This window comes from Prionailurus bengalensis, chromosome A2 (genome assembly GCF_016509475.1).
Source record: "Prionailurus bengalensis isolate Pbe53 chromosome A2, Fcat_Pben_1.1_paternal_pri, whole genome shotgun sequence".
Taxonomy (NCBI): Eukaryota; Metazoa; Chordata; class Mammalia; order Carnivora; family Felidae; genus Prionailurus; species Prionailurus bengalensis.
Window position 1 is genome coordinate 116,967,116 of NC_057348.1, and position 72,089 is coordinate 117,039,204.

A 72,089-nucleotide genomic window follows, 5' to 3' on the forward strand; every position below is an offset into this window, starting at 1 on the left:
CAAAAGGATTTTGTTTGGAGAGGATTGAATTGGGTGACAGGGCTATGACAGATTAGGTATGAATTTGCAGATTTCTTGGTTTATCTCCGAAGGAAAAGAATCTAAAGCATTTGCAAGCAAAGAATGTGCTGGGCTGAGAACAGTAAATGCTTCAGCATCACGCGCCAGTAGGTGTAATGAGGTTCAGACACCACGGGCGTGATGGAAAGCACTTGGAAGGAAATGAAAGAATGGATTGAGAGTGTGGTTATGTAACAAAGGAAACAGGCTGAAAGCAAAACAGGGCTTGGCTGATGTCAAGAAAGGTAGGGGGATAAAACATAGCCGGTTCCTTTTCTATTATGCATGTGGGGGATGGGAGGTAGCACAAAATTGAATAATATGTAATTTATAATCTTTTCTCACATTAAATATGTATTTGTTGTGCTGCATGAGAAGCCTTTGTGTTATTTCTGACTGTAGTTAGTATACGCTGTTTTATAATCTAGTAAAGAGTGAAAGTCAATGAGTTAGGAAGGTGTCTCAGACCCTCAAATAAACTCTGTTAACAGTACTCTATACTTACACAATTTGAGGATTTATTGCTAGTCCCTTATCTCCGTGAGCCCTTCCCTCCTTTATCTTTCTGATCCTTTACAGGCTTGTGGAAATAAGCTGCAGACATCTGCTGAAATTTTCAAGTGACAGGTGAAATTTCTTTTTTCCAGAATTAAGCATTGAGAGTGGCAGAGTGAGACCCTTAGGATAAGACCTTGAATTGTTCCCTAGGGCGTACAACATGCCATGGATTTTTTCGAAGGAGTTTTCTGTTGATTGTGCTTCAGAGCATTTAGTCCCCCCACTCATGGGCCCAGCCCATTACAGTTTGTCAATTGCCATGGTGTTGCACACATAGTTGGAGAAGAGAGAGTAGTCGTCCATTTGGGATTGTCTACCAACAAGCCTTAATTTCAGGAAGATTTCCAGACCAATTGAAATATTTTTTTTTTTTTTTTTTGGTGGATGTGAACAGATGGAATTTAAAAATGTGCTCTCAAGAGTTTGATAGGCCAATGTCTGAGGACAGGAGACCTGGAGCCAATCTAACAGAGCTTCATGCAAAACAACAGAGCAGAGGCTACGTGGAGGTAGACAGAGTCAAGGTTTGGGAGCTAGAAGAATCTTTAGCTGTGATCTGCCCTCAGCTCTTCATTTTGAAAGTGTAGATGTGAAGACTGATAAAGAATGCAGCCCAATGGATAAACAGTGTGTGGTACATCCATACAATGGAATATTATTCAGTCACAGAAAGGAATGAGGCCCTGACATGTGCCACAGCACAATGAACTCCCCCAACATCCTGCTAGGCGAAATAAAGCAGACATAAAAGGCCTCATATTTTATGGCTCAATCTCTAAGCAATGATCAGACTAGAAAAATCCATAGAGACAGAAAGCAGATTGGTGATTGCCAGTGGCTGGAGGGAGAGAACACAGAGGTTGACCACTAACAGAGATGGGGCTGCTGTTTGGGGTGATGTAAATGTTCTGGAATTATATAGTGGTAGTGGTCGCATAACCTTGTTAATATGTTAAAAATCCACTGAATTGTGGGGCACCTCGGTGGCTCACTCAGTTAAGCATCTGAATCTTGGTTTTGGCTCAGGTTTATTCAAGCCCCACATCGGGCTCCCCACTGACAGTGCAGAGCCTGCTTGGGATTCTAAATAAATAAATAAATAAATAAATAAATAAATAAATATATTTTTTAAGAATCCACTGAATTGTACACTTGAATAGAGTGACTTTTATGTTATGTGACTTTTATCTCAATTTTTTAAATTGAGAAAAAAAGGCAAAAAGAAAAGAGGAGGAGGGGACTTGACAAGGATGTTTAGCGAGGACAGGAACCCTGGCCTCCTCACCTGAAGGGAGGGTCCTTTATGTTCATAGACCTTCTTCTGGAATCGTGCTTTCAGGGTATAAAATATCATATATGAAACAACAAAGAAAACCATAAATTATATCAAAATGAAGCTATCAAAATATTCTTCAAAACAAAGATTTGTGAACTAGTAATGCATGTGCTTCTAGAACGGCACACTAAAGAATAGTTACTGGCAGCAGGTCTGACAACTATTGTCATTTCAAAGTTGTGGTGAACACACGTGATATCACACGATCCCTGCAACAACCTCAGTGGGCGGGGAAATCTGTGATTTCTGTCGATGAGAAGATCACAGATACTAATGCCGGTTTGTTGCTCACACTCATAATTGAATGAAATGCTGAATTTCAATTAGACAGTAGTGAAAAAAGAAATACCTGTATTTTTTTCACATCCGAGATCATCGACCCTCAAATTATATTATGGGCCACTTGGGGGTTCATAGACCCCAAGTTTAGAATCCCAACATTGCACCACTTTGGATGGTATCTAGGAAGAAGTGCAAAGGACTCAAAATGTTTAATAAGCCACTGTCATTTAATTACTTAGGGAGGATGGTTTCCCATCTCAATAGCTAGCAAATAGCAAAAGCAGCATCTGAGGACACTTCCTGCCATTCTTTGAAGAGTGCATAATAAACTACCTGATGTAGTAGGCAGATAAGCCCCCTAAATGCAAATAGGCTTCATTGTGTTTGTGTCAACTACCAGGTTGTAGGGAATGCTAGTGTGCCATCTGGAGAAGGATTCTGAAGTTCTGTTTCCTGCTGGGGCTATTGGTAACTTCTGCTATAGATCAGTGCGATTGCTTAATGTCTGTTCCCATGTCCAGAAGGAGAGGGGACCCCCTGATCCTATTAACTCCCAGCCCTCAATGCTGAGCACCTTCTTCCTAAACCTGCAGCCTCTCTCTTCATGCCTTTTGTGCCACCAGGAGCCTTGGCTTTAGCAATTCAGTCCTTAGCAATTCTACACCAAATGTGTGATGTTAACACATCAGGGAAATTAGCCATGCAGACATTCGGGGTGGCTTTTCTTTTTAAAAACAAATCCCATTGTTTATTAGCATGACAATATGCTACCAGTGAAATGAAGCTTATTAAGAAGCTATCATTTGGAGAACAATATTAACATGTCGAGTTACTTCGGAAACATGATACTTCCTGTTTAAAATACTGTTAAGCTCTGCTTTTTAATTTACTCAAGCCCTGCAGGTAGGTTCTCGCAGAATGAAGTGAAACTCACAGGGAAGCTTCCAGGCACCACCAACAGCCAAGGTTTGGATCTGCAAAGCCCCAAAGTCAAGTGTCTCCCCAGCCCTGTGACTTCCCCTCCCAGCTGAGTCACGACTTATGAAGTGGGTTTCTGGGTATCTGACCGACAGACGGCCACCCTCTCATCTCGGGTGTTGGTCCACTGCCTTTGGTTCTATTCCTTTAGTTAGTGAAGATACCAACTACTCAACTGAGGCCTGCAAGGAAACATGGCTTCTGGAACTTGATTCTCTAAGTTCTTCTCGGTATACCACACAGATGAGGTATACATGATGCATGTGTATGTATGCAAATGTGATGTGTTTGATTTGTGTGTGTATATATATATATTTGTGTGTGTGTGTACATACAGATCTCCATTGTCCTTCTCTCTTTGGAACTGCTTTCCCCTCATTGTTCAGGATGAGAAACAAAAGAACATCCAGCCAGCTGGTGAGTAGTCATCTCAATTCCCTGCCCCTTAACTTTAATCAGGTTGACTGGACGACTTAGTTTGGCCCTCCAGCGTCTACTCAACAATTCTTCAGAGATTCTATCCTTCCAAATAAACTTATTAGTGGTGAATTTGACTCCTGATGCTTCCAAAGCCTGAACTGTTAGTGTGTTTTGAGATTGGCAGGAAAGCTCTCCTCCATCCATTCATCTCCCTCACTTGTGAGTCTGAGGTTCCTTTGATTTTTGACCCTTCAACCAGCTTCACGTGAAGTGAGAACACCTTCTGGGATGTAGTAGGAGGGTGGAGATACAGGAGCTTCCCTCCTTTCTCTCTCATCCAGGGCAGACATCACTAATGGAACACAATACTATTTCCTGTGAACCTGAGTCCGGCCTCAGAGTATATCTGAGCACAGTGAGCCAACGACAGAAATCGACACACAAGGGTATGGCCTCAGAGTATATCTGAGCACAGTGAGCCAACGACAGAAGTCAACACCCTTGTAAGGGGAAATCTCGCCAACCTTACATTGACCCGCATCAATGACAGTGAAGGCATGAGGTTTGCATAACTGATAACTAGGTCTCTGTGCACTGAAAGACCGTGACCCCCAGCTAAGGATTTAAAGACAAGGTGTGTGTTTCTTAAGCAAGTTAGGTGCTCGTGTTTGAGAGCTTCTTTTAAACCACAACAAAATAGCCACCTTGTCCACTAATCTATGTAGGAGAGCCTAATGGGAGAGGCTTGCTGGGAGATGAGATGTGTCAATCCCCTTTGCATGGGATGTACACTGTTCCCCTGGCATGTCAAGCAGGTCCTGGCACAGAACAGCCCCTCTGTCCCTGTCATTCAGTGCACTGCCTCCTGGCCCGTGGTGTTGGCCCAGCCCATCCCCATCGGTCTAGGGGTGCCAGCTCTTCCATTTTCCCTAGACCTCCCCTGCCTTCTCCTCTGAACATCATTTTCCCACCTTCACATGAACCGTGATCCCTCCCATCTCCCCACTATTTTTGAGAGCAAGGGTTTTCTAGCAAGCCAGGCATTGTTTTAATCATCAGTGGTGTATGATGTTTCATCATTACAAAATCTCCCTTCCCTCCACTGTTTGCTTCTCTCCTTACAGCTTTCCTGACCATCATGTCGGCCACTGGACAGTGTTCCCTGGCTTCATGAAGATAATCCCCTCGCTTAACAGAGGTACTCATTTTATACTTTTATGCCGAATAACCCTCTGTGTCATAGATGTCTCTCCTGGAGCCAAGCTCTTCTCTGCAGCCTAAAACCATGCCACAGCACAGCCCCCACCCCTGCACCATAAGCTTCTTGATTGTCCGATATCTCAGGGAGCAAAGGATCAGCCCCAACTGCTGCAAGCAAGCTAGGCAGTGGGGTCAGTCCCATAAACTAATGGCTTAACTTAGCTGCAGCCTCATCGTCGACACAAAAATCTTCTCTCTCAATGTTGTAGGCTTCCCAGGGCAGGGAAGAGAGTCAGGAATCCATCCTCCTGTCACCTCTCACCCAGGCAAAGAGGGGATCTGAACAGTGGATTTCTACTCTTAGCTTTAATCTTCTGGAACACAGTTTAGCCTGGGGCCTCCTGAGCCTTGTAGCTAGTAAAGCTTACCTGGGAATCTGAGATCTGCTGGTAGGGTGGAGGAAATACAATTGTGTGCAAAGCGTGGGGTGCCACCCCCACCACCCACCCCCACCTCCCCACTTCCCTGCCCCTGCCGGCAGGAGAAGGAAAGTGAGCTCAAAACAATCAGCCAAAGCGATCAACTGTTTCCCAGACATGGCTTCTGGCAAAAGCTGCAGTAAAATACTAAGGTGCCAGGCAGCTAAGAAAACATGGATAATCCCAAATGTTCACATTTCCCGAATTTCAAAGTTTTCATGGTGTCTTTCCCACGGCTGCTATTCCAACAAGCAGAGGACTTGGAAAGGGTCCTGGCTTTGGAATGAGAAGACCGGGGTTGAGTGCTGGCTCCTGCATTTGCTGGTGGCATGACCTTGACCAAGTCCTGGGCAGAGTAATCTCATGGCAGCCAAGTGCCCCATTGGTAAACAGGGAACCATTAGAATATCTTGTTCCTGTGGCGGTTATAAGGTTCCAACAGCACAATGTAGGCTTGAAAGTCAATTATGTACTACAATTGGCATTACAGAAGCAAGGACTTTTCCTTTTTCTCCATATTTCAACAGCCTGTGATCCTTCCAGGAGCCCCTCTTCCCCCAGCTCTCCTGCCTTACTATTTCCAGGCATTCACTGGGGCCACCCAAGCCCGATTAGTGGGGTGCTCAGTGGGGTGGGTGGGGGCTGAATTCACGATGCCTCCATTGCGCCCATGCAGATGGATAAGGCAGCTGAAATTAATGACATTCTGAGCCACTGCAGTGCTCATCTGCTTAACAATCCAATTTCTAGGACATTTTAGAAGTTGTTAGCTGACTGCCAAAAATGAGGATCATTAAAAATAGATTCACAGCTGTTCAGGAAGCCAGAGATATAATTTTACCTTCATTATGCCTTATTGCAGATGTTATTGATTTAATCTCATTGCATTTTACTGTGTAATATCAATTCACACTGTCTTTGACTTGGAAATTAGGAACTGTATTTATTCTTCTTATTCTCATAGCATAGCCATGCTTAGACTGACAGCCACATTGACATCAGGTTCCAAGGTGGTGGCACCATTTAGGCAAGGCCTAATTGTTGGGGTGCAAAGCTAATTTAGTGTAGTTGCCTGAGAGAAAAATAATCTAAACATGGGATCACTGTGCCTTTCAAATGTGGATCTACCCACACAAACAATTTAAATAAGTGAATCAAAAGAACACTTGGGTTTCCTTGCATGTCACCAAAACGTTGGTTTGATGAATCTTTCACTTCTCTGGCAATTTTCTTTTATCTGGAAATTTCACACTGGAATTGCTAGAGGAGAATTTAATCTGAAATAAATTAGGATATTGCTTCCCAAGAGGTGTTTCTCAGAACATGTGTCTTGAGATAATCTATAATTAAAAAAAAAAAAAAACAGAAAAAAAAAAAAAACCCAGAAAAGGTCCAGTGCTCCTCCTTTGGCTGCACATATAATACAATTGAAACGATGCAGAGAAGATTAGCATGGACCTTGTGCTAGGACAACATGCAAATTCGTGAAGTGTTCCATATTTTTATATAAATAAAATAGATTCTAAACTCAAAAGGTCTGGGAAACCCTACATGGTAAGTCCTACTTTGAAGGCGTTACAATATATGGTAGTATATTAAAGGATCCAAGCATGAAATAAATTTGCTTGACTTTGTTTAATCCAGCATTTTCTAAACCAAAGTGGTGCAGAAGTGTTTGTTTTCCCCAGCCATTAATATCTCTGGGTGCTAATGTGCTAAGGAACACCGTTTGGGAATTTCTGCTTTAAGACAGTGCTGGAAGAGGGAAGGCCAGCTCATTCCTAGGAAGTCCTACACCTTTGTTGACTGCCAGTGTGGCCGCCATGTTGAACCTAAAGGAGCCATTCCTGATTTACAAAGGTTGGTTCATGAACTTTTTTCACCTAAATGTTTGTGGCTTCATTCCTCTTCCTTTCCCTATTTTACTGCCTCAGCCTCCAGACTCAGGTTCTATCCCATTCACTCCCAATTTCCAGTCTCCCTACCGCCCCCTCAACCCTGCCCCAGGAGAAATGCCAGGCTCATCACTCTTAGGTGTAGCAGGATTCAGGGAGGCCCATGCCTACTCTGTTTTTGCTGTGTTCAGGCATTTCCTTAATTGAGTAAGTTAGCTCTGCACAAGTGAGAAAATTTGTTCAGTGTGCTCCAAAGCCTATATGACATCAAGTATAAGATGTCCAAATTTTTTGTAACATTAATATGTTTCATGGTGTTTAGCAGCCCGTTTAGTCATTCTGTCTTGATGAGTGGTTGGCATAGCATGCCTAATGATGCACAAGTGTCTCTGTCTATGTTTATAAGGGCTTAGAAAAGGGCCCCATATCGCCAATAATGGCATTTGAAGGGGTTCCATATGCAGCATTTGATTTAATGAGCTCACACTGGAGGTTTTACCAACTACAGTGGACATCATCAAGGATGGTGTGACTCAAGGATTTTTACTTTATTTCTGCCCACTTCCTTGCAGGTCTCCAGATATCACTCATTTCCAGGCAAGTAAATGTCTATGGGGACCTAATATATTTATGTCTATGTCACTTTCCTTTATTTCATAGAAAATATACCTCTTTGTTCATGATGTCTAACATTTGCTACTAGGTGGCAGAGAATGTTAAGCAACTTCATTATTATCTCTCTCTAGCCCTTCCCTGCTCTTGCCTATCCCAACTTGGCTGAGTGCCCCACACCCACCACCCAGTGGTGACTCCATATCACTTCTCAGGGTGACAACCGTGGGCAAAAGTTTGGGCAGGGACCTGAGTTTGGGCAGGGATCAGAGCAGAGGCCTGATCTTATTTGGTACTTACTCCCCATAATTACCAACTTCCCAGTAACAGACAACTTATGCCCCGCTAGATTGTGAGCCACACAGTGCCTGGCTTTTCACTTCTCCACATATCCACCATGGTACCCAGCACCAAGCTCAATGCCTACTTACTGACTACTGGTTTAGCATCTCCCAGCCCATAAGGGATGGAGCCAGAGTTGGACTCAAAGTCTCTCTCTTTTTTTTTTTTTTTTTAATTTACATCCAAGTTAGTTAGCTTATAATGCAACAGTGATTTCAGGAGTAGATTCCTTAGTGCCCCTTACCCATTTAGCCCATCCCCCTCCCACAACCCCTCTAATAACTCTCTGTTTGTTCTCTATATTTATGAGTCTCTTATGTTTTGTCCCCCTCCCTATTTTTATATTTTTATTTCCCTTCCCTTATGTTCATCTGGTTTGTCTCTTAAAGTCCTCATATGAGTGAAGTCATATGATTTTTGTCTTTCTCTGACTGACTCATTTCACTTAGCATAATACCCTCCAGTTTCATTCACGTAGTTGCAAATGGCAAGATTTCATTCTTTTTGATTGCCGAGTAATACTCCATTGTGTGTGTGTGTGTATATATACACACACACACATATATATATATATATATATATATATACCACATCTTCTTTATCCATTCATCCATCGATGGACATTTGGACTCTTTCCATCCTTTGGCTATTGTCAATAGTGCTGCTATAAACATGGGGGTGCATGTGTCCCTTCAAAACAGCACACCTGCATCCCTTGGATAAATACCTAGTAGTGCAATTACTGGGTCCTAGGGTAGTTCTATTTTTAGTTTTTTGAGGAACCTCCATACTGTTTTCCAGAGTAGCTGCACCAGCTTGCGTTCCCATCAACAATGCAAAAGAGATCCTCTTTCTCCGCATCTTCACCAACATCTGTTGTTGCCTGAGTTGTTAATGTTAGCCATTCTGACAGGTGTAAGATGGTGTCTCATTGAGGTTTTTATTTGTATTTTCCTGATGATGAGTGGTGTGGAGCATTTTTTCATGTGATGGTTGGCCATCTGGATGTCTTCTTTGGAGAAGTGTCTATTCATGTCTTTTGCCCATTTCTTCACTGGATTATTTGTTTTTTGGGTGTTGAGTTTGATAAGTTCTTTATAGATTTTGGATACTAACCCTTTATCTGATATGTCATTTGCAAATATCTTCTCCCATTCTGTCGGTTGCCTTTAGTTTTGCTTGGACTCAGAGTCTCTTAATGGGCAGATCTGTCACTCTGAACCAATTCTGTCCCATGAGTGTGATTCTCCAGAGCACTCACCTTGCTCCTCCATGAGCCCACTTCATTCTCAATGTGATTCAACATTGATTGAAAGATAGCTGGGGCTCATAACTACATACATTGTGGTGCCACAGAGAATTACCCAGATTTTAAAAATCGTAGCTTATGCAGATAGCTTCAAGAATCATGTTTGGGGCAGGCAGGGGCCACAACTATGTGTACGAACTCATAAGGTCATATTTGTTCCAAGTTGAAAGAGATCTTTGAGGGCATTTAGAGGAACTTCCTTATTTTTATAGTTAGGAATTTGAACTCCAAAGACAGGTACAACTCAGAAACACAACTGATAAACTAAATGATGCTAGAGAATTCCTCTCTACATAAACCCAAATGAGAGAGTTCATTTTCAATTCTTGTACTGATACCTACTTTTCATTCCAGTATTTGAGTTATGTCACATTTTGGTAGCTCTAATGTGATTCACAATTTTGTCGCTTTTAAAATCAAACTGAAGTGAAATCTCTAACAAAATTCTAAAGAATCTGAGACAGTGACAGGCCAAAAGGAAAACTCAATTTGGAGCCATACTTGAATGTCCTCAAAATTAATTCAAGAGCGAAATAGAACTAAACTGTACGCTGTAAGGAATTGCTAGCTCTACTTCCCCTAGCATACTTATATCAGTATATTATATAAGCATATACTTATATATGACAGACACAGACATATTAAGAAGAGAATAGAAAAATAAAAAAGCTTCTTTACATGACTTAAGCTACTCCATTAACAACGCTGCTAAACAAAGGAATTTTAAGAAATAAGAAATTAAAAACAGACATAAAGAAAACTAGCAGAGCGGCGCCACCTAGTGTCGATAACCTGAAAAGCATCTGCTCTTTCCTGCGCCCTCCAGTGGTAGAATTCACCATTTGCCATTGGCAGGAAAGCTAATTCTAGAAACACATCGTTTGGTTTCTTTCCTCCGCTCTGGATGGGAGACAGAAAGAGATTGCATTTCAATACATATTCTTAGCAAGATGTACCTTCATTCACTATATTTAAGACAAAACAACTACAGAGATCCAATTTCTGGTTGATCACACAAGTCTTCCTATAGACATGATTTCAAGAGAACTGTACTCATTAACCTTTAAAATCTGAATAATCTTAAAAGATGTCAGCCCTTCTATTCCCATGACATATTGTTCAACGTGAAATTTTGCAAACACCATCCCTGTACCAACATTTTAGTAACATTTCAAAGCCAAAACAAACTTTGATTTAAAAAAAAAAACAAAATAATTTATAAGTAAATGTGAGAGAGTTTGATCCAGAAATAAGATTCATCTTCCTCTGTGCCTTGGTTTACCCGTCTGTAGTGGGGAAATTGTTCTGATTCCAGTCTCCCTACCTTCCTTTAGGAGTGAGGGAGAGTTGACAGTGATAGGATTACATGAGATTGTCCCTAGATGCTAGTTAAAAGTAGAAAGTATATGATTCAGACAAAACTGAGATACTTTGTTATTTGTATTAAGAGTTTAAAAATGTTGGCGTTGATGTCTAATACCAGCACTGCCTGAGTGAAGGTAAGAACAGTGCACCAAAGAACGAGATGAACTTTACTAGTCACATGATCTATCCTTTGATAAGTCATTTACGTCTGGACTCTCTACTCCATAGGGCCTGTTCTGGCTCTGATATCCTACAGTTAGATAATATGATTGCAATTTCCCTGTCTCTGTCCCAGCATAGATCGTCATTACCTCTTATCTGGACTAATGCAATATCTTCCTAACACATCTCTCCTAGCTCCAATCCATCCGGCCGAGTAATCAAGGAAAATGGGTATTTCCAGCATAAATCTCCCTAAAGTGTAAGTCCAGTCATCCCATTCCCCTGCCTAAAGGCCTGAAATGGCTCCCCATGGCATTTTGCGGGGCAACCAGCCTTAATCGGCATCTATTCTGTGCCAGACAGTATAATTGGTGCTTTCCCGCCAGTGTCATCACATCCATGCAATGATACTTCAGATTGGTGGGACATGCCCATTTTCATGAGGGTGGCAGCTGGGGGGGGGGGGGAGTCTGAAGCTCTTGGGGGTTCAGGGAACTGATTCAAGTCCCAGTGAGACAGCGAAGAGCCTGGGATGCAAATCCAGGTCTCTGGTTCCAAAATTCGTGGTATTTGTGAGCAGTTAAGGTGTATACTTTGGAGCCAGAAATGCTTGGGTTGGAGTCCAGGCTCTGCCAAACATGGTTACACACTGTGTGACCTTTGGAAATTTTCTAACCTCTCTATGCCTGTTTCCTTATCAGTAAAATGGGTGCTTAGTGAGTGTTTTGTGTTATTGTCACCACATTTTCTCACTGAGTAGGCATGAAGATCCCCCCTTAGCATTCAAAGTGCTTCTAAACTTGGTTCCAACTGGATTTCCTGTTTTTTCTCCTACTACTTTCCAAAGAGCCCAATGCCGAATCGTTCCAATCCCTCTCCAGCCCCACCCCACCCCCCATACTTGCAGGTGTATTGACCTTCCCCCCTAGATCTCTGCTTTTGCTGCTTCTGGTGTTCTCCCTCTTCAGCAAGTCTGTTCCTCCTCTCTACCAACCCCTAGTGGTTAGCACAGTGATGGGCATATGGCAAGCATGTAATAAATGTTAGGCGTTACCAGTATTATGGTAATTGATGGTACTATTAATAATATCCCTCAAGGCCCAATTCCAAACTCACCTCTTTCATGAGACATTTTCCAGCCCTCACATGGGGTGTTGTCCTCTTCAGAACTACCTGTCCGTTGCCCTACCTGCCACTCAGCACACTCTCAGGCTGTGCTGACCCATACAGTAGCTGCCGGCCACATGTGGCTACTGCACTTGAAATGAGGCTGATCCAAAGTAAGATCTGCTGTAAGTGTATGATATACCCATATCCCAAAACTCTGTATAAGTAAAAGAAGTATTAAAAGTTTCATTGGTATTTTAATGTTTAGTATTTTAATTTTATTGACTATATGTTGAAATGATAATGTTGAACAGATTAGGTTAAATAAAACGTATTATTGAAATTAATCTCACCTGATCCTTTTTCTTTGTAATTAAAATTGCATGTATGATTTCCATTATATTGCTTTGGAGAGCACTATTCTAAAGTACAGTTATTTTTAACAACCGATCTGACTAGAAGATGTAGTTCATATTCATGGTATGAAGCTGAGAAAATGCAGAAAACCACAGGGTGGAAAAGGTGGTAACCCACCACTCAGGAAGAAACGCTAATGTATATGTTCTAGGATTTTTATTTATAAATATATATTTTTTGGTAAAATATATTTTTTGACAAAGTCAAGGTCATAACCTAAATGTTTTGTTGCCTGCCTTTTTCATTCACTATAGTGTAAATCTCTTCTACTTCATTGAATCTTCATTTTTAATGGCTACATAAGTGTCCCGTTTATGGATGTACTATACTTCATTAAGCCAATCTGTTAACATGCCAGAGATCAGCTAGACCCTCACCAATCTATGATGCCCAAGAATGGGAAGATTAGGATTCCCAGAATCCCTTGCAGTTAGTTGTGGCCACATGACCAGCTTCTGGCCAATAAAATGTGGTCAGAATGATGTAAGCCATATCCAGCCCATAACAAATCCAGGCATTCCTCCTTATCTTTTCTGTCTTCATTTATCTGTTGGATGCATGCAGGGGTATAGATGAGTACTTTGAGGTTCTGGAAGATAGTAGAACTACAAGATAGAAAGAATCAGGATACCTAAATCACTACACGGAAGGCCATCAACTGTATCATGAGTGAAAAATAACCTTGATTGCGTGAAGCCACTGAGATTTGGGATTATTTGTTAGAGCAAGCTAGTGTTAATTCCTTTAATACCTAGTATTGGGCATTTGGATTACTTCTCATTTTTATTATTTTAATCTGCAGTGTTAGGACAAATTCCTAGAAGTAGATTCGCAGGGTCAAAGGATATGTACATTTTTACAAATTTTGGAAACTATTGGCAAAAAAAAATCTTGTATTCCTTACCAGACTGGAAGCCATTTTATAGATTTTACTTTGATTGCTTCTAAGTATCTTATAGGTTTGGTTAAATGCTAAGCAAACAAAAGGAAATACTTCCAAAATAACGGCTCCGAAGTATTGATTTCGGAAACAATGAACTGTATAGATGCCTTTAAGATATATATGTTAAATGGGGTGCCTGGGTGGCTCAGTCGGCTAAGCGTCCGACTTCAGCTCAGGTCATGATCTCACAGTTAATGAGTTTGAGCCCTGCATCAGGCTCTGTGCTGACAGCTCAGAGCCTGGAGCCTGATTCAGATTCTGTGTCTCCCTCTCTCTACCCCTTGCTTGCTTGCTGTCTCTCTCTCTCTCTCTCTCTCAAAAGTAAATAAACATTAAGAAAAAAAATTTTTTAAAGAAATACAGATTAAAGAAAAATGGCGGCAAGTAACATCAATGTGCTGGGCTGGGAGCTTCTTGTTAAAAAGAAGGTGTGTTCACTCTTCTAATTGTCATGGTGAAGCCATAAATAGCCAGTTTGGGTATGTACCTCCCACACTATGGGGTGCTGATATGCAGCTGGCCACTTGAAATGTTTGCTTTTTGCATCTTTCTGTTCCTCCATGGATTCTCTGTATGAATCTCATTGCATATATCTGTGCTATGCCTTTTTTTCATGTATCACAAACAGTGATTTATTTGTAGCTACATTTAGTCCTTCAAGAAACATAAATATTAGATTTGGGACAGGTGAAGTTAAGACTACATCATCATTAAGATTCTTACCAAATCTAAGATTCTACGTGAAAGGTTCTGCGAAGAAATGAATATGATTATCTGGTGCAAGGGCCTACTCTGTAAGAGATCACAGACCAGTCTGGAGGCCAAATTTTAGTTTATGGGGGTTTGGTTTTCTGGAAGCCCAAGCAGCGACAATAGCTTATATTTCTTTCAATCACAAACCAGTGCTGTTTCTTCATGTTAAAAATCATTGAACATGCCGAAAATGCCAGTTTATGTTCAAAATTCTTTCAGAAGAATATGGTTTCACATTGAGTGCAGTTGAAGTTTTCAAGTCCTCAGGATGTTGAGAACAGCAAAACCCCAGGTTCTAGTCTTCCTATAATGAGCTAATTCTCAAGTTATTGTGGTAAAAACTTGTGTACAATGAAAAAACATAGTACATTCTAAATAAATGGGTCTCTTGACCTTATTTCTGGAAATTTTATTAATGGTTGAGAAACAATGAACACATAGGAATGAGAAAAATTTCTGTTATATCATCTCTTGAAGAAAATCAGAGTTATAGAGAAATGGATTCCAGAACACCCCAAGACAACAAACCAGCTGCAAGGTTAAAATATTATCTATTTGATGCTGAACAATGTTGTTGGGTGTCTTTTCTCTAGGTGAACTTCTCTAGGTGAACTTCCCTGACTGCCTAGCTATGTAGTGTCACAAAGACAATCCTCATTGTGGAGGATGAAGAAGAAATTAGTGTCTTGTAACTAAATGTTATGCCTCTTGAATGGGTCAGAAGGAGATGGGCTTGGGGTGCCTGGGTGGCTCAGTCAGTTAAGCGTCCAACTTAGCTCAGATCATGATCTCACAGTCTGTGGGTTCAAGCCCCGTGTAGGGCTCAGGGCTGTCAGCTCAGAGCCTGGAGCCTACTTCAGATGCTGTGTCTCCCTCTCTCTCTCCCCCAATGCCCCCTTGTGCTCTGTCTCACTCTGTCTCAGAAATAAATAAACGTTAACAAACAAAAAGGAGGGAGATGGGCTTTGGGGAAGCCAAGCTGCTAGCATAAGAACTAGTTTGTTTTATTTGGACCTTTTCTGTTCTTCTGTGGTTATATGTGGCATCGCCTTCTCAGACTGCCCTGATGGCAGGGCTCTAGGGGAGAGTGACATCCACCAACTTCCTTTGCAATCTCTCTCTCTCTTTCATACTCAGGCAAGACCAAGGCTAAGAAACGTCCCTCTAAGGGACAAGACACCATCAGACCAGACAGCACTAGAGTATATGACACATGAGTAAAAAGAGGCACAAAGAAGTATCTTATTCTCTGAGTTGACTATCTTCCACCTCCCACCCGCCCTCCCAGAATGGAAGTTCTCCAAACACGGGGATCTCATTCTCGGGTGCCTAGAACATGAGTGGAATATAGAGAATGCTCAAAACTATATTTTTGAAAGGTAGAGAGGTAAAAGGAGAGAGCCATGAAACTCTTACTGGAGAAAATTTTTAAGGTCGAGCAAAATTGCCAGATCTCCTAACACCCGAGTGGTCAGTATTTATTGATTACCTAGGATAATATCCCAGATGCGGTACCCAGACTCTAAACAATAGTAGAAGCAATCACAGAGTAAGAGTCTAATCATTTTCTAGTCAGACAGTAAGTTTCTTCTAGTTTACATCATCTTATGCCTGAGAAACTGATCTCAGAAGAGGGCAGAAAAATACTAATGGGCATTAAAATAAAGCATGTGCCTTTCATTGCGAGCATGTTCTCTGCTGTTTTGCACAAGCTACTTCCCCTATCAGTGTATCAATTTATCGTAGCAGAACGGCTACCCAAACTCATATCAAATGACACACTCCAAATTTTCTTTGCCATTTAGTATGCATTTTAAATTATATAGTAGCATTGAGACTTAAAATAAGGAAGGTATTTAAGGGATCCATTTTATGTCATGCTAGTCATCCGTGGGGTGGACTGGACGACTCTCGGGACAAAGAATCGCAGGAAAGTAGAATTCTTTTTTATTGTAAAGAGTTTCATCCACAAAAATCTCTTGGCCCTTCTTATGGCTCACGTCGTTGTTGATTCCTCCTCATTCACCGACAAGCATCCAGCGCTAGGCCTTTGTCGGTATTCAGTACACGCAGCATTTATTAAGTTTAACACAATCCTCCACCTCTGGGTTGAGCATCTATCCCCCAAATGCTTTCCCTACCCTCGACACCGAGGCTCATTGCCTTTCCAGTCTTCTTTCTTTGTCCTGGCCACCTTCATTTTGGCTTGAGCTCTACGCGGCACTTGGGAAAATGACTGCCCTAATCATAATCTTTAAGATCTCTACAGAAAGTGTCTATAACTGGAATTTCCTCATTACTTTAATGTCCTTCTAGTCATAGCTTCATGGGCCTATTATGTGTAAATTAGAAACACATTATTCCACCAGCAAAGCTTTTCTTTCAAATGCATAGGATTTTATAACCTGTCACAATCTATTAAATTCCGAATTGTTTGTACTGAAACTGACTTTTTTCTGTAAGAAGATGTCAAAGGATCTTAATTTCAGCTAATTCTGGCAACCAAAACGAGTCTCCTCTACTTAATAGCTGGCAGTGGTCTCTGCAGTAAAATGCTTCCAGGAACAATTGGAAATTACTAAGATAATAGTGTGTTTCTTTAGATTAGTATCACCTCTGAAATGTGAAGCTTTTGCCAATTCAAAGCTCCTTTGCTGTCTTTCTAAAACTGAATTTCCTGAAAAGTTCTTAAATATTAAGAGGAGTTGATGTAAGTAGACAAGAAGACAGCAAACAGGAAAGCTAATGGACAGACTGTGAGTGACCTGTGGAGAGTTCTAGAATTTCACATGGGCTACTTCCAAATAAGGGAAAACTTGGCAGGCATGAGTTTGGAATTCTCTTTAGTTTGTGGCTCTTTGCAGAGCCCAATACTGTTTTTGCTACTATTGCTTCATGGTCGTCAACTGGAATATTTCCAGAGATGATATGTTTTTGGGTGGGAAAAGCATCATGTCCTTCACAACCAGCTCATGAAGTGTGATGCAGACTCAGCCCTGGAGTGAAGAGTTTGCCATGAGTCATCTAATCTCTGACTTTGGGTGTTAACTCAAATAGCTAATCCCAGGGAGCTATCGTGGGGCAAACTCAAGACTCTATGCTTAATGCTTGATGAGGAGTAACTAACACAAATAGCCAGGCGGGACAGTAAGTGTTCCACGTGCACTAGCTTATGTAAGCCTTCAGAAAACAAAACAAAGCAGAAATAAAAAGGCTTATTATTACTATTCCCATCTCACAGAGGGCAACAGTAAGTCTAAAAAGGGCAAGTTAAGATTTGAACTCAGATCACCCTTCAATGTTTTTGTTTTGAAAAAGATCCTCGATTTCTCCAGGATGGGATGACGGGGATCACAAAAGAGGTCCAGATACCAGAACTTTCTTGTTGGTGCTTGTAGGTCTCCTTATCTTTGTGTTTTGCCACCAAGCATTTATTGTCCGTTAAGTCGGGGAGTCTCTGGTGTGAAGATGCTCTTAAAGCAGGAGAGGCACCGTATGCAAAACAGACACATTATAGACAGATTCTCGAGGCATTCCGAATGACTGGTCAATTCAGTCAGTTTAGGATTGAACAGTTCAAACTGACCGGGTGTCTTCGCGTTGTGCCAGTGAAGTTTCAGACAGAGAATCAGTCAATATCTGTGAACGCATCATCCCCACGGCTTGGCCCTGTGTACACCAACTAATTGTTGGATGTTTTGCACTTTTCTCTCATTTGTTTTTAACACGATATGATTTTCCTTTGCTTAATTTTTCTCTTTCCATTTGATAAGTCCTGCCTGAACAATTCTGAGCTTCTCGTTAGAACAATTTTTACCAATTATGCTCATGGCAATGCCAAATGTGGGTGTGCTTAATTTAAGTATTAATAGTGAAAATAATTATATTTCACCCAAAATAGTAGCATATGTTTACCATGCTTCATGGGCTATAATCCTTTTATCTGCTTTTCTCAGACTGTGGTTTTCAATAAAATTCATTTTCAATAATAAAATTCCCCAAAATGAAATTCTTTATTTTATATTGACCTGAGACACCTGGGCAACACGTCCCTTAGAAGAGATGTAATTTGAGTGTATTACACTTGAACGGAGCTGTCTTTAGGCAGGCGACCTTTGGGTTGCAATGAATAAAACTTCACTCAAACTAGTTGAAAAACAAAATGTACTTTTTCAGGGAAGTGAAAGATTTGCCAATTAATCAGAAAGTCAGTTAATCAGAACATCCTTTCACAAAGTTCTAGCCTATCAAATTTTGTTTTTCCATTTGTCCATTCATCGATTTATCCTTTCCATTAAGATCGACTGAGCCTCTACAACAAACCAGGTACTGGGGATGCATGGACAGGGGCTCCACGATCCTTGCACTCAGGGAGTCTTGTCGCCCCTCCCTTATGCTCCTTCCTTCTCAGCATTTCTGTGTGTGTGCTATCGAAGAGTTTCTAGAACTGATGCAAAAGATAGAAGGGGGGGTGAGGAGAAGCTGTAAAATGGAAGAGATCACTCATTCTTAAATCTATTAAAGATTAACGTTGGAAATCCAATGTTAAGATGAGAATATATTTCTGTGGAATGCACTGCTTATTAACTTAAGAACCAAGAGATTTCAAAGCTTAAAAAAAACTGAGTTCGGTAGTCACTGAGACAGACCTAATCATTTTCTTCGAATGATACTTACAGCTCTAATCGAAGAAATCTCCGAACGTACCTGTTGTTGTTAGCTCTTTTTTCCTGTCCAGCTGTGTGACATCCTCACAACCAACCAGAGGGCTGGTAAAAGTCCAGATTTGTGGGTTCTGTCCCCAGTTTCTGATTCCTGAGGTCCAGGAGGGAACCTGAGAATTTCCATTTGTAGCAAGTTCCCGGGTCATGCTGATGTTGCTGGTCCAAGGACCACATTTTAAGAAAGGTTGTTGTAAATAAATGTTACTCAAAGTGCCAACTGCAGATGAGAACTGTTCATTACCAGTCTGTGACAAGAAAAGTACAGAAACTGAAAGGAAGCAGCGGGAATCTTCTATAATTTGACATTGCTGTGACATCCAAGTGCATGATCAGTGGGCATATGTCACTGAATAGCTGAGCTCAGGGCTGTCAGACTTGCATTGTGAGTCACATGAGGTATAAGATACATGCTAGATATATACAGGGAGCCCACATTTTATTCTGTAACAGACTGGAAGTAAAAACACAGGTTGTTCACCATACACAGTTTGAGAAGCACCACTCTCTAAACCGTCATGCTATATACTGCCTAAGGGTCATCCCCAAAATAGTTTCGGGCAGATAGGAGGAGGACAAGGCCATGTCTTGGCCTGATGCCCTCTGCCTGGGAAGGCCCAGAGGAAACAGACAAGGCTGTACAGATGGGCCCTGGGTGTGACACCACACATCCATGGAGTGGGTCAGCCCAGTGGCCACAGAGATTGTGCTTTTTTGAGGCTGGAGGCCTGGAAAAAGAAACTGACCAGTCAGAATTTAGGATGCCCAACCTCTGCAAGGGTCAAACCATGTACCAGGAAGGTTGGGTGCTTCCCAATGAAATCAATATGGGCCCCTCAATTGCAGGCAGCCAAGATTTGAGACTCGGTGCAGGCAACTCTTAACTGTCACAGAGTCACCTGATCTCAGGTCTGGGAAATTGACTTAATACCTCGGCATAGAAGCTTGGGCATGACTAAATCTGCAGGTGGAGACCAAGAGCAATTGCCATCATGGGTGCACCCTAGCCCAGGAAAGGGGAAGGCAAAAAATCATCCTTTTATCTCAGCTACTTGGGCTGGCATTTTCTTTTACCACTTCAAACATTTTTATTAAAATTTCCAATCATCTGATTTCTGTCAGGATTCAGCTGTTCTTAGCCTTAAATTCTAGGATCCTCTTGGGTTGGCTAGAAGGAAAGCCATGTGATGGGGCCTCCATGATTTCAAGGCTTGATGAATGTGCCTCAAATTGGCTTTGCTAACTGTCTTTTCAAATGGATCTCCTGATAGCTCTATGATTTTACCAGCAGTGATTTATTTTTTAATATTTTGCACTTCAAGCTCTGATAAATTCAGTATTCTTTCTAAGCACTTGTACATATTAGATTGTAGTTAGAGGAGGCTAACATTTCTACATGTTCAATACGTCAAGGCCTCATAAGCAGGCATTGCAGCTGTCTGTTTGCTTTTCTAGTCCCCACTGAAGTCTGCTCTTCTCTAAAGCCTGCCTCGGCTGGAGTCACCCCAAGAAGAGGTTTTCATTACCTTGTATCCATAAATAGCCATCAGCTTTGCTCTGTGGCCTCCAGCCACCCATTTGAAAGAGTGACCTTACATGCTCAGAGGCTACCTCCCAGGGCTTTAGCCTTCCAGTAGGAAAACTAACTGCCCCAGAAATGCTGTAGACTGGCTGAGACACAGCGATACTACCAGACTTCCGATAAAGATATGAGTTTCGAGATGATGAGCTAGAGAAACAGAAAAGAGGGTAACACAGATAGTATACACTGGTGATGGGTCAGACCTGGGTTTGATTCTTGCCATATCATTTAGACTGCTTCTGAGCAGAAAGTAACAGAAAAACTAAGTCAAACTAGTTTAACAGCAAAGGAAATTTAGTGGCTTATATTGGTCCAGAGGCAGAGCAGGCTTCTGAGTTGACTGGTCCAGGGGCTCAAGGACATCACTGGCTCTTCTCTCCACTCTACTGTTTCAGCTTCATCCTCAGACTGATTCCCTAAGTTCCCTCAAGGATGCAAGACTGGCTGCGGATTGTAATCAGGCTTCCTCATGAGGGGCCAGCAAGGGAAGGAGAGGGAGAACTGGTCTCTCACAACCAGTGAAAGAAAAGTCAGTCACTTAAATATGATTGGCAAGGAGAATGCCCTGCACTGATTGGCTACATTCTGGTTTATTTGAGCCAATCACTGTCCAAAATGGCTAAGACTTCCAGAATTGGCTTAAACCAATTAGAGTCACTCATTGGAGTTATGGGTGTGGCTGATGGCTGAAAACCCAAGGGGAGGAAGGAATGGCAGGTGGGGGCCAACAAGCATGCTCATGATGCTGGCTCTGTCGCGCTCATCCCCTTGACCTCCTCATTCAACCTCTCTGAGCCTCGCTTTCCTCATCTGTAAATTGAAGATTACCTTGATACCCACTTCCCTGGTTGTGATAGGGATTAGGAAAGAGATAAGAACAGTAAGGAGCTTTGCACTGTGCCTGGCACACCATAAGTGCCCGGTGAAAATTAGGAGGCAGATCGCCGGAAGTAGGTACCCGCTGTATTTAGACATTACATGCTTTCTTAGGCTTGTTTCCAACAGCTCTTCCCCCTTAGTGGATGCAAGCGAAATGGCCATAAAAGGACAGCAAAGACTGTTTAGAGAGACAATTTTATGCTGATTTATCCAGATATTATTTAGGTGGCGGGGGGGGGGGGGCGGGCGGGGGGGGTGGGGAACAAACCTCAAACCAGGCAATTCTATTACATTCAAAGAGTATCTCTGGGTAGTGAGTTTAAGAATGATAGTAATAATGATAATAATAATAATATTAAAACAAGGAAAGTGAAAGGAATAAAAAAATGAAAATGATGATAGAAGGGGAGTAGCTACAATTCATTAGGCACGTTGGGTGTTGTACGGGGCACTTTACAGGAGTTGTGAGCCGTTGGTGTTGGTTTTATTATATCTATTTGTACGTAAGAAACAGAAATTTATCTAAACTAAGGAGTTTGCCCGAATTCAATAGCTTTAAGTGGCAAAACCTGGATGGGAACCCAAATTACTATGACTCCGAAGTTCATTTCATGTCTTCATTTCAAAACTACTTGCAAAGGAGGGTGCCCCCATTCATTCATTCACGCATTCATTCATTCCCTCACTCAGGCTCCTAGCAGCTGGCCCTGGAGCCCCTGCCAGGATTGGTGTTGGGGAAAAGAAAGGTGAATAGGACACAGCAGTGCCCTCAAGAACCAGACAGTGTCCACGTCCTGGGATTCCTGGCTTTTCCGAGGAGTTCCCAGGACAAGGTTGTATGGAGCAGGGTTTCGCACTCTTTCTCAGTCAAATGAGAACTATTGAATCACTAATGATGACGGAGGCACAGCGTGCTCCACAGCCTTCAAGACACAGGGGGCTGCCCTCTCCCCCCAGCTCCCTCTGCCATCTGCTCTCCTCGGTGAGACAGTTTGATCTTGAGCTATCTCAGGGCGAAGGAGGTCGGACCGTCAGAGGTCACCTTAACTCCCCATAACTCTGCTCCAAAGAAATAATTGTTTCAGAGGAAAATGGCTGTGACCAGTCAGATTCTTCTTTATTCAGAATCTGGACTAGATGAAGAGAATGGGTCTTGGGGATTTACATTGTTGACTCTGTTCAATTCACCCAACTGTGTTGAGATGGCCTGTGTGCTGGGGATATGCAAATCAGTGGGTATCACAGTGCCTCTGGCCTCTGGGGTCCACAAGCTAGCAGAGCAAACACAGGCACATAGAAAGGAATATGTATTAGAATAGAATTGTCTAGTATGCCTCTCAGTATGGCCAAACAAGTTGTTAAAATTTCAGCAACTAACTCCAGGCAGGTAAACACATGCTGTCCTCACTGCCCACCCACTTGCCCCACAGAATCCATCTTCTGTCTTTTCTGTCCTGAACCCACCTCAAGGACCTGCTTCCCACCCAGTGGCCCCAACTTCCCCATGATCCCCAAACAGGGGCCTCCAAACCCCTGCCCCAGCACTGCAGTGGCCCTCTGTTTTGTGTGGTCTGCATCTGAGCATAGCAGTTGCTAAATGTTTTGACGGTCATCTCTGAATAAAGGCACATACCATGTGCTTCCTGGAGTCCAGGGATGGGGAAGAAAAGTTGGGACCAGTGGAAGGGAGAACGCCCCCAAGAGCACACATGCGTGGAACATCTGTTGTGTACTCAGATCTCCGGCCCGCACTTTGAGCCATGCTCCCCAGAACTTCCCAAAGTCTTCCTGCTTTACCCGCATCCTGCAGTCATCCTGCTTTGAGTCCCAAGGCCGCTGCTTACTGCTAAAGTCAGCCGAAAGGAGCAGATATGGGTCAGAAATACAGGGCTCCCACAAATTGAGGTCTGCCTCCTGGGAATCGGCTTCAGTGTCCTCTGAACTTTTACTTTGGTTTTTGTAGGAATAAAGGACTCAACAACCAGATGGCTGGATCCTTTTATCTGATGATTGGAACTCTACCCATTAGGATGCTTTTGGCTACCAGTAAAAAGAAAAAAAAAAAATCAAACTCGCTGAAACAAATGGGAAAATTCAAAGGAAACACACTATGGATCCCAAGCATGGCTCTGTCTCGGTGTCTGAGCGATCCGGGTGACCTTGGTGTCTGTTCTCTGCCGTCCTCAGTTACCTTCAGCCTCAGGTAGGCCTCCTCCATTGTTGCAAGATGGTGGGCAGCAAGAAAAATCAGAAAAAGATTGTATGTTCTGGTGTTTCTGTCCTCCAGAAAAAGGAAATCTTTCCCCACAGCCCTCCAGGTGGCTCAGCCTTCTACCTCACCATCAGAAATGGGTCACGCATTCACTCCTGGCCAATGGCCAACGGAGGAATCGCAGCCACCATTGCTGGCTTTTTCAACTGAGATTCCCAAATCCTTTGCCAGCAATCAGGAATGTCTGCTACTAGAACCTACGGGAAAGAGAAAAGTGGAATTGGAGAAGATGATGTTAGTGAGTAAAGTGTGGAACATGGGAGTGTGTCACTAGAAATCAGAAGTTAAAAGACAAAGGATTTTGGAGTAAAGAAACTTGGTTTGGAATGCTAGCATTACTTACGTCATTGTTTTCATTGCTAGTTACTATGTGACAATCACCCCCTAAACTTGGTGGATTAAAACAAGTACCATTTATTTTTGCTCGCTGATCAGCAGATCAGCTTGGAGGTTCTGCTAATCTGGGCCAGGCTCAGCTCATCTGGACCCTTTCAAGCATCTTCAGGAGGCTGGCTGGTGTGGGATGGTCTCTGCTGGGGCAGCTCATCTCTGTTTCATGTGGCCCCTCATCCTCCAGCAGGCTGGGCTGGGCTGGGCTGGGCTGGGCTGCTGTGTGCCGACCGTGTGCCCGACTTCCAGGAGAAAGAGTGGAAGTGTGGTGGGGTCTGGGCTCAGAACCGGGACGCTATCAGCAAAGAATCATTCTCTTGGCCAGAAGCAAGCCATGAAACCAGTCAAAAGCTGCAAAGTCACATTGCAGAGTGTGGATCCTGGAAAGAGTGAAGAACGGTAATCACTTTGGCAATCAATTTACCACCATGACCTTTGTAAGACATTTCTTTTCCCTGCACCACCATTTCATCACCTCTAAAATGACAGTAATAATAGTATCGACCTCAAAGTCTTACTTGAGGACTAAGTGAGAAAATGCATGTAAAGTGCTTAACACAGTGGTGGGCACATAGTAAGCATTAAATAAGTACTAGCTTTTATTACGCTTGTAACTAGTCTTATTATCATTATTATTATAGTTGTTTTAATGATTATTATGATTTGGAGTATCTGTGTGCTGGGTTATGACTCCCTCTAGGATACAAACCTAGTGACCTAGCTTCCAAAAAGCCCAGACTTTATGGAAATCCTAGCTGGCTCCCTAGAAGCCTGCTAATCAAAGGAGGGTGATTTCTGAAAGCTCCCCATCTGCGTTCCTCCCGCTTGCTGCTTGGCGAGTGCTGTTCTCTCTGGGTTTTTGCTGTGCTGGCTGCTTGGAGCTCCCTGAGCTCTATCCCTCACTTGGAACCCTCCAAGGAACGGTGGTTAGCTGCTATTTCAACAGAAACCATAGTTTTGGCCAGCCTGCCTCCTGGAGAAAGGGAGCAGGCTTCACTCCCGGGACAGCAGATTTTCTGCTCTGTTCCGCTGTTCTGTCTGTGCCCAGTGCCAAACTCTCTAGAGGCAATAACGTAGTTCACAGTGCCCAGAGTGGGTGCCCAGAGTGGGCTGTGAGTGAAGGAAGGAGAAACCTCCCAGCCTCATCTCACATTTACTCCAACCCAAGCCTCCAAGTATTAAAACCAGTTGGCCATCTCTTGGAAAAGAGAATTTGTCTCTTAAATCTTCAAAGGAGAAAAGTTTTTTGTTTTATGTTTTTAGAGGTTTTTTTGTTTGTTTGCTTTTTATAGTTGTTTTGTTCATGAGGAAAAAAACCCAAAAAACCCCAGTGACGGTCCTGGCGTCTATACCCCATGCAGATTCTGAAAGTACCAAGGAGGAAAGGCACAGAGCTCGTTTCACAAGGCAGCCTGCTAATTTCATTTGCCACCACGGTTTTCCCATCTGCTAAGGGACCGGCCCAGACAATTTTCCATGTATAATTCACAGTCCTTTATAATTGAAGCTCAAACAGAATCAACAGCTTGATCAAAACGCCATGGCAAGGATTCAAAGGGTGGCACTCCCATTTTCTGTCCTTGCTCCAAGCAAAGCCAGTGCTGGCCCTTCCATGCGTGCACTTTCTCTCTGTCTTGCTCTCCGTGTCTCTGCTTCTCTCTCCCTACCTTGTTCCACAGCCTGCCCGGTTTCTCCCTATCTTTCCCCTTTATGGGGCACTCCATTTCTACCTCACAAACGCACTGCCTCTTGCGACCATTGTCAGAGCTCCACCAGCTAATTGTGGCCCCCACCCCCATGTCATCTGGCCATGGCCAAAATGGATGGATGCTCAATCTGCATTATTTATGTCTCTCCTTTGTGTTGGTGATGTGCTTTTGCATAACATATGTAAACTTCTGCTGACACTGGGAATTCATTTGGTTGGAGGTGCTCAAAAAGAGGGGCAGGCGGCGACCTGGTTTGTGTAAATTCACAAGCTATCCGACAGCCTTTGCTTTGTCTCCCTGAGAATTGGAAGATGGCTTCTCGTGAGAGTTCTTCGAATTACACTTGACAGTCAGGTGAGCTCTTTTGCTTAAAGAGCTTTGGCTCCATCTGGGCTATAGGTCTTCTGCCTTCAAATGGGCAGGGCAAGGGACCAAGGCCCATCTGAAAGTTCAAATGCAAGCCTGTCCCTGCATTGCAACTCCAGCCAGAGATTATCAGAGCAAGGAGGCCTTAGAGCATCTGATTTAATCTCGTCATTTTGTAGAGAGAGAAACTGAGCCTCAGAAACATGAAATGGCTCGCCAAGAGACTAGTCTTGGTATGTCATGATATTCGGTCCTTAAATTCCTTCCAATAAGACAACATTGGTAAAAGGGGGCAGGCACCCTTCTAAGCACTTTACACATTGTCTCATTTAATCCCCATGAAAGACTCATACACCAGGACTTGTTTCTATCATTCTCACTTCATAGCTGAGGAAATGGAGGCACAGAGAGGTTAAGTAACTTGTCCAAGATCACACAGTACTAAGCAGCAGACCTAGGACTCAAACCCAGTTAGCCTGGCTCACGAGTCCCTGAAATGCCCACTGTCCTAAGGCCTTTTTGAGCTACCTCGATGATTACAGAAGACTGCCCAAGCTCCACACTTTGCAACATAAGCCCTGATCTGGTCCTGCCCCTCCTGACCTTCTCAGCTTCATTTCTGCTACTTCTCGGCATGTAGCCCCGTATTGGGAAAAGCAGTCTTATGCGTGTTGTTTTTTTATGACTTAAAATAACACACTGCAGTGTTACCATAGTAAGAAGCGATAGTGATTTCACTAAGGAAACTCCAAGGAGATAGTCCTTAAGTAGTACATACGATATATATTTCATATGCAAAATTCTGATGCACTTATACATCATGTCATGGGATGGATTCAGAAACCGTAAGTGATAACTCTGTTCTGTATGCCAGTTGTTTCCAAATGTCAGTTCGTAACAAAGCTTTCGTGGACCCAGAAAAATAAGGGCAAGAATGTAATGTGTGTGTAAAATGTGTGTGCGTGTGATTATCAATTTGTAAATGTCCTTTCTTGGGAAGCAATGCCACTTATTCAAAGACTGTAGGCTCTTGTTCTTAAAATTATCAAAGGCAAGAGGAAAGGGCAAGAAATGTTCTTTTGTAAAATAACAGTGTGTGTCATATCAGGAAAATCTTGGGATGTTGTATTTCAAATTTCTTCATTTTTTGATATCTTATTAGATTCTCGGTTTATTTATTTTACTTACTTAACTCATTCAAGAACTAAGCAACTTCTAGGTCACCTCACCGAGATGATCCGTGCCCTAAACTCTTCAATCCAGAGTATCTTCTCAGAGCTAGTGGGGCTCAACCCTATTCAAAGTACAGAGCAGGGGTGCCTGGGTGGCTCAGTCAGCGTCTGACTTTTGATTTCGGCTCAGGTCATGATCTCATGGTCCATGGGTTGAAGCCGTGAGTGGGGTTCTGTGCTAACAGTGCAGAGCCTGCTTGCGATTCTGTCTCTCCCTCTTTCTCTGCCTCTCTTTCCTCTCCCTCTCTCAAAAACAAATAAATTTTAATAATAACAAAAAATAGAAGTACAGAGCACACCTCTGTCTCTTGGTGGCCTTTTCTTCAGAGCCCTGCCTCAGTTCAGCTCTCATGCTCTGATACAGCCCATGATGGGCCCGTTCTGACATGGCCTTTCAGCAAGTGGCCTGTGGCCGAAATTGCCCTCTGCTTTTCCACTCCTCTGGCCCTGGGCCTCACCTCCTAGTGGGAGACAAGGTATAGGCAGCTGGGAGATTTCACTGCAATACATTTTTGCGGGCTTTGGCATTCTAACACAGGATGCTTACTGCTCCAAAGGGTAATTTCCTCTCGTGGAATTTTAGGCAGTGAAGCCAACTGTGGCAAAAACTTCCAAGCAACACTGGAGAGCTAGTCTTGAGCACTTCAAATTAAAACCCTCAGGGGGCCCTCCTGAATGGCTGTCCTTGATCCAACACGGCTGCTAGAAACAACAGAACAGTAGCCTACTGATGCGCCAGGAGACAGCCCTTAGACATCGGAATCGTTCAAATGCCTTTGGAGGAAATGGGTGGAAGAACTAATGATCATGTACTGGTCTAACCACAGATTTCCTGTCTCCCTTTGTCTCTCTCACCCCCTGTAGACCTCCATCTCCCCTTCCACTCTTCATTCTCTGTCTTCGCTTACTACAGAACATTTTACCCAAATAGATGAAAAATGTGTGTAGTTTGCATATCCACACATTGATACTCTCTGTAGGTTCTATGATCTCTTGTGCAGTTTGGGAATGAATTTTTAAAGTCTTACAAAGAAGAACTAGCAGGAGCGCCTGGGTGGCTCAATTGGTTAAGGATCTGACTTCGGCTCAGGTCATGATCTCACAGTTTGTGAGTTCAAGCCCCGCATCAGGCCCTGTGCTAACAGCTCAGAGCCTGGAGCCTGCTTTGGATTCTGTGTCTCCCTCTCTCTCTGTCCCTCCCCTGCTCATACCCTCTGTCTCTCTCTCTCAAAAATAAATAAACATTAAAATTTAGAAACAAAAAAACAAGAACTAGCAGATCAAGACTCTCAACTAAGAACACAACAAACCTTATTAAAATAGTAATCTTCAAATTTTCTCTTGAAAACTTAGAGAATGGCCGCTAGAGGCCCAAAGAGGAGAAAGTATGTGTGGAGGAAGGGATACGTAGGAAAGAACCAAAGAATATGGCTTATGGAACCCATAGAGTATCTATCAAGTTATGGTTCAGGAAATGTTTTTGCTTTTCTTATAGCATTCAGTGACGTGACCTGAGAGAATTAATGCTTGTGTTGGGAGATGTAGGATGTGACATGTCTGAAACTCAAGCTGTTGAGGAGATTCTAGTAGACAGGCCCATGCTCACCCCAGATATGTTTTCTGTACCACTCCATCCCACTGCAGGACCCTTCTATGGACTTTGGGATGGCAATCCCACCATTCATTATATTACTAAAGGTCTCCTTCTGTTTCATTACTTCTCAGGCTTGGGGAAATATACCGCTTGAAGTAGACTGAAGGATCTTACCTCCATCCCACTTCTGTAGTTGATCAGGAGGCCTTACTAGGCAACCACAGCTGCCTTCCTCCATCACTCTTTCCACGGTCCCTTACTCTCTGCCAGCAACTCAGCTGAATAGGTTTTTTTTTTAATCTATGGGATGACCAAACTTTCAATCAAATGATCTTAGTGCTTCTTGGCCTTGCCTTTAACGGCTTGCCTCAGCTTCCCATTACCATGGATCATCTAGTTAAATCCTACGTGACATCATCATCTTCATTTGGTATGAAGATGTTCGTTTACCCATCCCTGTAGCTTGGGTAGAAAGGCAGATACAGACTGAAATGTAAAACCTTAAGAACGGTACCCAGCTGAAGTATTGTTGGCTAAAATAAAATATTGTTGCCAAAAAGTTTAACTTAAATCTGACCAGCCTTCTAGATTTAACTAATGATTTATAGAAAATTTAAGGGAAAGGGACCTGATATCTTTAATAAGTTGAAAAGAGATAGAAGTTGAGATTTAAAGACTAAAAGGAGACACATCAAACTATTGCCATGTATGGACCTTATTTGAATTCTGATTAAACAAAAATCCTCGTCCATCTCATTAAGAGGTGAATATTCAGTAACTTTTACTTTTTGTGTTTGATCATTTAAAATCAAAGTTTATCATAACAGATTGTTATTTGTTAAATATCAATGGTAGAATTTTTAAAAAAAATATAGTATTATAGGCAGAATGAATAAAAATATTCATTTCAAATCACATACATATTTTTGTTACAAAAAAGTAAAATGAAGTGTTCAATGACAAGACTTTTAAACATAAAAATACATTCTATTAGGATGAAGTTATGGAGGGTAAGCAGAAAATAAATGAATTATGGAAATTTATGAAAACGAAGAAATACAAAATTTCAAGAGTTTCTGTCCATTTTTTAAAAAAAAATAGTAAGATGGGTATTCAATTGCTATGGTTCTTAGATTCTGTGGATACATTTAAAAGGATAATAGAGGAGAAAGCAGGAAAAAACCGCTCTGACCTCAGCCGCAGCAATTTCTTACTTGACACATCCCCAAAGGCAAGGGAATTAAAGGCTAAAATGAACTATTGGGACCTCATGAAGATAAAAAGCTTCTGCACTGCAAAGGAAACAATCAAGACAACTAAAAGGCAACCAATGGAATGGGAAAAGATATTTGCAAATGACATATCGGACAAAGGGCTAGTATCCAAAATCTATAAAGAGCTCACCAAACTCCACACCCGAAAAACAAATAACCCAGTGAAGAAATGGGCAGAAAACATGAATAGACACTTCTCTAAAGAAGACATCCGGATGGCCAACAGGCACGTGAAAAGATGCTCAACGTCGCTCCTCATCAAGGAAATACAAATCAAAACCACACCCAGATACCACCTCATGCCAGTCAGAGTGGCTAAAATGAACAAATCAGGAGATTATAGATGCTGGCAAGGATGTGGAGAAACGGGAACCCTCTTGCACTGTTGGTGGGAATGCAAACTGGTGCAGCCCCTCTGGAAAACAGTGTGGAGGTTCCTCAAAAAATTAAAAATAGATCTACCCTACGACCCAGCAATAGCACTACTAGGAATTTACCCAAGGGATACAGGAGTGCTGATGCATAGGGGCACTTGTACCCCAATGTTTACAGCAGCACTTTCAACAATAGCCAAATTATGGAAAGAGCCTAAATGTCCATCAACTGATGAATGGATAAAGACACTGTGGTTTATATACACAATGGAAAACTATGTGGCAATGAGAAAGAATGAAATATGGCCTTTTGTAGCAACGTCGATGGAACTGGAGAGTGTTATGCTAAGTGAAATAAGTCATACAGAGAAAGACAGATACCATATGTTTTCACTACTATGTGGATCCTGAGAAACTTAACAGAAGACCATGGGAGAGGGGAAGAAAAAAAAAGGTTAGAGAGGGAGGGAGCCAAAACATAAGAGACTCTTAAAAACTGAGAACAAACTGAGGGTTGATGGGGAGTGGGAGAGAGGGGAGGGTGGGTGATGGGTATTGAGGAGGGCACCTGTTGGGATGAGCACTGGGTGTTGTATGGAAAGCAATTTGACAATAAATTTCATATTACAAAAATAAATAAAATAAAAGGATAATGTAACAATAACAGTTTTATTTTTTAATGTCAGTATTTTTTGAAAAATTTTTAATATTCATTTTTGAGAGAGAGAGAGACAGAGTGCGAGTGGGGGAGGGGCAGAGAGAGGGAGACACAGAATCTGAAACAGGTTCCAGGCTCTGAGCTGTCAGCACAGAGTTCGATGCAAGGCTCGAAGTCACTAACCATGAGATCGTGACCTGAGCCAAATTCGGACACTCAACCAACTGACCCACTCAGGCGCCCCTTTAATGTCAGTATTTAAAACATGCCAGAAACTATGTCCTTTGTAACTGTTACAATTTAGATGCCAACCTAACAGAGTGACAAGTATACATATGTTTCAAAATTCTTTTAGGGCAGACACAAGCAAAAGAGTTTGAAAAGCCCTGTTAAATCCACCACCCCCCAATGTGTTTTTTTGTTTTGTTTTGTTTTGTTTTTTGAACCAAACGTCCTTTTCTTGCATAATACTCATCCACAGTTCACAATGTATTTCAGGAAACCACACTATGGGAATCCTCCAACGGCCTTTCCCTGAGGCAACTGCTGTAGCAGAGGTGTGCTTCTCATTCTCATTTATTCCCTCATTCACTTAATAAGTGTTAGCTGAGGGGCTCCTGGGTGGCTCAGTTGTTTAAGCGTTCGACTTCAGCTCAGGTCATGATCTTGCAGTTTGTGAGTTCGAGCCCCATGTCGGGCTCTGTGCTGGCAGCTCAGAGCCTGGAGCCTGCTTCGGAGTCTGTGTCTCCCTCTCTCTCTGCCTCTTCCCTATTCGCTCTGTCTCTCTCTCTCAAACATAAATAAATGTTTTTTTAAAAAATATTAGCTGAGCAGGTACTCGGTTCAAAACCCTGGGCCAGGCCCTCGGGACATAACCCCTGGAATCACATTCAGTGTTAACCTCTTTATTTAAATTCTTTTGTTACACAGCCTAACACTGACCAAATCACTCCGCTCCAGCCTGACTCTGATGGATGAAAATAGGCGCATGCAGTGTCCTCTGGAAAACTGAAAGGATCGTGGGATGGTCTAGCACAGGCATCGTATGTACACACACAAAAAGAGTATTTCGTTCAGAAAGCAGACCATTGCTCCAAAAATTGAATTTTACTCTTAATTAAAATGCCTTCTTCGTTCTTTTGAAGGACCTCTGAGAAGGTGAATTAAAAGCCAGTTCATAAGGAGGTCCATGTCAGAAAATATTTCCTTATTACAGGTGAGGAAAACACACACACACACACACACACACACACTCAAGTAAGACAGGCTATGAGTAATATCAGTATTCCAGACCTGTCACTCTGTGCCCCAGACTTTGCAAATGCTCCAAAGATTATGTGTACATGGAGTTCTGATCTGCAGATGATTTACCTGCAGCAGTCTGACCAGCTCTGTTGAACAGAGTCAGCTATATTTTTGGGGGCTTAGAAGATGACATTAATATTGCCCATATCTATCATGGAGAGGAGACACAGAGTTGCAAGCTGCAGTTCTTGGATGTGCGGGTTCAGTCATGTGTGTGTGCTGTTTTCTGATGTACGTGTTAAGCCCGCCAAGCTTCTGGTAAAGAAATTTCTTACTCTATGTTATGTATTTATATTCACCTGCCTTCCTTCATCTGCAAACACTCATTTACACATTCTTGCACACTTCAGTGTGATTCTTTCACGCAACTATTCCTTCTTTGTTTGCTCAGAGAAAAATTCCTGTTTGACAGGGACACCAGGGATGAAAACTCTCCATTCCTTCCTGACAACATATGAGGCCAAACTCCTCTGGGGGTAGGTTGGGGAGATGCGGTCTGCAATCTAGGTTTTTGTTTGTTTGTGTTTTGTTTTGTTGTTGGCAATCAGAGAGCAGCCCCCTGCCCCTTTGCATTGATTACTTAAAGCATCAAAAAGAGATCTGGCCCACTGTTCTCTGAAGCTGACTCCAGGCATTGTAAAACCTGAGGATTTCTGCTTGTCATCTTTATTTGCTCACTCATTTGACAAATTTATTGACCACCTATAATATGCAAAGCCCTGGGCCAGGCAGTAGGCAGAATTATCTATATTTCACAGATTCTGAGACATGCATTTTTCAACATCTTATTGTCTCTGAATTTGGGCTGTTTCCATGGCAATGCTTTTTTTTTCTTTCTTTCTCAGCGGCACCCAAAACAATTCCATGTCCTACCACCAATGGCCTCTTAGATTTGATGGGTTACTACATTGTCCATGACTTCTCTGCTTTCACCCAAAGGAGGAATGTGCAAAATAAGGGAAGGTAAAACTTTCCACTTATCATCAGCTCTTGCAGCAAAAAAATAAAGCAGTCTTGGAGCTTGCATGATTTGAAGATGATCTGTGTGTTTCATTTACTCACGCTCTCCCTGGCCTTAGAAACAGATCATAACTGAACGTGGATTATGTGTTGTTATTCTGTAGTTCTTAAATTCGCAAATGACTTTTTTATTGCTGTAGAGTGAGTGTGTATGTCTGTGTCTGTGCAATGCTTTCTACCAAGAAACTTATTTGGAAATTGATTTTTGATCCATTGTTGAAGCTGCAATTTGAGGAGACTGTTTCTTAGGATATATCTATAATATGTCAGTAGAAACTGGTTAGAATTATTTTTAACAGAGCAAAAGAAAGGTGTTTTTGTTACCTTTATTCGTTCAAACATTTATCGAGTCCCTATGATGGGTCCAACGCCACAGAGCACTGTTAGGGGACAGAAACTAATGGGAAATTATTTTTGCCTTCATAGGACTTACAGTCTAAATGAAGAGGAAAACCTGTAAGCCACAAATGGTCACATAAAGGAGAATAAAATGAGTCAAGGATGACTCATGAGACCAAAGGATGCTTACATGAGATCTGTGTCACTCCACAGCATTACACTGACTTTTTTGGGGTAATATTTATTTATTTATTTATTGAGAGAGAGAGAGAGAGAATGAGTGGGGGGTGGTACAGAGAGGGAAGGAGAGAGAGAATCCCAAGCAGGCCCCTCTATCAGCGCAGAGTCCCATGTGGGCCTCAAACTCCTGACCGTGAGTTCATGACCCGAGCTGGAATCAAGAGTCTGATGCTCGACCAACTGAACCACCCCGGTGCCCCCTCACTTTTAAATATAACAAAACAAAGGCTGTTCCATTTCCTCTGAAACATGGCCACATCAGAGAAAAAGATCCCAGGGGGCGCTCAGAACAATATCCCAAAGCAGCCCTTTCACGGTTGATAGAGAGACAGCTTCCATCCACTGCGGGATCGCAAGGATTACTTATTGGGAAACTTCATAGTCAGCCAAGTTTTTTGTGCCTCCTAGAACTGCTGTCATTGCTTTCTATCCAATGATAGGTCTTATCAGTAATGAGTTGCACCCCTCTTCTTATCCCTGCTGGGCTTCTCCCTGATTCTCCCCATGCTCTCACCTGCTTTCAAAATCCTTCACCTGCAACCTCCTTATATAACACTTTCTTCCCATTTTATTGAACTGCAAGCTCTTCCAGGCAGGAACTGAGCCTGTGTGGCACCGAGTAGACCCCAAACATAAATGTTGCTGTATCAAGGAAGAAAGAAAAGAAAAAGAAGGGAAGACAGACTTTCATCTTGAATATGTGAGTTTAATAACCTGAGGAGAATTTGGGACCAGCCACAAGCAGGAAATGGTACCTTGGGATGCCAGGCTGGGTTTCCCCTCCTGGAAGTAGCTGGGGGCAGTGAAGCACGACCTAATCTTTTGCCCCAGCACCTGTGACAGGTGATCTTCACATGAATGACAAATCAGTGGGGACCTAGTCAACTTAGATGGAATCCCCAGAGAGTCAACTTACACGTCAACTTTCTCTCTCACCTGGTGTACAAGTGATGAAAGGAGAAGTTATTGAAAAGATAAGCTTGAGTCCACTCTCATTTATGGGGGTGGGGGGAAGCAAGTCACTTGCAAATTTTGCTATTTTATTTTTAGAGTAATGAATTTCCCAACACCACTGGCAGCCCCTTACCTGACACACTTCCCACCGGGTCTTACCTGCCACTCCCATCCCCCACCCCAGAGTCAGACCCGGAAGTCAGAACCCAAAGTTGCAGGAACTCTATCCTTGCCTAGTACCCTAAATGGCATCCAGTTTTCTGCTTTTAACTCATGAAATACCGATAAACCCATCAGCAAAAGTTTACAGGTTTATTGGTATTATCTGTTTAAAAAGAAGATCACCCATTATCAATTTAAAAAGAATACCACGCTCTTGAAAAAGAAAACCAAATCAGGAGGCATCACAATCCCAGACTTCAAGCTATACTACAAAGCTGTAACCATCAAAACAGTATGGTACTGGCACAAGAACAGACACTCAGATCAATGGAACAGAATAGAGAGCCCAGAAATGGACCCACAAATGTATGGACAACTAATCTTTGACAAAGCAGGAAAGAATAGCCAATGGAATAAAGACAGTCTCTTCAGCAAGTGGTGCTGGGAAAATGGGACAGCAACATGCAGAAGAATGAAACTGGACCACTTTCTTACACCATGCACAAAAATAAACTCAAAACGGATGAAAGACCTAAATATAAGACGGGAAGCCATCAAAATCCTCGAGGAGAAAGCAGGCAAAAACCTCTTTGATCTTGGCCGCAGCAACTTTTTAGTCAACACGTCTCCAAAGGCAAGGGAAACAAAAGCAAAAAGGAACTACTGGGACCTCATCAAAATAAAAAGCTTCTGCACAGCAAAGGAAACAATCAGCAAAACTAAAAGGCAACTGACAGAATGGGAGAAAATATTTGCAAATGACATATCAGATAAAGGTGAGTGTCCAAAATCTATAAAGAATTTATCAAACTCAAATAACAAATAAATCCAGTGAAGAAATGGGCAAAAGACATGAATAGACACTTCTCCAAAGAAGACATCCAGATGGCCAACCATCACATGAAAAAATGCTCAACAACACTCCTCATCAGGGAAATACAAATCAAAATCACAATGAGATACCATCTTACACCTGTCAGAATGGCTAACATTAACAACTCAGGCAACAACAGATGTTGGCAAGGATGTGGAGAAAGAGGATCTCTTTTGCATTGTTGGTGGGAACGCAAGCTGGTGCAGCCACTCTGGAAAACAGTATGGAGGTTCCTCAAAAAACTAAAAAGAGCACTACCCTATGACCCAGCAATTGCACTACTCGAAGAGACACATGCACCCCCATGTTTATAGCAGCACTATTGACAATAGCCAAAGGATGGAAAGAGCCCAAATGTCCATCGATGGATGAATAGATAAAGAAAATGTGGTATATATATATGGTGGAGTATTACTTGGCAAACAAAAATAATGAAATCTTGCCATTTGCAACTATGTGGATGGAACTGGAGGGTATTATGCTAAGTGAAATGAGTCAGTCAGAGAAAGACAAAAATCATATGACTTCACTCATATGAGGATATTAAGAGACAAAACAGATGAACATAAGGGAAGGGAAACAAAAATAATATAAAAACAGGGAGAGAGACAAAACATAAGAGACTCATAAATATGGAGAACAAACTGAGGGTTGCTGGAGGGGTTGTGAGGGGGGGATGGGCTAAATGGGTAAGGGGCACTAAGGAATCTACTCCTGAAATTATTGTTGCAATATATGCTAATTTGGATGTAATTTATAATAATAATAATAATAATGAAATAAAAAGATCACACATTCTAAATATGTTCATTTGACTGAAGAACAAAACACAAAACCCTTAATTTCTAGTATGCTCAGGTTTAGACTACCTAGTTTTTAGACCATCAAATCCTTTAATAATTTTGGTAAAATGAACCAGCTCATAGCCCTTCATCAGTGATGTGGAGGTGGTCATGTTACAGTATCATTCTCCCATCCTTCTCAGCCAGAGTCCCATAACGATGTACCACACAGTGGTGGTCACTAGATAGGATGGCCAGATTTAGCAAATGAAAGTACACAACGGCCAGCTAAATTCAAATTTCAGTTAAACAACAAATAATTTTTTAATATGTGTATGTCCTATGCAAATGTGGGACACACACATACAAAAAACTGTTTGTTGTTTATCTGAAATTTGAATTGATCTGAGCATTTGTATTTTATCTCGCAATCTTGTCACCAGAGACCGTTGGTTGGGATTCACCAAACACCTTTATATCCACTATTTCTTCTAATCAAAGGGATTTGAAGTGATAAGTACCAATAATGGTAGCAGCTGAAGCACTGGAAAGTCTATCAAAGGAGAAGGATGTGGGGACTTCCTAGCATCTCAGAAATCCCGTTGTGGGCAGATCCAACTTGCCTGTGAGAAGGAAGACCAGCCATAGTGATAAGGGAGAAGGGGGACAGTAGAAAAGTATGTAAAAGATGTAAGGGGGGCAGAGCATCCTCCGGGGACCACAGCAGACACGATGTGCCAGGCTTACCTAATGTCACTCCAGGGAGAGCCAACTCTGTCCAGTCTTGTCTCCTCCACCCTGAGTCTCCAGGAAAGTGGAGAACATGACCCAGTTCAGTGCTTTGGAAACCATAATATTAAGACAGAAGAACCCAACTGATTTTCAGCTTTCTTCCCTTTGCATCAAGGCCCAGAACTTTGACACAAGTTCTCATAAAGGCTTGGCAAAGATCTATAGGTGGGAAATGGAAATAGGTACCTTGATAAGCTCAAAGAAACAGTTAAATCTGAGTGTGGATCATTTAATCACAGTATCTGGAATATATAAACATGGCACATATTATCTCCCCCCACCTTTTTTTTTTTTTTGTGGCCTCAAAATTTGATCCAAGTCTGGGAGTTAAAAAGTCCCATTTTGTGTAATCAGGTTCTGGTTGAACATGATTGCTGAATTATTTTAAATTGAAGACACATGTCTGGAGGCTGAGCTGTATGTATTATTGCAGGATGGTGTCCATTAGGTCTTATCCACAGGGGCTATCTTCAACTTTTGCCACATTCAATGCATTCTTTATACATCAGTATTTGCAAAATGGTGAATCATATATAAGGGAAAATTGGAGGGAATATGGTACTCGTTAAAGGGTGATTTTTCGAAATTATCTTGAATGCATTATTCAGACCTGTTTCCAGTCTCCCCTGCTAAGGGTCCCAGTGCTGCTTAGAAATTTTCTGGGGGGGGGGGTGGTGGAGAATATTTTAAAGACAATAACAATGCACAAATAAACAAAACCCAGCAGTTGTGCAAGACCCTTTTGCAAGGCTACATCTTTGAAAACTTTACAACTGAATCAACATTTACTTTAATTCCTTGTCAGCCCCAAACACTTTAAGTGTCTTAATTGCAGAGCTAAAATTGTTGCTGCTGCCATGGGCTTTCCCCTTTGAATGCACGCGTCCCTGAACCGAGGCTTTTGTCAGACTTCACTTCACAAGGGCAGACAGTTGATTTTGTAAATTGTTGCATCATGTCAAGGGCTCCTGAAGGACTCGAAGGTCGCTGGCTCTCCGTGAGGGAGACTTTGGGCTAGGAAACCCTAATGCTGAATCAGTCCCATATCCCAACTGCACCAACCATCACTCCCCTCCAGAAACGTCCTCCATACTAAGAGCCGGGTTGGTTGTGGGGTTGTTCGTTTTAACAGCTTTATTGAGGTATAATTTGCACACCAGAGAACTCACTCATTCAGAGTAGATGATTCAATGATTAGTAAATTTTCAGAGCTGTGCAAACATCACCATCACCTCGTTTTAAAACAATTCCATCATCCCTGAAAAAACCTGTGTCCAACTGCAGTCATTCCTCATTCTCTCTTCCAGTCTTTAGCAATCGCTAAAATACTTTCTGTTTCTGTAGATTTATCTTTTTCTGGATGCTTCATATAAATGGAATCATATAATATGGGAGTGGGGAGGGGGTTTGGTCTGGCTTCTCTCACTTGGTATAACTTTTTGAGGGTCATCCACATTGGAAAATGTGTCGGTGTTTTGCTTTGACTGCTGAATAGTATTCCATTGTGTAGATATACCACATTTTTGTTCACCCAGGCGTGAGTTGACACATTTACTTGGGTTACATCTCTTTTCAGGCCACTGTGAAAAAATGCAGCCATGAATGTCCACGGACAAATTGGGCATTTTTCAATGAGTCTGAGGTAGGACTGTTAGTGTCATTCACAGTAAAGTGTAAGTTGCATTTATTTTCTATTTTTTTAAGGGGCTATCCAGGCTTTTGTTAAAGCTGCCCGTTGGCACATTCCAGAATAAAGGAGGCTCCTGCGTATACTTCAAGAATTTTTCTACCAGAGTGAGAACCTTAGCAATTCCAGGACATGATGTGGTTAAGAAAAAGGAAAGAAATTTGAAAATTTTGGGACGAAAAGCCACCTTCAGAGCGGCCTCGGCCCCTCCCGAGGCAGTCATAACCTGGAGTTTAAAGAGCTCAGACCCGCGCACGGCGGCCTCACAGCCACTCCTTCTCGCAGCCTCTGCGCCCGCTACCTGATGTCTGGAAGTCCTGCTGACTTAAATAACGTGGAGGCTACTCAGGGAGAAGCGAAGTTGGAAGTGGCAGGGAGGTGAACAGGTCATAACACGGGAACAGAGTTGTCAGGCTGTGTTTATTTTCATGCCTCCAAGACTTCAGCGACTGATAGGAGACGCTGGCGATTCTGTCATCGACGAATGAGCGTTGTACGTGACGGGGAAGGCGCTATGGCAAAGCGTGCCTTCGTGCCTTGCCCCCAAGTCACCCATGTAGAGCCGGGGAAGACCCATGTCATGAGAAATCCCTTCCCAGGGACCATCACAGGAAGCAGGCCTATAGAAAGCCAGACGTTTTACAGAATGTGGTACTGATCAAAGTCAAGCCCAGCATTCTTGTCCTGGCGTGTCACTGACCTTCCCTGTGGCCTTGGCCAGGGCGCTAACCTCTCTGGGCCCTGCTTTCCTCATTGCAAAATGAATGAGTTGACATCCAGATTCTTGCCTACGGTTTTGTCTCCATTCTGTTTCTTTGGCGACTCTGAAAATGTCTACTTTTGAAACCCACATTTAAAAGTGAAACCAGTGTCATCATCCTGTTAGCAATCAACTTACTGATGTCAAGAGACGCGAACTGGAACGCCAACTGGTGAATAATTAGCATTTGGAACACAATTTTTTTGAATGCCGCACAGCGTCCCAGCGGCCCTCCAACGCTATTTTGCGGATAGGGAAATTGTTGATTTTCCAACATATTCTCCTAAAAGTCATTTCGCTTCTTCTGTGTCAGAGTTGGGAATTAAAGCAACATTTTAGGGCTTCCAGACCTTTATTGTATCGATTAATCCGGATTGCCTGGGAGCAAAGAAAATAATCATTCAAGGGCTTGTGCAAAATAATCCACCATTTAAAAAAAAAAAAAAACTGACTCATTGGCCAAAAAAAAAGCCATTTTTTTTTCTTGTTTTTGGTTTCTGGTCTAGGTTCTTATTGGAATGGTGAGATCTTGCTGCCGAAGGAGCTTGGAGGGGTTCCATTTGGACAATAGGTGGTAAGGCTTTATTCTCCCAAGAAGAAAGAACATTCCCTGATGAGAAGAACACCAGCCAGTCTTTTACCCCTCCTTCCTTGGTTGCCTGTGTTCTGTCTGTCACCAGGGAAGCAATGTGACATCTCCTGCCCAGCCTCTCACTCAGCCAGCTGTTGAAGGTTGACGTTGCTTTCGTTAGGATGTCCAAGTACATCTCTTAACGGGAGCTGACAGTCTCTGCCCACTTCCCCACGGCAACAACCAGCCATGGGGCTCCCAGGGGCTCCTGTCCTTTCAAGTCCGTACAGAGCATCCCAGAGCCCTGGCCTTCTGACCGTTCTTCAAAGCCAGTGACCAGCCCCATAGTAAGAGAAATCTGGGGACAGATGGCATGAAATTGAAATCACATCATCACTAGCCTCTCCCAAATGCTGGCCTGTTGCTTTGGCGAAGCTCCACAAAGCTCTGCGGCACTCCTGCTGGTCTGATGGAGGCCTCTGTCTTAAATGTGGATGCCTGAACATCAGGGCTGATAGAGAGGGAGCACATTAAAGAGGAAATTGCATTAATGTCGTGTGGTCCCTCCATGGCAATCAGAGCCACATGTGCATTTGAAGAAGTCCACATGCCACCAGACAAATGAGTAGGTCTCTTTTCACTTACAGACCCATCTGTTGTTGAAGAATAACTCCGTATCTGTGAGAAGCCATTCTGTGTTGGAAAGGGAGCCCAGTCCTTGAGATAAAGATGGTTGCAAAGGTTTGTTTTGTTTTTGTTTTCTGATTTTCATCTTTGAATTTAGCTGAAAGTTAATCTCGTGAGGCCATCTGAAGCAAGTGTACGGCATGGTGGGGAGATAACTGACATTCTCTTGATTTACTGTAGATAGAATAGCCAATCATGGGCTGGGGGCGGGGGGATAGTGGAACAAAATGAGAGAAAAAAAGGGAAGGGCCCCAGTGCCCCCTGGAGGGACACTGGAGACTCACAGAGAAGTCCTCATGATGCTGGTTCCACTTCCAATCGCCAAACTTTCATAAATGCCCCCAGCAATGTATGGAAGCAGTCAGGATGTTTCGGTTGGTACCAACTCCTACCCCGATGATGGTAGTTTATTTTTATCATGAAGAATTATACTTCCTCCCCTCTTAAATATTTCAAAACAGTGTAAATAATGTATAAGTCTATAAATGTGAGAGTATTTTAAATGGCATATTACATTTCTTCAAGTTCTTACTCAAAAAAGCAAACATAATTATTGAAAGATTAATATCTAATTCTACCCCCAGCGTCATTCCAAAAGGAGGGAGAAAAGCAGGGAATTTGAAGTTGGATGGTTTGTATTTAAAAATTCCTGCCTCTCCACCTATTATTTGGATGATTCAAAAAGAGTCTGAATTTCCGTATTCTTATTTATAAAAATCAGCATAATAACAATAGTAATTATTACGACAACTTTAAAGGATTATTGTGAAAATGAAATGCTTCTTAAATGTAAAGTCCTAATTGAAAGTTATTTATTATTGTCTGTAGGAGAAAAAAAAAAGGCAGTAAATTCACCAAAGCATCTGGAAAAGGTTTGTCTTTCCTAAGGGCCTGTCATTAGTGTGGGATGAGGGGAAAACTCTGAAAACACGAGACGAGAAGTGAGCTAGTTTGAACAACTTCCTTGTCTGCAGTTTTCTTTCCGATCATGTCTCTAGGACTTCCTCGCTTCTTGAACGTACTTCTATATGCTTCGTAGACAGAAAGATATTGCTGTCAAAGAACTCAAAATTGTGTCAGAGAAAATCCACCCCCCGCCCCCGCCATCTTGCATCTCTTCCAACGCCCTTTCCTTGGAGATCAGACACATTTTCCTGGCAAGATGTTCATTATTCAAATGTTACTTTGCAATTTCCTTCAACTTCTGCTCTCCTTCAGGTTAAACTATGCCTCTATTTCAGGATACAGGGAAACTTTGAAGAATGAGAAATTGGCGTCAATTGTGGATAAACTTCTGGAACAGTACCAGCAAAAATAGGCTTTGACAATATCACCTTCGTCATGGTTGATTGTAAATGATTCATCACTTTCTTGCTCACGTTATTGTAAAAAATACTGGAGTCCTGAGTTTCTAAATTAATAAAACCCCTTATCAACAACACACTGTTCCTTTAATAACTTATTCGTGACACGGACCTATTGTATGAACACATATTGATCACAGTACTGCATTGCTTACCCATGGGGTCAGAATTATCCACACCTCTGTAGGTCAGGTGCACCACAAGGTTTCCTTTGGTTAATTCACACGGAGAAGGTAGGAAAGACTGGGAACAGGAGACAAGCAGGTATGATGCTCAACAGAAAGGATCCCGGAGTTTGGAGAAAAGGAGGCTGAGATGGCACGTTATTTAAAGGACTGTATCTTTTTAAAGTTACACACTGCCAAAAATCTGTATGCACATTACAATCTCTGGATTGAGTTGGGAAGCTTATGGATAGAGTGATGAGATGATCTTAAAAGTTTTCATTTTCGTCTGGATGTTATAGAGACAAGCAGTTGCTGTTATAATCCTTCTAGCCAAGCATTCTGAAGTTTTTCGGAAGGGGGATGGTCAGGGATACTTTTGAAATTTTGATAAAGATCTGTCTTCTAAGATAAAAGCAAATACAAAACTTTGCCCAACAACTAAAGGCACTTCATGGATTGCCTGAACTTCATATTACAAATACCTGAAGTACTTCTGTATCTCCTGATATTATTTATGTAATCAATAGTATTGATCATGAGTATAGTCATATGTGATAAATAGTAATTATTTTTTCCAAAGCTTTTTTAGCCCTGAATACACAGCAGATGACAAAGACATCACCCTTCTGTTAACTTTTTAAATGTAATCAGGTTAATAAAAAATAAAGCTATTCCCCAATGATTCTCCAATTCTTTGTTTTCCAGAAGGCACCTATATCTTTGCATGTATCTATCTGTTTATTTTACTGTCGGCCACTGCTGTAACGATCTTTCTGAGAGAAGAAACAAGTAAAACCAACCTAGAGAACCATCCCAGTGAGAGAAACCCCCAGATAAAGAAAAGAAGTAGAACATATAGTAATTCCTCTTTGCAGAAAATGAGTTAGGACTAAATCTCTTCCAGAAGAAACAGATTTTCCGTGCAAATGAAACCTAGGTTTTATTTTTAAGTATAGTGTTCTCATATTTTTGAAGAATGATGGGAGCTGTAATATGCTAGCATCTCTTACCTGTTTTACCAAGAGTTAAGGTATATCAAAACTTTTATAACCTATGTCAAAGCACATAAAGACCTTTTAAATTTTAGCAGAGGTTTTCATTTAAACAAATCAACGTTTTGAAAGATGTTGTCTTTCTCAAGTAAATAGTTGCATCAATTCATACTCTTCTTTGTCAACAATTTTTAAAAGTATTTCTTAGTATAATAAAATCAAAGCATCACACGGCCAACTTAAACATCAAAAATTAATTTCAAGCAACCAAAAATTATAAAAAAGCGTATTTTGGTTTTCATTTTCACCAAGTTATAGTATTGAAAATACCCGGGTCAAGGGATTTACTCATGCCACAAAGCCTCCTGTGTTATTTACCAAAGAACCAAAAAAGAAAATAATTACATGTGGGCAGATTATATAGGTGAGAATATTGTTTAATTGTACTTTAAATGGAGTCTCCAAGGTGGCTGCTTTATATAAGAAAATAGCCCACAAACATAAAATTTATAAGTGGACTGCTCTGCATTTGTAGGGAGAGTGTTTCCCTTTCAGAATTACAGATGTATAAAAATCATGCGTCTCCGCTGGTGAAAGACCAGTAAACTTTCACGTGTTCTGTAAAAACTTAAAATGCTGGAGGCCAGTTCCCACAAAATTTAATGATCTTTCTGCTAATAAAAGCCAACTTCTTTAAAAAAATAAGGAAAAGAAACAAAATATATATATTCTAAGTGTAGTATTTGCAAATTTTGTAGAAAGGAGTGTGAGCAATCACCTATTTTATATTTTTAGTTTGCTCATGTTTGTTAAAGTCAATTCTATTCACAGAAATAAATGGGCATGTGAAATAAACACTGATGTGCCTGAGTCATCTCGTCATAGCCTGCTTTGAAGGAAACCAGTTCTTGTTGAAAAAATGACAATAAGGTAAAAAAAAAAAAAAACAGGTAGGAAGGACAGTGTACCCCCTACCCATATGCTGTATGCTACGTTTCTCTTTTATTATTTGGAACTAAGCATGTCTTCTCTTAGAATCAAATATTCCTCTGGGTGGAAGGATTCCCTGTCTGGCTCACAAAATTCAGAATAACCCACAATTTAACCTGCTTTATGTACGAATAGAGTTTATGCAGCCGTCAGGTAAAACACTTTCTATAGGAAAACTCATTGTCTATCCCATCTCGGGGCTTCAGTAATCCCACCATGGGGGCCACGGGAGTGGCTAGGGGTTAAGGGAGGAGGGAAAGACATAGTGTTAATCTCGATGGCTATGAATTCCTAAATCCTCTAGGATCATTTTAAAAGATAAAATCATGACTCTCATACGAATACAAAATGAACTTGTGTCAAAGATTTTTTTTTTTTAACTCATTAATTCGTGAGGAAACAAGTAAGATGTTGCCACTGGGTCAAAATTCAAGGAATCGCACATATATGGGCACTAAGGAATGCTGAGATGAATTTGCATAGAAGGGCAAAAGGGTCTATCCAGAGAGCAATGATCAATTATATTCTACTAGACACGAGTAATTTGCATTTCTATAGATAAGAATTATTTTCATTATTATCAGCTTTCTACAACTTGCAGAATTATAAAACAGCTGGATAAACAATGAAAAGTGGAGATAACTACACGAATGCATCACACTCAGTAATTTCTCTTCCATCTATCACGAAGTGTTTCTCAATTTTTCCTGACCCTGTGTGTCACCACAGAGTCCTTTCAGGTCAATCATATCCTGATACTGTGAATTGGGGAAATACTGAATTCCAGATAGCAGCCCCCCCACTGTCTATTAATAAAGTCCATACTAGGGTTTCCCAACAGAAAAATAATGCAAGCCACAAATTCAGTCACGCATGTCATTTTAAATTTCCTGGTAGCCACTACAGGGGAGGGCCACCATACACTAAATTTAGAGAAGAAAAAGAAAAAGAAATAATTACAATTAATTTTAGTAAAATGATTAATAAATGTATGCAATCATTTCACTTCAACATATAACATATAAAAGAATTAATAAGGTAATTTACATTCTTTTTTTTTTTCTTTTTTCTTTTTGGTTACAAGCCTTCAAAAGCCAGTGTATATTTTACCCTTATAACACATCTTAATTCAATTTTTTTTAATATTTTTTTTAATGTTTATTTATTTTTGAGACAGAGAGACACAGAGCATGAACGAGGGAGGGTCAGAGAGAGAGGGAGACATAGAATCGGAAGCAGGCTCCAGGCTCTGAGCCATCAGCCCAGAGCCCGACGCGGGGCTCGAACTCACGGACTGTGAGATCATGACCTGAGCCGAAGTCGGCTGCCCAACCGACTGAGCCACCCAGATGCCCCTTAATTCAATTTTTTTTAACGTTTTATTTATTTTTGAGACAGAGAGACAAAGCCTGAACGGGGGAGGGTCAGAGAGAGGGAGACACAGAATCTGAAACAGGCTCCAGGCTCTGAGCTGTCAGAACAGAGCCCGACACGGGGCTCGAACTCACGGACCGCGAGATCATGACCTGAGCCGAAGTCGGCCCCTTAACCGACTGAGCCACCCAGGTGCCCCTAACACATCTTAATTCAAACTAGCCACATTTCAAATGTTTTACTAGCTACATGTGCCAGTGGTGACCAGACAGCGCAGGTCTATATAAATCAAACATTCATGAGCTGGCTAGGTTTTGCATTTTTCAAAATAGTAATTAAAACACTTAGCTCTGTCTCAGCCCTTTCTGCGTCCAGATCATTATTTTCAAGGTAGCCGGGTTCCCAGATTTCCTCGTTTTGGAACGAAGCGTGATCAGAGCCCAGGGAAACTGTAATTTGAAGTAGCTGTCTGGTGTGGCCCCATGATTTTTCTCATTAGCAGTCTGTACTGTTGTCTTTTCCCGGGGAGACCATACTCACCCTTGTGATGTGAGAGAGAGAGAGAGAGAGAGAGAGAGAGCACGCGCAACGTGTACTCGGGGACAGGGCGATAACCATAATAATAAACATAATACTGCTTTGCGTGTCACCTGAGTGAGAAAGCACCCGTCAAAAACATTAACTTTTTTATTTTCATATCACCCTTGTGAGCCAAAGAGAGGAGGGACATTTCTCATAATCCCTCTTCCACTGAAGAAAGACAGGAGACATTTTTCTTCTTTGCAAGGGAGTCACTAAGGTATATCCACCTCAGCATCTTGTATATTGTATAGAGCTTAACTGGGCACAAACAGATCCCATTCAGAGTTCTTCCTCTGGAAGGGGGAAAGGCCCATCTCCACAGCACGCCCACCACCTCCTCAGAACTGCATCCGTGCCAGGTGGGCGGGAGCAAGAAGGAAATAGAAGTGAGCCCCTACTTCTCTGTGGGGCCACAGCGGGGCTGGTGTGGGGAACCTCCCTCTTTAAACCAACAAGTCCCAAATAGCTATATTTATTTACTGCTTTTTATTGGGACTTCTCCCCACAGGGGTTTCTGAGAAAAGAATGAAAGTCCGGGGGTCAGACAACCCACTGGGATCCCTCATAAAAAACTTTATTTCAGATTGTTCTGGAGTAACACTTGGAATTCTTCCTTTCCTAGTATAGTTCTGGTGTTTTATATAACTTGAGCCAGGAGAATAAGCCATAGCGCTGTGTGTGTGTGTGTGTGTGTAAGAGAAAGAGAGAGAGAGAGAGAGAGAGAGAGAGAGGCAGAAACAGAGACAGAGAGGGGGAGAAACAGGGAGAGAGAGAAAAGCCAAAGGCTACCCTAAAACCCAAAACCTAAGACCTTCTTCCCCATTTTCTTAGGACCCCAGGGACTAAAATCAGTGCCCAGTGGCCTACAGATTGCCTTTCAGTCCCCTCCCCCTCCTCTCATACAATGCCCCTCCTCGAAACGCAAGTCCTTCTGTGCACCCCCCACACCCACGCAATCAACTATTTTGCCTGTGGTGGCTGCCATTTGCAATCACCACATCCTATGCGTGAATGGCACTTTTACCACCTGGGGGACAGTCATCCATTCAACTGGCAGTGTTTGTCTGTATTTACCATTAGCTGTTTAATAGTGACCTATTGAAGCTCTAGGCCATATAATGTTTGAATAAGGAGGAGCACCGTTCAGAAGAGACATGAGCTGAATTTAAGAAGGGGGCTATTGCTTTCCTACTCTAAACAGAAATGATGATAAAACCAGAACCCAGAAAGGGCTCCTCACCCTTCATCCCGGCATGAGGGGGTTTCGTTTCTCTGCAGAGCCTTCTTTGAGTGCTGGCTCCTCCAGGTTTCCAGTGCATTCCAGGGAGAGAGATAGAAACCAAAGCAAACAAAGTGCCCCCATAGGACCCTCTCCTCCTTCCAAAAAGCTTCTATTTTTAATTCTCTGCAGCTTTTAAAACAGTTGAATGGGGAGGTTTCAACAGTCTGTGGTGGAAGAGAATTCCTGCTTTCTCTAAGGACGCCCACTTTAGATAATCCCAGCTGGCCACGGGACCCAGGGCCCAGGCTGGACGAAAGGGTTTTCTTAGCGGTTCCTTTTCAGCGTGTTCTGTCATCACAGAGTAACTTGTAACAACTGTGTTTTCCTCTCCACAAAGAAGTTAGAAAGCATGTTTTGAGCTGCTTGCTAAAGGCATGCAAAACGTACCCACTTTTCCCCTGAGCGTCCAGCTCTGATGCCAAAAGTAGGCTTTACTAGTGCCTGGTACTTTGTATGGGTGCTTGACTTTAAACCAGGGATCCCTAAGCTCTCTGTGGGACTTCTCGTTCACTCCACATCCACCCTGCAACGTGGGTGGCCAAAGGCGAGCCCGTCTCTGCCAGGTGGGGAAACGCGGCTGACACATAGAACGTGGCAAGTGTTTTTCCCAAGCACGTATGGAGAATGTGAGCGGCAAAAGTCAACATGCCCTGTGTGGCTCTGTCTGGTTTGGGGCCTCGGGGCCACTCTGTCCCGAACACACGTTATAGGGGGTCATCCTGTAGGCATCCGGTGAGCATTTGTTGTCCAGCTGCCGGGATATGCATTTGGCACACATTTCTTATACCCTGATTCCCAAAAGCTATGCCGCCACACCAGTGTGAGGCTGGCATTGGGCACCCCTGAACACGGGGACCACAGGAGGAGCAGGATTTCTTAGGCTGTCCTCCACGTTACCCCAGGCTGCCCTGCTAGAGCTGTCAGCATTTGCAGGGCACATTTTCAAAAAGACACATTGAAGGCAATTGGCCATAGAAAGCACTAGACCCAAATAACCTCTCAGGGTTCTTAAGGACAGGACTTGAAGGGTGGGAAGGAAGTGCCAAGTTAGCTGCAGGCGTGAAGGTGATGAGAAGGGCTTCAGTCGAGTGGAGAGTTAGACGGCCCGGGTTTCAAAGTTCTTTCTGCCTCCTAATGTTACAGTCATTAAACCAAGAATTTAAATCCTTCGCCAAAATGCACTATTTCCTAATACAGATCTCTTACTTGGCAAAATGCTACCTAGAAATGTCTCCTCCTCTTCTCTCCAGCTTTCAGAGCTCAACTAGAGCCCATTTTATATTAAATAAGAAACAAAGCAGTAGAAACCACGAGAACTAATGTGTCTGGGCCCATCCCCTGCCCCGTTATTTCATCTCAACTCTGAATCCAGTGAAGCCCTATTAGCAATTCAGCCATGAACTTGCTGCAAAAAGTGGGGGAAGATCTGAGCATATGTTTTCAATTCATTTACACTTGACTCATCAAAATGGGCTGCTTTAAAAAAAAAAAAAGAGCTATTTGATGTTTAAGGAATTGTTTCCACCTTTTAAAATAAACCCTTTTAGGGTCTTTCTCTGTCCACATCAGGAAGCTGCAGAATGCAGGGAACTCAAATGCAGGAAGGTTCAGGGACGGTTCAAAACTCAGAGCCATGAATTTAGAGAGGGTTCAAAAGTTGGCAAAGTGAACCCTCTCATCCCTGCCCACAAATAATAAATAACAATCACAACAAGGAAGAGGAGAAAGGGGAAAGCCACTGGAAAGCCATAAGTCATCCTGTCTTCAGCCTTACAGCTCTCTCCAATAAAGCAGGAGTTTTTCAGAGGACTTTGGTGGTGCTGCCTGCAGGGAGCTGAGCTTGTCTTCTGTCGTAAATTACCTTGCTGGGGATAAGCTTTCTTCCAGGTCCAACAGACAAGCAGTTCTGCAAGACCCATCACCCAGTGCTGGGCTTCTTAAATTATCTTTCATCTGGTTGTGACATCTGAAAAGCTAGAGGGAGAACGATCACCCCCACTCTGACCTTCCCATACCGCTAGGGTTTTCTTTCTTATAAAGAACGACACCACAAGAAATAGACACGACAGCATCCTATTTGCAAACAAAAATCGAGGGAGGAAACAGAGCTTTCTCTAAGCATCTCCAAACAAATACAATGTTCTCAAACTTGTCCACGCTAAACTAAAGATTTATTTATTTTTTCATTGAGATGTGACCCTAAGTCCTTTTCCCTACCGAGGTAGCCCTCCTGATGCTTAAAATCACCACGTGGGGGAAGTGAGGACTGGAGGAAGACTTAAATGTCCCTTCATTTGCACTTTGCAATCAACAACCTCGCTGCAGGATTTGGACCATGTTCAGATGCGCACGCACCCAGACAGCCATGTGCACGCAAACATCTGAGGACCCGGAATAATTCGAGTAAATGGCAGCAGTGCCTTGAAATGTGATCAAGCCTTGAGAGCAGGTACCAGGCCAAGAGAAATAACTCTTATCCATAAACAGTTCCATAGTAAATCAGAAAGTCTTTTCTTCCATATGTCACCTGGCATGTTTAATTTGTCTGCTTTGACAGGATTGTGGCGAGCAGTGCTGACCGTTGGTCAAATGAGAATGGGCAGGACGTCGGGCGTGGAAGGGCACGGTGAAGGGTATACACAGTGGGCATCTCAGAAGTGCTTGCAGGCTAGCTCCATGTGATGGAGAATACAAAAGAAGGAAACAAAGATCTCAGATATCACAGGTTTGAAGCACATCAAGCCGATGGGCAGATACAGGAACAGTCATATTGTCCGAGAAATTTAACTGTTTTCTTTCCTCGCTTGCTTCTCCTTGGAATTTGGCCTTTGTCGCAAATGCTAGGAAATAACATAGATCTATTCATTTTCATTTGAGGTGTTTACTTCTGGAACACAAGATTTACACCATAGACAGGAAAACGTATGCTTTCCAAAGTCTGCACCTCCTGAACAGGGGTAGCCAGTGAATTTATTAGTGTCAGGCTGGCTGGCCTTGGATCTGGTCATACAATTTGCTGTGAAAAGAAGAGCTCTTCACCTGGAGAAGAAACACGCCTGATCTGGATTTTGAGTTCCTATACTTTATTTATTTGGGAAGAAGGACCCTAGTTACTAGCTGTGAAGCCCAATGTTCCCTTCTCTGAACCAGCTGGGACACCATGATTACCTTCACTGCTGAATCAGTATAGAAAGGACACCATTTCATCCTACCCTGTGAATTAGGAATGATCTATCCCGTTTTGCAAATGAGTAAACTGAGACCCAGACAGAGATCAAGTCATTACTCCAAAGTTACCTAGTGGCAAGGTCTGCATTCAATTTGCCATTGGTGATATACATATACCTTAATTCTTCGTGTCCATTTCCTCTTTTCTATTTTATACAAGAGAAGTGTAATACATACACATAAGAGTACATAAATATTCTGTTCGACAAATCCAACACCTGGATCAAGAAACAGATCATTTCCAGCCCACAAGCCTTCATTGTGCCCTCCTTCATTACTCACCCCCCTCAACAATTATATTCCCTTCTCTTTTCATGCCAGGGGACCAGGGCGGGTGTAATATTTGGTCATGAGCACGTGCTTCGGAAGGAGGCCCCCCGGGCTGAAATCCTGCCACACCTTTCACCAGTTGATAACTTCTGTGTCTCAGTTTTCCCAACCTTGAAATGGGGGTATTCACCGAACTACTTCACAAGATCATGGTGGAGATTCGATGCTATAGTATACCTGAAGAGCTTAGGTCAAAACCTCCGGGAAAACCCTCAGGAAGTACCAGCTACTATTCTTGCTGGAACATTCATCTCCACTCTCAGAGACTGGCCACGGGAGACCAAAGAGACACGATAGGAGAGCAAGGGAGAGAAAGAGAGAGGAATTCTAAGCAAGCAGGTGCTGAACGTCAGCAGCAGAAATAAACCCATCTCTAGGTTGGGGAGAGGAATAGAGCCCAACAGGTTGAGAAAGAGCTAACTAAGCTAGACAGCTTTCCAGTTGCACAGAATCAAGTTTTCTGAGTAAAACTGTTATTTGAAACGTTATGCTCTGTACCTGTGCAAATAACTCAGATGCCAAAATGTGTAGGCACGCGTGCTGTTTTAGATCGCCCGTGAACTTCCCGTGACCCTCATCGTCTAGAATTCAATGGATACTTTAAAATGTCTTCCAGTAGAAAGAAACGGGGCGTGAAGTCTTTTCTACCCAATTCACAGTTTAATTCCTGACATAACTTTTTAAGTAAAATAGATTCAGGCATTTTTCCATGTCACATTTTTAACTATTTTTGCACCACTTGAAATGCTTTTTACCCATTTAACTTAGAACTTCTCAAAATTCTCTGCAGTGTAAATCAAAAGGAAGTAGCTTGTTTAAAGCATAGATTCTGAGAAACCAGAAACCTCAGGAAAATAAAAATAGAGGATTAAGAACTTGCCATGAAAATGTCCTTTTTTTTTTTCCAGCCCAAAGGAGGGCATGTACTGCAACATCTCCACGTTTAACGAAATACTTAACCAAGTTATCAACGTTAAAAATGAAAAGAGAAAAAAAAAAGAGCATATTTTCAAGTAATACTAAAAATGATCAGCATATAAGAGAAATTTGAACAACGAGTTGACCACAATAAAACATCAACACGGTTCAGGTTCCCAACAAGTGTGACCATGGGTAGAGACCTGATGTATTATTTTGTTCAGTCAGGACTGGGGTTAGGAAAACTGAAAATGGATAAGAAAAGAGGCCCATGCTTGATTCTTTCTTCTCTCTCTCTCTCTCTCTCTCTCTCTCTGTCTCTTTGCCCCCTTTGTCCTTACCCTCCCTCTCATGCCTCTGGTTTTCTTTTTCATATTTGATTGTGAGATAAGCAGACCAGAAATAACTATTAAACTCCAACTCTGTGCGCTTTCCAGTTCTGATAGATCTTTTCAAGGCAATGGAGATAATGTTACTTACAGAGCTTGTCAACAGCGTGGCCATGTGGCCGGCCGGGCCCTCTGTTTAAAAGGAACGGGATGCTTCCTTCCTGGGTGGCTGGCTGGAGCTGGAACAGCACATGATGTTCAAGATAAGAAAACGGAAGTTCCAAGCACTGAGCTTGTGCGGTTTAACCAAATGAGGTAAAACGAGAAATGGAAGGACAGTGAGAAGCTGCCTTATACGCAGCCTCGTGTCAGACCGGCGCGGGGATTTGGAGCCGGACAGCATCTCTCTCAATCACAGTGGGAAGGCCTTGTCCCCTGCTCCCTAGCTCTGCTTGGATGTAAATATGAGATAAAGCAGCGTTGTTACCTTTTAGGGATATCGTAAATACCAAAGAGATCATTGTAAAGTGATTCTTAATGCCCTTGAGCTTGCTTTGAAAGATTAAGTAAATGGAATTTACAATTTCTAGTCCCGTGGCTGAAGATTGTGTCCACCCATTTCTAAAACCAGGGGTTACTGTTTCCTCCCTTAGAATCCTCCAACCCCTTATTGAGGAGGGCACCTTTTGGGATGAGCACTGGGTGTTGTATGGAAACCAATTTGACAATAAATTTCACATATTAAAAAAAAAAAAAAAAAAGAATCCTCCAACCCTTGAGGCAACTGAGCTCACTCTGAACAGGATGTTGGCCATCATCGCAGCCATGGGAATTGACATCCAGACTTTGCCCCAAGCTGACCCCGCCATGGACCACACGACCAACTTTGTCCAGAACAAGATCTGGTCACCACCACGTTCTTTGGAACCTCGGGTTCCTCATCTGTAAGACGAGGATGATAACAATATTAGTTCCTGCCTCATGGAGGTATTTCTGCTCAGCCTGCTGCAGTCTACAGGTGTGCAGGGAAAGAGACATACCTGGTCATCGCTAGCTCTGTGACCCTCAGCAAATCACTTCACTGTCTGGCTGCCCATTCCCTCATCTGTGAAATGGGAAGAAAAAGCTGCCTCATAATGAGTTCATTGTCATGTAACTCCGTAAGTTATTATTACTGACCTGGCTTCTCTTGTTCTGACTTACATTTTCAGTCTCTCTTATTTGTGGACATCTGACAGGAGCCAGTGATGCCCCTGGCTTCATCCTAGGCTCTCCTGCATGGATACAACTTGGACTCTCCCCTTATAGGTCAAGAGGCTCACACAAACTCAGGTCCCACCTGTCTGGCTGGAACTCATCTGGGCCTTATCATCCCCTACCATGGGAAGGTGGGGTGGGGGTATGGACTGACCCACTTTAGGAAGCCATTGCCAAATAATCAAAATGGGCTTCTCCTCAGCCCCTAGACTCTCTCCCTTGACTCATTGTTTATGCTGTCTTCTGGGATGGTGCCCTTTAACTGGTTTTTCAGGCATTCCTCTCAGTAAAACATTTTTTAGCACAAACACCAATATAGATTTATAGATTATCTACATATAATGCTCTGTTGATATCTTTTGTGCATTCTGAAAATACAAATACACGACACAGAAATTTTTAAAGAATGACATTAAAAAGTTCATAGAAAAATAAATTCAATTGTTTTCTTCATACACCCCAAGAGACCATTTTCGGTTCCCTCTGCTGCTGTCCAAACTTCCTGGCCCGGTGGGAAGAGTACTATCCTGTGGGATGCTGGGCATCCTACCCTAGTGACAGCTGTGCACACACTGAAACCCAAGAGCAGGTCTACGGCCGAAATGAGCCCCCATTCTCAGCACGGGACCATCGCCCCAAGTCAGGTCAGCCCTGTGGCCAAGTGACCTGTGTCGTCAAGCAGGGCCCATGCTCGGAAGGGTCCCTTGCTTGGATAAATCACAGATATCAGCATCTTGACATTCGTAAAATTCTTATCCTTGAACTTGTGAGGTGCAATGGGACAAGGGAGTCTGCATGTGAGTGGAGGAGACGTGCACAGCATGGGTGTCCCCCGTTCCTTGCTCCCCTATTCACATACAGCTTTGGCAATGCCTCACGGGCACAGCATTCCAGCAGACCCAGCATGTGTTGGAGTTTAGCGAGACTCAAACTGAGTACAAGGTAAGCGTGTTATGGAAGCCATCTGCTTCCAGAGTGTGGTAGAATGCGCACACTTCAAGAAGTGAAATAAAAACAATGGGGTTAGTTTCGTGAAGTGTTTCTGCTGCTCTGGTAAGAATTAAATTCATATGCATGTACGCACTATGAAAAACAAATTGTATAATTTCAGTGATTTCGAAGACAAGTTAAGTGCTCTTCTATCCACATTGAAAACTGGCATTCCACGCTATAAAGATGAATGGTATAATTCATGCTAATAATTTAAAATTTTAACTTTTGTTTACTTAAAATGACATCAGACAGCAAATAAAAAAAGACCATGACAAGTTAAGAAAGAGACTGTGAAGAAAAGAAAATATTTTCTGTTTTAGTACTTTTAATGCCCCTTTTTTCTTGCTTTCTGAACAAGAATTCTCACTGTTTTACACTGTGACAAACCCTGACCCATGTCCAAATGACCAACCTGTCTCTATCAAGAAGATTGTGCCTCCGTTTTGCCCCAGAAAGAGATAATGCCCTTCCAAGACCATGGTTAATACATTCAGTTGATTTCCTGCTTCATATTTCATCCATTCAACAAATATTTGTGCCTGTGTATAGTTACAATTTAAATAACAAAGCACTAACTATTTGCCCAAGAGAATAAGTACTTCTTCTACCCTGTTTCTGACACAGCAGAAAATTCCTGCCGAAATGGAAAGATCTCAGTTCAGAAGCATACTGCTAGGGAACTCGGGGACTGAGCCCTAGAAGAACCACCCCCAGGCATTCTTCACCCACACCCAGGAGCTAATGATTTCCAGAGTGGTCACCGCAAAGAATTCACAGGAACATGGGTCACCGTGTCCAGGATCATGTCAAGAAGAGAAGGTCAACAGCTCCAAATATTTCAGAGGTGAAAAGGTCATTCTTATAAATACCGTATCCTTCACATCCAGCACACCACGGTACGTGCTTTGCCACAGTTTGGTGGGCCACCAGCTGCCACCAACGGAGCCTCCATCCCAAAGAAATTCCTCAGTCTTCACTAGCCAGATGTCACTCTTACATCTTGGTTGACAGCTTCTTCCAAGAGTGTGCATGCATCGGGCTTTTGCTATGCAATGGGCTGAGTCAGTGGTTCCTAAAGTGTAGTCCAGGGATCTCTGGGGGTTTTTGAGACCTTTCCAGTAGGTTCATCCAGTTAAAACTATTTTCATAATAATACTGAAATGTTATTTGCTTTTTTCACTTTCGTTCTCTTAAGAGTTTACACTGTAGTGTTCTAGAAGCTACATGACGTGAGGATTTCTTGTATTTCTTGTATTCTTGTATTTTAAAGATCCATTTTAATTTCTTTAAAAAATTTTTTTAATGTTTATTCATTTTTGAGACAGTGAGAGACAGAGCGTGAGCGGGGGAGGGGCAGAGAGCGAGGGAGACACAGAATCCGAAGCAGGCTCCAGGCTCTGAGCTGTCAGCACAGAGCCTGATGCGGGGCTTGAACCCATGAACCCTGAGATCATGACCTGAGCCGAAGTCAGACGCTTAACCGACTGAGCCACCTGGGCATCCCTATTTTAATTTCTAATATAGTTAATATTTATAAATGTAAGCTCTCTCAGGTCATCAATAATTTGGAGTCGTAAGACCAGAAAGTTTGAGAAGCACTGGACTAAGTCCACTAGGTATATATCACCTTTTCCATTTCTTCAAAGATGGGTCTTCTCTCTCCTCCTCAAGATAATTCTTTCTCACAGACCCAGCAGTTTCCCGTGATCGTCAGAACTCACTAAGGAGATCGCCATGTCAATGACCAACAGGCAGATGACTGTAATTCAGCCTCGGTCACTTCAGCAAGCAGAATGTTGATGGTGTGCACCTGTAGGGCTCTGCAAAGTGACTCTTCATATGACATAAGTCACACACTATGTTTTATGGAAGAATGGGATTTAAACTGTCTTTGCATAAAGAACCATCTAGTATACATCAATTTTTAAAGTACATTAAAAGAATACAACTGGGTTTCCCCCAACAATTAATTAATTAGTTAATAAGTTAGATGAATTGCATCCAACAGGGCATATATCTGGAAAAGGAAAGCTCCGCCTCTTCCTAAAGAACGTCTACAACACACACACACGAACCCCGTCTTGGACACATATGGTATTTAATACATACCTGTTACAGAGCAACCAACGCTTTTACCTTTTCATGAACTGTGAGTCATTCTGCCCCGGAGAGGGCTTTCTGAGCTTCATAAATATTGATCATACTCCCTAAATTCTAACAGGCAGTTTCCTCAAATATGAATGATACTTCTCAACTTCACTCTTTATTTTCCGTATTCAGTCACATTGCTGACGACCATGGAAGAAAAAGATATTCCATATAAACGGAGACTCCTGATAACTGAGGCTTCGTCACTTCAAAGTCTTTCTTTCTTCCTTTCTTCCTTTCTTCCTTCCTTTTTCTTTCTTTCTTTCTTTCTTTCTTTCTTTCTTTCTTTCTCTTCCTTTCTTCCTTCCTTCCTTTCTTTTTCTTTCTTTCTTTCTTTCTTCCTTCCTTTCTTTCTCTTTCTTTCTTTCTTTCTCTTCCCTCCTTCCTTTCTTCCTTCCTTTCTTCCTTCCTTCCTTTCTCTTTCCTTCTTTCTTTCTTTCTTCCTTCCTCTTTCTTTCTTTCTTTCTTCCTTCCTCTTTCTTTCTTTCTTTCTTTCTTTTTCTTCCTTCCTTTTCTTTCCTTTCCTCTCTTTTCTTTTATTTCCTTTCCCCTTTCCTTTCCTTTCCTTTCCTTTCCTTCCATGCCTCCCTTCTTCCCTCCTTCCCTTCCTACTTTCTATTCATTCATTCATAACCACTCCTAAACCATGAGCTAGGAATCATGCCAGGCCCTGAGACCACAATGACAAGCAAAACAAAGTGTGCCCTCAAAATCGCTCATATTCTTCTGGATGTTGAATAGAATTTGTCCTAAAATTTATCTCAATGGTCTTCAGAGTGATGTATGTGAAGAAAATAACAGAACCTCTAATTTGTTATCTTGTGTATGTTTTATGGTATAAATATTAGTTTAGCAGAGCATGCACAGATTACAAAGACATTAAAATATATATCGACTGAAAGTGAGTGCCCCCCAGATTTTTACTGACAGGGTGTTGCAATTAAGAAAGGTGGGAGACACTGATGGCATGTGCCTCACTAGGCCTCCTTTTTTAAAAAGGAGTCAGTCTGTTGTCATCATGAACACTTCCTTGGCTAGTCAGCAGCTGCCTGGGAGTTAATCATAAAACTAGTATATGCTGTTAGCGGGTTGGCCTGTAAGGGAATTAAGAGGTGATATACTAGATTTTTTTCTTTTGCGGAAGCAGCAAGACCCAGAGCAATAATTGACTTGCCTAAACCATATCCCAATTTGGTGAAGGAGTCAGCACTGTTTTTGAAAGTGTAATTCTGAGTCACCATCCCAGTGGGAGAGGCCTCGTGAAAACGCTGGCCTGAGGAGCTGGACGTTTTTGATCAGAATCTCCAGGGGCAGGGCCCAGGCTCCAGGCTCTGAGTTTACAACAGGCTCCCCAGGAGATCCCCGAGCCCTCTAGGGGCTGCGGGAGTGGAAGGGGGAGACCTGGCCACGGTTCCTGTGTTCTCAGCGCTGGGCTCCCTCCTTCAGGCAGGTTGTCACGGCTTTTAGAGCAGGAACTATGTGTTCGGTAACAGATGTGCTGTGCTGTTTGACCCGATATAAATGGCTGTGGATTGCTGATTTTGCTAATTCTGGGACTGTTTCTCAGGGGCTTGTTTTTATCTCTTCCTTTGATGTCAGGCTGTTTGCCATGATTTCTTACTGCCTTTAGTGTGATCACTGCTAATCTCTCTTCCCTCCTTCCTCGTCCCCCCTCTACTTTTCTGCTTTTAATTTGTTGTGGGCTGGGAGTCTACATAAATGGGCTTGTTAGGAGTGTGTGTTAATTAAGAGTCAATTAGACATAGTTAAAGTGCATTGCTTTGTGACTGGTTGTTTCCGCTGCTTCGAGCCTGCTTTGCTTCCTTCCTGCTTCACAACTGAGTTCCAGAAGGTAGAGGTTGAGGGACGCCTGACCTCTGGATAACTGGGGCACTAGGATATTTACTTTCTTGTCACATTTCACTGCTGTCAAAGCTCAGAGAGTCTGGCCAGCCCCTGGAGGAGCCAGTGTGCTTAATGATTCAGGACACCTGGGTCTGACCCACGCCTCCTACATTTCTTTGGGCTCAGGGTGATTTACAGGAAGAGGGGATGGGATCCAGGAGGCAGGAGGAAGGGCACACTCTCCAGGGTGGACCAGGAAGTAGGTATCGGCTCCTCTGAGAAACACAGTAATTTCCAGTTCAAGAAGGGTCTAGGTCTGTCCTCCTTTAATGGCTGCTGGGGAATGTCAGCTATGACACCCACAAGGGTAAATCTCACTGGGTCGTGTGGGGTGGGAGGAGTTCAGTGATGGGCATGGGAGGGGGAGGAGGGCCGTCTCTGGCCTAGAAGGCATAATCAATATATTTAACACTGAAGTTCATCCCATGAGAAAATACTGCTGTGGTTTTTTTTTAATTTTTAATTTTTTGTTTTAATTTTTTTAAGTTTATTTATTTACCTTGAAAGAGAGTGAGCATAAGCGGGAGAAAAGCAGAGAGAAAGAGAGAGAGAACCCCAAGTAGGCCCTGAGCCATCAGCTCACAGCCTGATGCAGGGCTGGAACTCACAAACTGCGAGATCACGATCTGAGCCGAGATCAAGAGGCCAATGCCAACTGTGCCACCCAGGCCCCCCAATACTGCTCTATTTTTTAAGACCTTTGGTGGATAACAGTATCTTTAGAGTGACCTAAATGTTGTCTGTGATGCCATTGTTACATGGAGTAAACACAATCAAGAAGATCGTAAAATCTCCATCTTCATCTTGTATTGGGAAATGAAAATTAATCGTCCCCCAAATGCCCCAGGATCCTTCATCCTTCCTTTATTATCCATAAATATACAATCTTTTGAGCAGAGACAACTCTTCTGCCTTTCCAAAGTTAAAAGATGACAAAAATAAAAACAAAATGGGAACCCAAAGACAATGTTATTTTACTTCACGGGGTTCTGTGCTTCTTATGAGCTGATTTCTTGGTTTTTTTTCCCCAGAAAAAGTAACATCTTTAGCCAGTATCCCAGGTTGGGACATGCATGACTAAAGCTGAAGTGTGTGTTTATTTTTTAAAAATAGGATTTGAAAAGGGGCAAAAAGCAAAAGGTACTCGTATGCAGGAAGGGATCGCACTGATCCGTTTTCAGTGCTTAATTACAAATCTGCTCCAACTAATTTCCTTACTGTGCCCACAGCTGCTGTTCTTTTGTCACCGTTTATTTTTCTTTGAAAATCTGAAAGGCATCAAGGCTCGGCCGAAAGGCATCAGGAACAGAACTGGTGTCCCAGATGCCTCATTACTGGTCTCGTTTACAAGCCTGTTTGGTTGTTTATGTCTTGCATTCAAATCATTTATTTTGTTCAAACCCCCTTTTGCTTTGAAAATGATTTTAGAACACTGGGCTGCTGAATCACTCAACCATTTGCCTTGCCGGGTAACAGGAACATCATGGTTTAATCAACGTCCCAATATCCGAACAATCTCCGGGCGGGGCCTGGTTCGATAAACACCAAAAAGCGTAGAGCGCCACAGACTCTTTCCCAGTGACCCAGGGCTCTGAGTGTCTTTGTTGGAAAGCAGAAACTGTTGTTCATATGAAATCATGGTGATTTTGGAAGATGATCATCTGTAAGTCTAAACGTCATATGGGAGAGTTTAGAACTTGCAAAGGCTTTCCTTTCACAGCCAAGGAGATTGGCTGCTAAAAGTAGCCAAGGCATTTGGGGAGCGGTTCCCCTTGCTGGTTCCCAGGAGTCAGAAAGACCTACGTTCAAATCCTGGTTTGGACACGTGATCTTCACCTCTGAGGCCTTAGTGCTCCCCAGTGTAAAAGGGAACCGAGTAGCATCGAACTAACTGCTGGAGTTGTAACGAGAATTACATTAGCTAATGCTTGGAAAGCCCTAGGCGAGAACCATCATGCGGTTAACTCAATAAACAAGAACTATTGTCATTACTATTATTTGTTTCTTGGGGAATAAATTGTTTGGCCAAATACTTGCTTCATTTTTGGTTCCTGTCAGTATTGTGGGACATGATCTAAGATGGTATCAAGTGAAAATTGTTATTTACTGGTACAGGTGGGCAACTCTATTAATTTATGGTGCAAACCAGGACACTCTGAGAGTGAAAATGTGCACTATTAATAACGATGCCAGGACAATGGGCATAATTTAGGACCATCTCAGGCAAACCACAACATATGGACCCCTTGGCCAAAGGAACCTCAAGCCAAACGTTGTCAGAACCGGAAATAACCTTTCATACTTTTTGGTTCAAGGCTTCGGTTTTACAGACGAGGAAACTGAAGTTCAGAGCAGTGATGTAACTTACCCAAGGTCACACAGCTAATAATCGGAACGTGAGTCTGAAACGTCAGCCCTTTTATTTCAACTTTAAGGTCTGTCCCATAGTACAGTTCTGTTTTAAAATATCTTTAGCAAGACTGGACACTGTTCTTCTTCCTTATTTCTTCTACTGGAAGAGTCCCAAGCCACCCTACTCTCTTTTCCTCCATTTGACACAGAACAGATGACAACCTGGACAGAACAATCCTCCCGTCCCTTTTTTAACCGACATCCCCCCATGCTGTTGTTCAAGGTCATTTTTCTCGTTCTATTTATTTAGTCATGGGCTGGGAGAGAAAGAGCCCAACTATTCCCTCCCTTCTTTCTATCAAGAAGTTCTTTGGGGTCACTCCTGATTATTCATTGTTCCTTTGGGATCAGTGAGTTACAATTTGTTCTTTACCAGGATGCCAGCTTTCGGTGACTTTTCCAATACATATCGCTGGGACATATTTGTTTCTAAGCCCCCTGGAAACAGCACGTGTGAATCTACGTCTTTAAGCTTTGTTAATTATACCATATGTATAATATTCACACGTTAGAGATGTCAGCAGCTTCCATCCGAGGTGATTTTGCTACTTTATTTAGATGAGGCAAATATTCCACATACAGGATCTGACTTTAAAAAGACAAGGGAGCCAAATGATCAGAAATCACACGTGTCGGGCCCTGCTAAGGTGCATCACCAGCCTCTCTCTTTAATGAAGACCACATTTTATAGCCATGCTCCCGTGCAAATGCAAATTTATGTAGATTGTTTATTTAGACCCGTGCTTTTGTACATCCATCTCCACGTTCACCCTCCTCTCTTTTTTGCCTCGTAAGAGATAATGTGGTTATTCCAGTCATATCTCTTCGGATTTTATGGTCTGGCACGCCCGTAAAGATGACAAGAGGTGCATTTCACAGGCAGCAAACTTCCGCGCCCCTTGCCGTTTTGTGTCGAACTCAGGGAAGCACAAAGCTAATGCAGTGAGATGGGTCCCACGTTTCCCTCCGGGATGTGCGGCTCAGTGATGAGGAAGGCACCAGCCTGGGCAGCCAAGCAGCTCCTGGACCTTGCTGAGCATCGCTGGGGGATCATCCACTGAATACTCTTCAACACGCTCACAAGGTAGCTAGCCTAACACACCGCCTCTCCATGCTGTGTCCCGCGCTTGGATTTATCTCTGAGGGTACCATCCATACGGATCTTTGCATAGCTCTGATTAAAAGCCCATTTTTTGGAAGAAAGAACTAGGACATGCAGACGGCAAGTTGTATTTAGTCAGAACCTGGTCAGCATGGAATAAGAACTCAAAACGATGAATGCTGAGAAGATACCCGTGTGATGATTCATTTAAAGAAACAACATGAGCCCCGTGGTTTAAAGCACAGACTGATGTCAGATAGGTTTGAGTTCAAGCCCTGTCTACACCACTGTATGACCTTGGGAAAGATACTTAACCCCTCTCTGCCTCAGTTTCCCCATATGTAAGCTGGGAATCGTTAGAGACTCTGCTTCGTGTATTGCCATGACGTTTAAATGCGATGAGGCATGTAAACCCCTTGGCATAATGATTGGCACGTTGGAAGAACAAAAGCAACGTAAGCAACAATTTTATTTTTCATACGGTGCAGGGAATATAAGGTGATTGATAGGTTTTGTTTTTCAAAATAGAACCCAAAGCTCAGGCAGCAGAGAGGTTTCGATTGTGTGGCCCCTCCCCTGCATGGAGACCTCTTCCCCAGTACTGACCTTGCAGAGGACAATGCCACATCCACATGCAGAGGGACAAACGGGCACACTTACAAGAATGGCTCCTTCCTGGGGGCTTGGGAGACACAGGACAACAAGGCAACTTCTCGACACAGAAAGCACAGGTACCAACCCCTCTGCTTAGCACCGGAGGCCCCTACGAGGCCCCAACCACATTTTCAGGCTCCTCATGGATTCCTCCCATTCACAGATCCCACTAAATGTTGCTTTCCCTTCACATGCTGACATTCTGTTCTCTTTATTCTCCTTATCTGGAGCACTTTTCCTTCCAGTCCATGTTCAAAACCCAGTTCACTGAAATGGCTTGTCAGTCAAGGCCTTTCTTAGCACCTTTTGGTGGAGGTTAGTGTTGCAAATAAGTGATAAGAAAAAGCACCCCCTTTGAACACCACCGCCCCCCAACTAGAAGGAGCCTCTCCTCCTTCCATCCCTCCTGCAGAGCGCCGACTATGACAGGTGCCACAAGACAGGATACATCACCTTGTGCACCAAACATCCGCTTTGATTCTCAGCCACAGAGAAAGTGCAGCTCTCTGTGTTCCCAGTGCACCTGGTTTTCAAGCACTGGGCGGAAAGCAGAGACAAGGCCGCCATGCGCGCATTGCTCTGCGCTCCGTCCAGCAGCCAGAGGAGTCGGTGCGGAGTCAGGTTTCATGGTCAGGCACGGAGGCCCTCCAGGTAAATTCCAGCGCGTCCACTTGATGTGAAATCTTCCAGCTTGACCAAGAGTCACTGACCTCGAGAGCGACAGTTTAACCTCCATTATTTGGTTTATATTGGTAATATTTACATTGGGAACTTGATTAAAGCTGACCTCTTGGGGAAAACGGAATCCAATACGTATTTGAAACCCTCCTGCTTTCTCCACCCCGTGTCAGGTGCCATCTGTTTCACTTCTCCCCTAATTGGCGGACTGGCCTCCACTCTGCCTGCGTCCACCTCTCTCACTGAATTTGTGCAGTGCCTTCCATTTGGTTCTGTATCTTCGTTCCCTCCCACCCTCCCCCCCCCCCCCCGCCCTGGGGTGTTTGAAAGTTAACCAGGTTAGGAGTGGCTGCTTAGTTGAGTTTGAGGACAGAGTTAGTCTGTCATAAATGGGTCCGATTCATCACAAGGTACAGAAAAGACATTGGCTATTCCCCGTCTTTCTGCACCGAGGAAATGTTCACCCGACTCAGTAATTCAAATACCCTAGCTCCTACCTTGACAAGGACAACTGAGATCCCCGGGGACAGAGTGCAGGGACCATTGGTTCAGGCTAAGGCTCCTTTTCCTACATGAAAATTTTATCATCATTGCTTTTCAGATCAATATGTCTGTGAAATTGAAGGAGAGGCTACTGATAAAATGTTTGTTTCCTGACATGTCCAGGAACTTTTCCATCCCTCAACTGGCTCCGTTCAGCAAGTATTCATCGACTGCCCCCTTCAAGTGCAGGACCACCTGCGAGCAGATATGCCTGCCAGGAACTTTATTATTTTGTTTTAAGTTTATTTATTTATTTTTGAGAGCAAGACAGAGAGAGACGGAGTGCACAAGCAGGGAAGGGACAGAGAGACAGGGAGAGAGAGAATCCCAAGTAGGCTCTTGGGATTCCATGAGCTCAACGCGGGGTTCCATCTCACAAACCATGAAATCGTGACCTGAGCCAAAACCAAGAGTCAGATACTTATCCGACTGAGCCACCCAGGCACCCCATTGCGAGGAACTTTAAATCTGAAGATGGCTGTGAGTGTGCTAAGGCTGGAGATATTGGTAGGACTCAGACATGAACACAGAAGTTAAATAGCAGTGTAAGACTCAGGGGTGAAAACTCTGCTGGCCTGTGCATCTGGAGACCCAGTGTTGCCATGAGCTGGTTCTGGTGTCCTTAGTAAGTCACACAACCTCCCGGGCCTCAAGGACTTTCCCTGTAAAGTGAAACAATGACCCAGAAGGTAAATTGGGTAAATTTCAGCTTGACAAATTTGTGATTCCAACGATACAAGACAACAACGTAAGAGTATCACAAGATTAAATGTGAGGAAGTGCAAATACAAGGTCTATTCAGAGGAAGGCAATATCATGGGGTGCAGGTGCTGGGAAGGGGGTCACGGTACAGAGCCTGGACAACTGGGAACACTGGTCCAACAGCCTTGGGCTCTGGTTCCTGCTGCAACTTTGTGGTCTGAGGCACGTATTCCTGGTAGTTTGGAGATCAGAGGTCAACCTTTCAACGAGGGACTGTTTTTCTACACCTCAGGCATGTGATTTCATGTGATCCTTACCACAGCCCTGGGAAACTGGAATTATTGTTCCCATTTCACAGATGAAGTTGGAGGCTCAGAGGGTTGATTTCCTCTGGTCACATGGAGGATGGAAGTAGGACGTGAACCTGGCTTTATCCATCCTAAAGCCCATGCTCTTCCACCTGAGCCACGGGGAAGGCACTCAGTGTTCCCCGCTGAGTTAGCTCAACATTACACAGTGCATGCTGCAGTAAAGGAGACAACTGTGGCCTCGCTCACCCTGAACACCACCCAGCAAAGAAAACAACAGACACACACAGCACACTGGGAGAGCATCCCTCCTGCACGATGAAAGAGCCCACGTTCCTCCAGGAGTCAGGAACAAAGCCAAATGCTTGGAAAGAAATAAAAATGCACAGAGCAAATGAGTTCTGGGACTATAGCAAAAGGAAGGCAGGCCAGCAGTTTGAAAATATTCAGGGAGCTGAAGCTTTTTCTTTGAATCCAGGAGGGAGGTGGGTGCACCTTACAGGATATAAAGAGGCAAGGAGACCTCCCTCTGTTCTTTCCTTCAAAATATCAGTGGTCACTTGCAGTTTGGACTAACCGGCCCAAAGCCTTTTGGAGGTAGAGACTCCTCTGTAAGTCAGCCTGACCACACATTCTCTGGCAAAGTCCCCCCTTGAAAGGGCTCCCCTGGTGGCGGTCACATGGCCCTGTTTTGCTATACGTTTGGAAACTAGACTGTGAGAGTGGAACCAAGATGGCTCATGCTTGGAGGTGGGCTTCAGGCCCTGGGAAGCCAGCCCCACACATCACAGAAGAGAATATCAAATTATTGGAAGTAAGGTGATAAATTGAAGACATTTTTTTCAAGATAGCGTTTTTTTTTTTTATTTCTAGCCAGAGAATTTCTTTCCCTTTATCTAAACAATCAGAGGATTTGGTTCTCTCAATTCCCAACCTTCTCTGTCTGTGAAGGTTATTATTGGCTTGGTTAAACAAAGTACTTGTTTATAATAGATATAATAGATGACAGAGTCATTTTGAAATTACACAGTTGGTGTAATAAAACCAGTTAAAACCTTATTTAAAAAATGTCACAGTTGGTCAAATGTATTAATGGCATATGGTTTAGTTTTCTTTCTTTTTTTTTCCCCCCAGAACAATATGTGCATTCTCATTTCACAGAGTAGAGGATTAATGGAGCAAGATAAACTTTCTCCTGGCTTTTCTTCTAGACAATCTACACTTTCATTAACCGACTCTAACTTTATTTATCCCCTTTCTATGTCTTGTCTCCCCATCTTGTCTTTCTCTTCCCCATAGCACCCAATTACGGAATTCCTAAAATTCTGGGTAATGTAAGAGATAAATATTATATCGTGTAGAGCATGTTTTAGAAGGAAAAGTTAATACAGAAATTACACACTACATAAACAGAATGCCCACCACTGGCAGGCATGATTATTTTCTCCTGTTGATATTACCAACTGTAATAATAAAGTTAAAAACGTGCCTCAAAACAAAATATTTCAGCTGCATGTAATTGTCATTCCAGCAAAGACCGTAATTGCATTATTTGTCTCCTCTGAGATCTCTCACTCATAGCTATACCTTTCCCAAGATTTCCATTTTGAGGTTCACTCGGTTATTTCTAGAGAGAATGCATTGAGTTTTGAGGTCAGGACTCACCAGCCTTACCGAGTTGTACCGGGTCAACTCTGGTGATGACCAGAGCTGTGCCTGAGTTTTGCCTGGAGCTGGGAGATGCCATCTCTAATCTACAACCCTGCCATGAATTTGTTTTTTGTCATAAATGAAGCATGGGGCTGTGCTTTAATTTTCCTCACTGCCCTCTGTCAAGTAATAACCATAAATATTGTCCCGAATCATTAAGTCACAACCTGAAACGTGATCCTGCCCAGCTCCCGATCAGACGGCCATCTGGAAGATGAAAGAAGTCTATTTGGGTTTCGGAATGATCCAGACTCTAATTTGTAGTAACAGTCTTAACAGGCTGTTTCAGAGACATTAACCAGCAACTTGTCTCAGGTTCTCAAGGAAGGTCCATTATCCACAGTTGGAGGTATTTGCTTCAAGCAGAACCATGAACTGTAACCGTTGGAAAACTACCAGGCTCACTGGCTTTCAATCAAATGTCACATTCTTCCATGGACACTAGATTTCTACCCAAGGGCAAGAATATATGCATAGAGTAAATGCATACATAATAGATCTCCAAATATTCTCTCTGTCATAGAGAAAGCAAACATTTCAAGAGAGGAAAACAAATTGCAGCTTCTACACGCAAACAACAACGCACCATGATAGATATATAATTTTTCCTATTGCCCTGAGGTTACTTTTGCAGGGAAAAATAAATCTTTCTCTTATTTTGCTGTAGAAATAATCTTGTAAACACAAAGAAAAAGTCATTATCTAAAATCTGGAAAACATGCCTAAACATGAGTATGCCACCGGTCAAAGGAGCTATTAGCCACGCAATTACTTTAAATATTTGCTTTTCCTGATCGTTAAAGAAGGAAGCAATATCAACAGGAGATGCCTTTCCCTTTCCACTTGACTTTAGATTGGAAGCCCATGTTTCTTCACCGAGTTATATACATAGCCTCATTCTCACTTCCAGGGAGTGTGCTGAATTTAAATTTTGAGCATTGCAAATACACTTAAAATTAAAAGGAAGGTATGTGTTTATAAATGCATGAAGTAAGCGGTATTTTAGGCAACGAGCATGTCAGTAGTTACTCTGAGCAGATCCAAACCCTTGCTGACGGCCACAAGAGCGTTACGCCTTTGGGAAAGAAAATTTCATACCAGTTTTCAACAACCTCCTCCCTTTGATTCAAAATCTGCTTCAGCACCTCTCTCTTTCAGTCATGAAATATATGTATTACTGCCTGTTAACTATACTGGGATTAAATTTAAAACTAAATAAAAAATATAACTAAAAATATGTGTTAACTATAAAAATAAATGCCATGAAAAAGCTAGATGAGAAGAAATTTAAATGCCTCTCATGGCCTTATTTAACGCTGGTTTCAATCAATTGCAAAAAAAAAAAACATCCATGATTTCAGGTAATCACGGAATGTGAACATCGGCTGAGTATTAGATAATATTAAAAATATTAACCTTGTTAGATGTAATGGCACTGTGATAATGTTTTTCTACGTCTTTATCTTTTAAAGATGTGTGCTCAAGTATTTATGAATGAAATGACATATTGCCTGAAATTTGCTTTAAAATACTCCAGAAAAATATTAATAGTTATTGAAGAGGGGTGGTGGATATGTATGATTCACTACCCCTTCTTTATTTCTACTTGTATATATGCTTGATTTTTTTATAATGATTTTTAAATGCATTGGTTAAGCACCTAGAACAGTGGTTCCCCATCTTTGCTCCCTCACTCCTCCTTGGATCATTTGATAAAATGTGGAGGCATTTTTGGCTGTCACAATTGGCGGGGGGGTGGGGTAGAGTGGCAGTGGCATGTAATAGGTAGAGGTCAAGGTTGCTGCTAAACATCCTACAATGAACAGGACAGTAAACGGTCTCCACGATAAAGAATTACCCGACCCAAATGTCAATAGTGCCAAGACTGAGAAACCGTTGCCGAGACTATGTCCTGTTAGGATAGAGTTGATAAATATATAAAATATAGTCCCTGCTTTTATACAGTTGATAGCCTTCCAACGAGAATGAGACAAGAAGACAAATAGCTATCCCACAGGCACCCTATCCCTGTCTTGTGGCACTTGTCACAGTCAGCGCTCTCCGGGGGGGGGGGGGGATGGAAGGAGGATGGGCTCCTTCTAGTTGGGGGGGGGGTGTTCAAAGGAGGTGCTTTTTCTTATTACTTATTTGCAGCACTAACCTCCAACAAAAGGTGTTAAGAAAGGCCTTCTCTGACAAGCCTCTCCAGTGAACTGGGTTTGGACAGAGATTGGAAGGAAAGTGTTCCAGATAAGAAGAATAAAGAGAACAGAATGTCAGCATGTGGACGTGGGAAAGCAACATTTAGTGGGATCTGTGAATGGGAGGAATCCATGAGGAGCTTGAAAATGTGGTTGGGGCCTCAGAGGGGCCTCGTAGGGGCCTCCCATGCTAAGCAGAGGGGTTGGTGCCTGTGCTTTCTGTGTCAAAAAGCTGCCCTGTTTTCCTGTGTCTCCCAAGCCCTCAGGAAGGAGCCATGGTTATCAATGTGCCCTTTCGTCCCTCTGCATGTGGATATGGCATGATCAGGGCTGGGGAACAGGCCTGAGGCCTCCACTCAGGGGAGAGACCAGAAACAGCAAGAAGAAGTATGATGTGAGTGTGCATGAGTGAAGGCAGGGATTCCCGTCCATGGAGAGCCTGTTCTGTGTCACGCCCTGCTCTAGGCACACTACATGAGGCATTATCTTTACTCCATATGACAACCCTGAGCGACTGGTGGTATTAGCCCCACTATATAGATAAAGAGACACCAACACGGTACGAAATGTGGCTTTTCCTAAGGTCCTGCAGCTCCCAAGTGGCTTACTCGGGACTCAGAGCCAGAATTTCTGATTCTAAAGCCACACAATGACTCTCACCTTCTCCATCCTGTCTGCACTTGAGGGTGACACCAACAGTGACAGTGAGTGGGGATGCTCCCAGCTGAAGCTCACCGCTGGCCTCGCTGTGGAGGCGGGCGGTCCCGGTGGGAACCCCCACAGGCTGAGGAGGAGCGAGGTGGGCCAGGGGGGAAAGGAGCCGTCACTACTGGTTTAAATCAGGCTGCCTGAGCAAGGGTGGGCAGCCGTCTCCTCACCAAAGGGGTGGGGGGTGGAAACCGCACATCTCTGGCCAAGGGCTGTGTCTTCAGTCCCAGCGGTGCCCTGGTCTCGGAGCTTCGAGAGGCTTATGGTACTTGAGCATTCGGCCCAGGGGAGTTATCAGGAGGTAGAGAAGAAACAGGAAGGCTGCCAACTCCATGTCAGAGTTCCCAAGTGGAGCCCAGGCTAAGGAGCCCTTTGGGTGGTCCACAATTGGTGCTTTCCCAAAACAAGCAGGGGCCGCCTATGTTCCCAGATGACTCCCACCGCGACCCTAATCCTGAACTCCCGGCCGCTGCCTTTGCTTACAGTGCTCGTTAGTGTGCACAAAGAGGAAGCTGTCCTGTCCGGGCAGAGTGGGCCACAACAGCAGGTGGGTGGGGCGAGAAAAGCCGGAAGCCACCCACTCCGAGGGACTCAACAGAGCTGGCTGTGGGCAGAGGAAGGACCCGGAGCCCGCTGGGGCTCAGGGAGCTGTCTCACCAACTGTGTACATGTAGCAAATCGCAGATGCCTTGCAGACAGGTTTTGATGCCACGACAAGGACTTAGGGTCAGCTAGAACTGGGTTCAAATCCCGAGGCAACTACTGGAGTGAAGAGATCTAATTTCAGAGAAGTTACATGTCACGGGCAGCCGGCCTTCTAGGCCTAACTGACAACAAGAGAAGCCCTACGCATGCAAGCGGTTGGTGTTCAGACCTTGAGACCCCTTGTGCTAAGGCAACAGCTTTGTTGTTCTTGTATTCCTTATCTACCAGGCTTCCCTCCGCCCCCCAGCTTCCTGTCTTAAACAGACCCTTTCTTGATACATATCTGTGGGACGGACGTCGCTTGGGCATCCCGGTGAGCCAGGCTCGGTGTTGTGTGTGTACCCTCCCACACACACACCGACCTCAGCACCAGGAGGCTCTGGGGGAGCACTGAGCCAGCTCACGATGCCCAGCTTTTTTGTCTCTTTGGACTTTTCCAGTCTAGAAAGCACAGGGAGACTCTCTAGAGGGAAGAGACCTCATGGGTTGTTCACTATCCCTGCTTCCTGTGGGGCCAGCTCCAGCAGGTTCACGGATGGCACCTCTGAGTATTACTCTAAGACAACTGCACCCCCACAGGACTGGGCAAGGTGTAGAAATCCAAAAAGAATGGCCATAGTGATCTGAAAATGCCTTCTTCTCGACCCGCTGAAGTTTGGCTTAAGGTTGGGTCAAAGGTCAGGTCAATGCTGAAGTTCCCCCTCCTGGGTCACCCCAAGCTGGAGTGGCGGCCCTTCAGGTCTGCTCGGATAAAGCTGTTACTGGTTTCCTTGTCATCACCCCGTCCTGCCCCTTCGGAGGCTGGGCTGTGATGTTTTGCTTCTCCTGATGTTAGTTAAACCCTACGGTCACTGGTCTGTTATGACCCACGGCCGACCACATTTGTCTTTCTGTCCAACCTGCCCAAGCCAGTACCCCTGTGTCCACCTTCCCAGCTTGTGGCTTGTCTCTGTGCCCAGAGCAGATTTAATTGCTTCGCAGTTCTGAGAACAATGCCCAGCGGGGCTTTTCTGGGCTTTCTTTCCTCTTTCCCCCAAAAGAAGTGAAAATGGAAAAAGCGTTGCC

The 72,089-nt window shown here is 43.0% G+C and overlaps 1 long non-coding RNA gene and 1 other non-coding gene across 2 annotated transcripts; one reads left to right on the forward strand and one right to left on the reverse strand.

Annotated features, from left to right (window-relative positions):
• The first annotated feature begins 6,708 nt into the window (after positions 1–6,708).
• On the forward strand, positions 6,709–6,817 carry LOC122488783. Its single transcript, XR_006298706.1, has one exon. It is a non-coding gene; the product is annotated as a U6 spliceosomal RNA (small nuclear RNA).
• A 17,185-nt stretch (positions 6,818–24,002) lies between these two features.
• On the reverse strand, positions 24,003–53,454 carry LOC122488014. The gene is made up of 2 exons (XR_006298529.1): positions 53,150–53,454; positions 24,003–24,442 (listed from the first exon to the last, which is right to left on the reverse strand). It is a non-coding gene; the product is annotated as an uncharacterized LOC122488014 (long non-coding RNA).
• Positions 53,455–72,089: the final 18,635 nt, after the last annotated feature.